We start from the raw sequence: 72,089 nt of genomic DNA on the forward strand, positions 1-72,089 counted from the left end.
ACTAAACTCTGGTCCACTTCCCTGCTGGGAGGAGAGCTTCCCACATGACAGTCAGTCTTTGCTTTCTCAGTCTCTACTTTCTATTTTACAACAAAATTTTCATTTTTTTCATGGATTCTGAGCTCTTTCCATATTCAGTTCAGTTCAGTTCAGTCGCTCAGTCATGTCCAACTCTTTGCAACCCCGTAGACTGCAGCATGCCAGGCTTCCCTGTCCATCACCACTCCCAGAGTTTACTCAGACTCATGCCCGTTGAGTCAGTGATGCCATCCAACATCTTACAGATCCTGTGTATCTAACATTTGTTCAATGTGCTGCTGGCTTTTGAGTGGTCTCCTTGGCTCTCATATGACTTTCTCCAGGGATACTCCCATCCTCTCCTCAGCCTCTTCCTGAGGAAACTGGGATTTCCTTAGGGTCAACTACCCTCTTGGCTACATATCCAACTAACAAGTACACCCTCAGTGAAGACTCCTTCTTCATGTTCTTCTCATAACCTTGGAGTTTTTACTTTTTCAACAATCACATTGTTAATACATCCAGAATCTATACTGGTGTGTTCTGTGAAGCTGATGCTAATTTTTTCCCAAGCAGAAAAACTTTACTGAATATTTTGACCTTTCCATAGCTACTGAAATAATTTTGATTTTAATGTCATTTCCTCTAAATATATAAAACTGTCTCTGTTCTCCACATTCTCACTGACAACTGATGTTATAAAACTTATGATGTTTTAAATTTGATAGATAAAAAATTATATATTATTATTTTGATTTGCATTTTAAAATTTTGAGTGAAGTTAAATAAACACCATCATATGTGTTAGTCATCACTGTTTCCTATTAATGCAACTGAAAAGGAAATTTTTTAAAATACAATATTATATCTTACAGTCAATCAGTTCAGTTCAGTCACTTAGTCGTGTCCGACTCTTTGAGACCCCATGAATTGTAGCACACCAGGCCTCCCTGTCCATCACCAACTCCCGGAGTTCACCCAAACTCATGTCCATCGAGTCGATGATGCCATCCAGCCATCTCACCCTCTGTCATCCCCTTCACCTCCTGCCCCCAATCCTTCCCAGCATCAGAGTCTTTTCCAATGAGTCAACTCCTCGCATGAGGTGGCCAAAGTATTGGAGTTTCAGCTTCAGCATCAGTCCTTCCAATGAATACCCAGGACTGATCTCCTTTAGGATGGACTGGTTGGATGTCCTTGCAGTCCAAGGGACTCTCAAGAGTCTTCTCCAACACCACAGTTCAAAAGCATCCATTCTTTGGCACTCAGCTTTCTTCACAGTCCAACTCTCACATCCATACGTGACTACTGGAAAAACCATAGCCTTGACTAGATGGACCTTTGTTGGCAAAGTAATGTCTCTGCTTTTTAATATGCTGTCTATAAGACTATACTATATCTTATAGTAGCATCATTGCTTTATTCATATTAATAACAAAATCCTGTTAAAATTTTACTATATTTAAAAAACTATTAAAATATATTTGATTTGTAATGTTGTATTAGTTTCAAGTGTACAATAAAATGGTTCAGGTATACATATATATAAATATACATATTGTTTTTTTTTAATTTTCTTTCATTATAAGTTATTACAAGGTATTGCCGAGAGAAATAGCAATAACCTCAGATATGCAGATGACACCACCCTTACGGCAGAAAGCAAAGAGGAACTGAAAAGCCTCTTGATGAAAGTGAAAGAGGAGAGTGAAAAAGTTGGCTTAAAACTCAACATTCAAAAAAACTAAGATCATGGCATCCAGTCCCATCACTTTATAGCAAATAGATGGGAAACAATGGAAACAGTGAGAGACTTTATTTTGGGGGCTCCAAAATCACTGCAGATAGTGACTAAAGCCTTGAAATTAAAAGATGCTTGCACGTTGGAAGAAAAGTTATGACCAACCTAGAGAGCATATTAAAAAAGCAGAGACATTACTTTGCCAACAAAGGTCTATCTAGTCAAAGTAATTGTTTTTCCAGTAGTCATGTATGGATGTGAGAGTTGGGCCATAAAGAAGGCTGAGCCCTGAAGAATTGATGCTTTTGAACTGTGGTGTTGGAGAAGACTTATGAGTCCCTTGGACTGCAAGGGGATCAAACTAGTCAATTCTAAAGGAAATCATTCAACATAGTTTTGGAAGTTTTGGCCACAGCAATTAGAGCAGAAAAAGAAATAAGTGGAATCCAAATTGGAAAAGAAGAAGTAAAACTCTCACTGTTTGCAGATAACATGATCCTCTACATAGAAAACCCTAAAGACTCCACCAGAAAATTACTAGAGCTAATCAATGAATATAGTAAAGTTGCAGGATATAAAATCAACACACAGAAATCCCTTGTATTCCTATACACTAATAATGAGAAAATAGATAAATTAAGGAAACAATTCCATTCACCATTGCAACGAAAAGAATAAAATACTTAGGAATATATCTACCTAAAGAAACTAAAGACCTATAGATAGAAAACTATAAAACACTGATGAAAGCAATCAAAGAGGACACTAATAGATGGAGAAATACACCATGTTCATGGATTGGAAGAATCAATATAGTCAAAATGAACATACTACCTAAAGCAATCTATAGATTCAATGCAATCACTATCAAGCTACCAACGGTATTTTTCACAGAGCTAGAACAAATTTCACAATTTGTATGGAAATACAAAAAACCTCGAATAGCCAAAGCAATCTTGAGAAAGAAGAATGGAAGTGGAAGAATCAACCTGCCTGACTTCAGGCTCTACCACAAAGCAACCGTCATCAAGACAGTATGGTACTGGCACAAAGACAGAAATATGGATCATTGGAACAAAATAGAAAGCCCAGAGATATATCCATGCACCTATGGACACCTTATCTTTGACAAAGGAGGCAAGAATATACAATAGATTAAAGACAATCTCTTTAAAAAGTGGTGCTGGGAAAACTGGTCAACCACTTGTAAAAGCATGAAACTAGAACACTTTCTAACATCATTCACAAAAATAAACTCAAAATAGATTAAAGATCTAAACGTAAGACTAGAAACTATAAAACTCCTAGCGGAGAACACAGGCAAAACACTCTCTGACATAAATCACAGCAGGATCCTCTATGATCCACCTCCCAGAATACTGGAAATAAAAGCAAAAATAAACAAATGGGATCTAATTAAAATTAAAACTTCTGCACAACAAAGGAAACTATAAGCAAAGTGAAAAGACAGCCTTCGGAATGGGAGAAAATAATAGCAAATGAAGCAACTGACAAACAACTAATCTCACGAATACACAAGCAACTCATGCAGGTCAATTCCAGATAAATAAACGACCCAATCAAAAAATGGGCCAAAGAACTAAATAGACATTTCTCTAAAGAAGACATGCAGATGGCTAACAAACACAAGAAAAGATGCTTTACATCACTCATTATCAGAGAAATGCAAATCAAAACCACAGTGAGGTACCATTTCATACCAGTCAGAATGGCTGCGATCCAAAAGTCTGAAAGTAATAAGTGCTGGAGAGGGTGTGGAGAAAAGGGAACCCTCTTACACTGTTGGTGGGAATGCAAACTAGTACAGCTACTATGGAGAACAGTGTGGAGATTCCTTAAAAAACTGGAAATAGAAATGCCTTATGACCCAGAAATCCCACTGCTGGGCATACACACAGAGGAAACCAGATTTGAAAGAGACACTTGTACCCCAATGTGCATCGCAGCACTGTTTATAATAGCCAGGACATGGAAGCAACCTAGATGTCCATCAGCAGATGAATGGATAAGAGAGCTGCGGTACATATACACAATGAAGTATTACTGAGCCATTAAAAAGAATACATTTGAATCAGTTCTAATACGGTGGATGAAACTGGAGCTGATTATACAGAGTGAAGTAAGCCAGAAAGAAAAACACCAATACAGTATACTAACGCATATATATGGAATTTAGAAAGATGGTAATGATAACCCTGTATGTGAGACAGCAAAAGAGACACAGAGGTATAGAACAGTCTTTTGGACTCTATGGGAGAGGGAGCGGGTGGGATGATTTGGGAGAATGGCACTGAAACTTGTATAACATCATATAAGAGACAATTTGCCAGTCCAATTTCAATGCAGGATACAGGATGCTTAGGGCTGTTGCACTGGGATGAAGGGGTTTCAGGATTGGGAACACGTGTACACCCGTGGTGGATTCATGTTGATGTATGGCAAAACCAATACAATATTGTAAAGTAAAAAAATAAATAAATAAAATAAAGGAAATCAGTCCTGAATATGTATTGGAAGGACTGATGCTGAAGCTGAAGCTCCAATATTTTGGCCACCTGATGGGAAGAACTGACTCATTTGAAAATGCCCTGATGCTGGGAAAGATTTAAGGCAGGAGAAGGGGGTGGCAGAGGGTAAGATGGTTGGATGGAACCACTAACTCGATGGACATGAGTTTGAGCAAGCTCCAGGAACTGGAGCAGGTCCCTGATGGACAGGGAAACCTGGCGTGCTGCAGTCCATGGGGTCGCAGAAAGTCAGACACGACTGAGTGACTAAGCTGAACTGCACAAGGTATTAACTATATTTCCCTGTGCCATACAGTAGGTTGTTGTTGATTATTCATTTTATATATAGCAGTGTATATATTTTAATCCCAAACTCATTCATCTTTCTCCCTCACTCTCTTTTGGTAACCACAAATTTGTTTCCTAGATCTGTGAGTCTATTTCCATTTTGTAAATAAGTTCCTTAGTATCCTTCTTTTAGATTCTACATATAAGTGACATCATATACTATTTGTCTTTCTTCATCTGCTTGACTCCACTCAGTATGACCATCTCTAGGTCCATCCATGTTACTGCAATGGCCTTATTTCATTCTTTTTTATAGTTAGTCACTCAGTTGTGTCCAACTCTTTGTGACCCTATGGACTGTAGTCCGCCAGTCTCCTCTGTCTATGGAACTCTTCAGACAAGAATACTGGAGTGGGTTGCCGTTCCCTTCTCCAGGGAGTCTTCAGACCCAGGGATTGAAACTGGGTTTCCTGCATTTCAGGCAAATTCTTCACCAGCTGAGTAATACTCCACTGTGTATAGGTACCACGTCTTCCTTATCCATTCGTCTGTCAGTGGATGCTTCCTGGCTATTGTGAATAGTGCTGCTATGAACATTCTGGTGCCTGCATCTTTTCAAATTATATTTCTCTCTGGATATATGCCCAGAAGTGGGATTGCAGAGTCATAAGTTATAATGAGGAAATTTTTACTATAATTTTTATTGATCATTAAGTTTTTCATTGTAATAGCTTTTCTTAGTATCCCACAATGATTTATTTCATAAGCTGTCTTTTGTCTTTTTTTTTTCTCTCTCCATGAATTGTCTTTCTTTGCAGAGTAAACACCTTAAAGGAGATGGAGGTGGGTGAATGTCATATCAAGATTGTAACTGCTTCCCTCTCTGGCCAACTATTGCTGGTTTGTGTTGCTAGATCTGATTTTCAAATGAAATGAAGTTCAGATTTCATATGTGCTCTCCCATTATTTTTGTTGTTGGGAACCAACATGAAACGGAATTTAAAAAAAACACCTGCAACTCACCTATACCAAAGCAAAAAATACCGGGCTTATACAGGTCATCTTGCTAAGCACGTTTAGAGCTACGAAAGCACAAAATTAGAATGTCAGCTGTCATAACACGGGAGCTGAAACTGTTTATAAAGTAAGAGGACTTTACACAACAAAAAAAGAAATTTCTGGCACGGGAGAAAGTCTTAAGGGCTTCCTGATAAGTATAGAGAAAAAGAAAAAATGTATTAAAGAGAAGTTAATAAGTATAAAGGACAGATATGTAAAATTCAATATAAAATTAACCAACTTTGATAGAGAAAAACCAACATGGAAGAGAAAATATTTTCAAAAACAGAATAGAAGAGACTCAGAGCATTGAAGAAGGAACCCCATTGGCAATGTGTGTTTTGGGAGGGAGGGTGTTGCAGAACAATGAACTCCAAGACACATCCTGACTAAGCATCATGATGTGGACAAGGAGGGGGAGGAGGATGGGACATTTTAAATACACAGGAGATGAGCACATGGTGTAATGAGCCCTGATTACTCATTGCCCAGCTTTAATAGCCATGAACTCTTGGTTAGGCTTGTCCAGCCCCTACCCTACTCCAATAGCCCCTAGCGGGCGGCTGTGACCCAGCGTGCTAAGCGCAGGTGGCAGCGACCCAGTGTGCTAAGCACGGCCGAGAGGAGTTACCCCACGTCTGAGGTCAGGTGCAGCGGCTGAGAGTGCCAGGCTGCGACGGCACAGGAACGGCCGAGAGGAGCTACCCAAGTCCGAGGTCAGGGGTGGTGGCCCAAGGAGCTACCCCACATCTGAGGCCATGGGTGGCATCCAAGGTCAGTGGCGGCTGGGAGGAGACACCTCGTGAAAGAGGTCGGGGCGGTGGCTGAGAGGAGCTACCCCACGTCCGAGGCCAGGGGCGGCCAGGAGAAGCCACCTCATGAATGAGGCCAGGGGCGGTGGCCCTGAGGAGCCACCCTGCGTCCAAGGCCAGGGGCAGTGGCCAAGAGGAGCAACCTGAGGAGCAGTGGTAGCGCGGGCGCAGGAGGGCCTAGAGGAGCCATCCCACATTGATGGTCAGGAAGGGCAGTGGTAAGGAGATACCCCTTGTCCAAGGTAAGGAACAGTGGCTGTGCTTTGTGGGAGCAGCCATGGAGATACCCCACGATCAAGGTAAGAGAAACCCAAGTAAGATGGTAGGTGTAGCAAAGGGCATCAGAGGGCAGACACACTGAAACCATACTCACAGAAAACTAATTAATCTAATCACACTAGGACCACAGCCTTGTCTAAACTCAGTGAAACTAAGCCATGCCCGAGGGGCAACCCAAGACAGGCGGGTCATGGTGGAGAGGTTTGACTGAATGTGGTCCACTGGAGGAGGGAATAGCAAACCACTTCAGTATTCTTGCCTTGAGAACCCCATGAACAGTATGAAAAGGCAAAATGATAGGATACTGAAAGAGGAACTCCTCAGGTCAGTAGGTGCCCAATATGCTACTGGAGATCAGTGGAGAAATAACTCCAGAAAGAATGAAAGGATGGAGCCAAAGCAAAAACAATACCCAGCTGTGGATGTGACTGGTGATGGAAGGAAGGTCCGATGCTGTAAAGAGCAAAACTGCATAGGAACCTGGAATGTCTGGTCCATGAATCAAGGCAAATTGGAAGTGGTCAAACAAGAGATGGCAAGGGTGAACGTCGACATTCTAGGAATCAGCGAACTAAAATGGACTGGAATGGGTGAATTTAACTCAGATGACCATTATATCTACTACTGTGGGCAGGAATCACTCAGAAGAAATGGAGTAGCCATCATGGTCAACAAAAGTCTCTGAAATGCAGTACTTAGATGCAGTCTCAAAAACGACAGAATGATCTCTGTTTGTCTCCAAAGCAAACCATTCAATATCAGAGTAATCCAAGTATATGCCCCAACCAGTAATGCTGAAGAAGCTGAAGTTGAACGATTTTATGAAGACCTACAAGACCTTTTAGAACTAACACCCAAAGAAGATGTCCTTTTCATTCTAGGGGACTGGAATGCAAAAGTAGGAAGTCAAGAAACACCTGGAGTAACAGGCAAATTTGGCCTTGGAATGGAGAATGAAGCAGGGCAAAGACTAATAGAGTTTTGCCAAGAAAATGCACTGGTCATAGCAAACACCCTCTCCCAAAAACACAAGAGAATACTCTACACATGGACATCACCAGATGGTCAACACCAAAATCAGACTGATTATATTCTTTGCAGCCAAAGATGGAGAAGCTCTATACAGGGAGCAAAATCAAGACCAGGAGCTGACTGTGGCTCAGATCATGAACTCCTTATTGCCAAATCCAGACTTAAATTGAAGAAAGTAGGGAAAACCGCGAGACCATTCAGGTATGAACTAAATCAAATCCCTTATGATTATACAGTGGAAGTGAGAAATAGATTTAAGGGCCTAGATCTGATAGATAGAATGCCTGATGAACTATGGAATGAGGTTCGTGACACTGTACAGGAGACAGGGATCAAGACCATCGCCATGGAAAAGAAATGCAAAAAAGCAAAATGGCTGTCTGGGGAGGCCTTACAAATAGCTGTGAAAAGGAGAGAGGCAAAAAGCAAAGGAGAAAAGGAAAGATATAGGCATCTGAATGCAGAGTTCCAAAGAATAGCAAGAAGAGATAAGAAAGACTTCTTCAGCGATCAATGCAAACAAATAGAGGAAAACAACAGAATGGGAAAGACTAGAGATCTCTTTAAGAAAATTAGAGATACCAAGGAAATATTTCATGCAAAGATGGGCTCAATAAAGGCAGAAATGATATGGACCTAACAGAAGCAGAAGATATTAAGAAGAAGTGGCAAGAATACATGGAAGAACTGTACAAAAAAGATCTTCATGACCCATATAATCATGATGGTGTGATCACTAATCTAGAGCCAGACATCCTGGAAAGTGAAGTCAAGTGGGCCTTAGAAAGCATCACTACGAACAAAGCTTGTGGAGGTGATGGAATGCCAGTTGAGCTCTTTCAAATCCTGAGAGAGGATGCTGTGAAAGTGCTGCACTCAATGTGCCAGCAAATTTGGAAAACTCAGCAGTGGCCACAGGACTGGAAAAGGTCAGTTTTCATTCCAATCCCAAAGAAAGGCAATGCAAAAGAATGTTCAAACTACCACACAATTGCACTCATTTCACATGCTAGTAAAGTAATGCTCAAAATTCTCCAAGCCAGGCCTCAGCAATACGTGCACCGTGAACTTCCTGATGTTCAAGCTGGGTTTAGAAAAGGCAGAGGAACCAGAGATCAAATTGCCAACATCCACTGGATCATGGAAAAAGCAAGAGAGTTCCAGAAAAACATCTATTTCTGCTTTATTGACTATGCCAAAGCCTATGACTGTGTGGATCACAATCAACTGTGGAAAATTCTGAAACAGATGGGAATACCAGAGCACCTGACCTGCCTCTTGAGAAGTCTGTATGCAGGTCAGGAAGCAACAGTGAGAACTGGATATGGAACAACACACTGGTTCCAAATAGGAAAAGGAGTACGTCAAGGCTGCATATTGTCACCCTGCTTGTTTAACTTATATGCAGAGTACATCATGAGAAATGCTGTGCTGGATGAAGCACAAGCTGGAATCAAGATTGCCAGGAGAAATATCAATAACCTCAGATATGCAGATGACACCACCCTTATGGCAGAAAGTGAAGAGGAGCTAAAAAGCCTCTTGATGAAAGTGAAAGAGGAGAGCGAAAAAGTTGGCTTAAAGCTCAACATTCAGAAAACGAAGATCATGGCATCCAGTCCCATCACTCCATGGGAAATAGATAGGTAAACAGTGGAAACAGTGTCAGACTTTATTTTTGGGGACTCCAAAATCACTGCAGATGTTGATTGCGGCCATGAAATTAAAAGTTATGACCAACCTAGATAGCATATTCAAATCAGAGACATTACTTGCCAACTAAGTTCCGTCTAGTCAAGGCTATGGTTTTTCCTGTGGTCATGTATGGATGTGAGAGTTGGACTGTGAAGAAAGCTGAGCACTGAAGAATTGATGCTTTTGAACTGTGGTGTTGGAGAAGACTCTTGAGAGTCCCTTGGCCTGTAAGGAGATCCAACCAGTCCATTCTGAAGGAGATCAACCCTGGAATTTCTTTGGAAGGACTGATGCCTAAGCTGGAACTCCAGTACTTTGGCCACCTCATGCGAAGGGTTGACTCATTGGAAAAGACCCTGATGCTGGGAGGAATTGGGGGCGGGAGGAGAAGGGGACAACCAAGGATGAGATGGCCTGTTGGCATCATGGACTCGATAGACATGAGTCTCAGTGAACTTTGGGAGTTGGTGATGAACAGGGAGGCCTGGCGTGCTGCGATTCATGAGGTGGGAAAGAGTCGGACACAACTGAGCGACTGAACTGAACTGAACTGACTGAACTGAAGTATTAAACAAACAGGGTTTCAATTATAAGTATTTCAGCATGCATCTCTAAAAGAAAAGGATATCCACAATGAATAAATTCTTTAATATCATCAAATATCACCTGTTGCTTGAATGTCTATCTCATAAATGTAATAAATGCTTTTAAATGGCATTTATTTTAATTGGTATCAAAAAAGATGCTCTCTGTGATTGGCTCAATGCCTCTAAGTCCCACCTAAGAGGATGGGCTTCCTCTCTATGTCCCTCCTGTCTCTTTCTCTGTCTCAGTTCATCCTCCATCCTCCTCTGTAACTTCTCCAGTCCTTCCCCCCTTTTCCTCCTCCCCACTCTCCTCATCCCCCTCCTCCCCTTCTCCTCCTCTCCCTCCCCCTTGCCCTCTTCTTCATCCTCCTCCTCGTCTTTATTCTTCTGTGACTTCAACTAAACTAACTGTGGCACAGACTGCCTTTCATTTTCCCATTTCTACAAATTTGCTCCCATCAGTAAACCGTTCAGCCTCAAGAGATTCATGTGTCAGCCATGAATGGAAAGGCCTTGTTACGTAGAGCTGAGGTAGAGAATGCAGCCTGTTTCTATGACTCCTACCTATCCTGCCTCTATGACTCTGTCATGTTGTGCTAGTCGCCAGTCTTGCTCAACTCTGTGTGATCCCACGAATTGTCTGCTCTGTCCACGGAATTCTCCAGGCCAGAATACTGGAGAATTGCCATTCCCTTCTCCAGGGGATCTTCCTGAGCCAGGGGTCCTGCCCAGGTCTCCTGAATTACAGGCAGACTCTTCACCATCTGAGCCACCGGGAAAGTCATCACTCTACTGACTATATTACCCTACAGGGTCTTCATCATCATGAGCCGTTAATTATCTGATGGCAAAGATTTTCCCACGCACCCTTGAAGTGGGCGACCCATGATTTGTTTTCAGGAAGGGTTGGATAAAATGCTGGATGAAAGAATGAATTAGACGAATAAAGAATGAATTCCTCAAACCACACCCAGTGCCTCCCCTCAAGTCCTCTTGTCCTCTCCTCAGGACACTGGGTCTCTCTAGTCACCCTCTGTCACGTGGCTGTGTGTCTCTGCCCCAGTCTCCACAGGGCATCCTTCACGTCCTTGTTTCTCAGGCTGTAGATGAGGGGGTTGAGCATCGGGATGACCAGGGTGTAGAAGACAGAGACCACCTTGCCCTGCTCCATGGACGCCACAGCTCCCGGCTGGGCATACATGACAAAAAGGGTTCCATAAAAGAGGGACACAGCTGTCATGTGGGAGCCGCAGGTGGAGAAGAGCTTGTGTCTCCCTCCTCCTGAGCGCATCCTCAGGATGGTCACTGTGATGTAGCCATAGGAGACGAGGACCACAAGGGTGGTGCCCATGATGATGAGGCCAGAGATGGCAAACATGACCAGCTCATTGGTAGTAGTGTCGGCACAGGCAAGCTTGAGCAGAGGTGGCACATCACAGTGGAAGTGGTCAATGTGGTTGGAGCTGCAGAATGGGAGAGTGAATGTTAAGGGGGTCTGCACAATGGAGTTGAAGAAGCCCCCACAGTAGGTGCCCAGAATCAGGCGGGCACAGACCAAGGGGCGCATGGAGATGGGGTAGCGCAGGGGGCTGCAGATGGCCATGAAGCGGTCATAGGCCATCACGGCCAGGAGGAAACCCTCTGTGGTGACCAGCAGGGAGAAGAAGAAGAACTGGGTGGCACAGCCTGTGAAGGTGATGAGCTTGGAGGAGGACAGGAAGGTGGCCAGGGCCTTGGGGGCAATGACAGATGAGTAGCACAGGTCCAGGAAGGAGAGGTTCTTGAGGAAGAAGTACATCGGGGAGTGCAGACGGGCATCCAGGGTGATGACCACGATCATCGTGAGGTTCCCCAGGACGGCCACCACGTACAGGGCCAGGAACAGAGCAAAGAGCAGGGCCTGGGTCTGTGGGCCACCCCCAAATCCATCCAGCACAAACTCCTGCAGAGGCATCACTGAGTGGTTTCCATTTTGGGGGGTTGACATGGTCCTGAGGTGGGGGACACGAGGCAGAGAGCAGAGAGCTGGTGGGAGGCAGGGAGAGGGAGCAGGTCATGTTCTCTTGGGAAACAGGAGCCCTTCAGTGCCTCACTGCCCACTGGCCAAGGGGCCACCAGCTGCCCAGCTCTGCTGCCAGATGAGCTCACTGACCTGGAAAGGGACATTTGCTCCAGCTCACTAGTTTATAATTATGCACGTTCATTCACTTGTCAGACTCTGAGCTGCTGCCATTGTGTGGTGGGGGCATGTCAGGGGCTTTGCAGAGTTCAGGACCTTCAGTGTGAGGAGCATTGCAGCCCCTGTGCTTCCTCTAATACATGCTGTCCATCCCCAAGGGGATGCTTCTGAGTTGTGTCCTTCTTCAACATCTAATCGTGCACTTTCTTTCCTTGTTAACCCAATTCACAAATTTTGGAAGTGTTTACTGAGTGCTTCCTTCCCACGTGGAAGGCCAAGCTGGAAGGAGAGCAGGAACTAGCAATGATCGGGTGAATTTCTGTCGTTTTGTCTTGCAGACCCTAAGCCCCATCTCAGCATCAGTGTCTGGAACCTGGACTACACGATCGTTCTCTCCCCAGAGCACTGTGCATCCTTGAGGATCTCAGGAGACGTCTAGTGTTGGACAGATTTGGGAAGGAAATAACCCACAGTCTGAGAAGCAGCAGGACAGGGGCTGTGACTCATTCAGGAGATGGGCATGTCTTCTCCTGTCCTGACTTCCATGCCCCTGGTTCCTCTGCACACCCTGTGTAGTGAATGCTTGGAGCCGGGGGAGCCTCCAACACAGTCACATCTCCTCAGTGTCTCGGTCCTCCTGCTGGGTGCTGCTTCCTGTCCCTGTCACAGCCCAGACCTCCCTGGTCTGCCCTGAGCAGGGCTGACCACCACACTCTCATGGCACATGGGGACCAGCTCTGTAATGGCCAGAGGAATTATCAGGGGAGATGCAGCCTGAGGGGGGAGGAGTGGTGAAGGATGGAGGGCCCAGAGCTGCAGCGTCTCCCGCAGTGTAGATGAGGATCAATAAGAAGGTGTATTTCAGAGCAAAGCCCATGTGGTCTAGAGGTCAGATCTATAGCGTCGTGAGCTGGCTTACTTTGGAAGGAGATGGGGTGCACAAGCAGAGGCTTGGTGGTCAGTGGTTCCTCTAGAGAAGCAGTGGCCTCCACGTTCCTTCAGGAACTTCTCTTGAAGTTTTCTTAGAAGGTGCCCTGAAATATTCTATACTTTCCAGCAAAGGAGTGGTTGATGACCATGGAGGTTGTCCAGCTTTCCTCTCCTGGGCTATTGACTCCCACCCTCACAAGACAGCAGAGCAGGACAGTCTGACCTGGATGTCCAGGGAGATCCCTCTCAAATTCAGGGCTGGAGCTGGTGCTCAGGGTGGAGTTGAGGGTCTGCCCTACACACGCTGGTTGCACACCCTGGTACCCAGCCAGTTCCTGTCCCCCTGTGCTCACAATTGAGGTGGCCATGACCTAGCTGTCGACTTCTGCTTGGCCAGCTCCTCGTGAAGATAATCCTGGCAAATGTGACCAGAGTGACCATCTTCCACCATTCTCAGGTTGACTGGCCTTGCTCCTATATCCTTGGGGTTCCTAGCTTCATGTTTGTGATTGTTTTCCAGGACAATTCATCTGCATCAGGGGCCTTGGGTCATCACAGCAGTGACCCTAGGGTGCCTGGGGGAGCCCCAGAGGAGTGACTGGCTTTTTTTCTAGGAAGCCAAGCTGCCGGGAGCCAGCCGAGGAATCCCGCCAGTGGCAAAGGTCATGAGGAAGAGACCCGACAGGGAAAGGTGAGTCGGATCTCGAGGGAACCTCCCTGGACCTACTTGAGCATCTACCCCAAAACCAGAATCTGTCTGCCTTACTATATTATGCCTTTCACCAACTCTTCTGACATTAACAGGGGGCTGTCCCCCCACCACCTTTTTCTGGAAAAATTAATTTAGAGCTTTTATTTATTTTTATTTATTTTTTATTTTTTAATTTTTTTATTTTAAAATCTTTAATTCTTTAGATAATAAGTCTCCTGGGCATAATAAGAGTGTTTCAATCCAAAAACCCCTCTGATGGCTTTCTAGCCTGCCTGACAGGTTTATCCAGACTCTTACAGCTACGCATGTGATTGTTTACAGCCTCCCGACCACAAGAGGCACAGGAAGCTTAAAAAATTCTAGGAATGTAGGGCCTTCTGAGGAGTCAAAATCATTAGAATAGAACTGATTAAGGGTTTCATTGTTGAGCCAATACTTGCTGCCAAGTTTTCATATCTTTTATTTGTTGATATAGTTGGTACGTAGAAAAAACAGGCAGTAGCCCTGGCATTAGCAACATTAGATCTTTGAGTTAAGTATTTTCTTTGTTATAACCCACTGCACCTTTGTTCTACAGGAATGTAAGTTTATTTAGTACTTTGAGGGTGATGCAGATGAAAGGAAAAACGCTTCAAGGGAAAATGAGTTTTCTGGTTGATAGACATTTATCTAGGGAAAAAGCCATAAAAATGTTAACAGGCCTCTTGGCCAGAAGATAATGTAAATCACCAGAGACCTTTTGTATACAGGAAGGTATGCAAAAAGAAAGCCTGGTCTCAATAAGGGTCAGGACTGCTGCCCCTGCATAACTCTGCATATTCCATCATTTCTTTATGTACAACTTGGGTTATATAAGCTGCCTTTGAAAATAAAGTTGTGGGTCTTGCTCTGATGCTCGGCTCCCCCATGTCGTTCTTTTCTTATTCTCCCTTTTCAGGCTGAATTCCCATCTGGAGCATAGAGGCTCACCGTGTCTACTTATTTGCCTGGGCTTCTAAGACCCATGAGAGTGGGAGCCCAAGGTGGGGCACCCTCCGCTATTCAAGCGGGCGCCTGCGGCCTATGTAGATGGTGCAAGTCCCTTGTCTAGGGGCTTTATTGGCTTTCTATGTAAACCAAGGAATACAGCCTCTTTTCTCCTCTATTTTCTCCACTACATTATTCTTTCCTAATCTCTGTTTATATCTCTAAATAAATAAATCTCTCCTCACCGACTCCGTCCTTGCTTTGAATTACCCTGGATCCACTGGGGCTGGACCCCGGCACCAAGCTACCACCTTTGTTATAAAAAACAAACTCACATGTTCCTTTGGCTTGTTGGGATGATCCAGTGAGGCTATTTTAGTGGCTTTAGTAAACCTGTGTGAATTGAGCCTGAGAAATTCTTGCCTAATAAAGCAAAAAATTCAGTTATCTGCAAGCCTCAATTTGTATTAGCTATGGCTGAATCCTTCCTTGTGAGCTGATCTCACATGTGGTCTGAGGGCCTATAGCATCCAGCAGAGCCTGGAGCTTGTCAGAACAGCAGAGCCTCAGGCACTGAACGAAACCCCACATTTATAAGAGACCCACTGATTATTTCTACTCTCTTTAAAGTTCAGACCGGCTGCCCTCAACGACCCTGTGCAGTGCAGCAGGGGTGGAGGGGGGCAGTGTTGATTAGGCTCCAGGACCCCAGGACTCACCTGTCAGTGATGCTGACCGCGCCCTGCTGAGTGATGGCCACACTGCTCCTGTGATGTCAGGAGGGGCATGGCTCACCCAGGACCCTGTGCTCCCGGGGAGGATGGGACTCCTGACCCAGGTCTGTGTTGATGATAATGACGTGGTGCTCAGGACAGTGCCCTGTTCAGCTCTGGCTTCCTGTGCAGGGAAGTGAGAGTGGGGAGGGGTTAGCAGAGGACTCCTGTGTTCCCAGTGAGGGTCTGTCCCGTGTCCATGTTCTTGCTGTAGAAAGCTCCTGGGTCTTAGAACAAGTAAGAGATAGGAGGATTCAGTTCACTTGCTCCTTTAGATCTGATCCTGTGTTTGGGTAGTATGTCCTCAACCTGCACTTCAGGGTCTCTTTGCTGGGGAAGATATATCTATCTGAGCTAGCTGGGAATAGAGGCCTCAAGTGGCCAATTAGCTGAGACTTGGGCTCTGAGTGCACGGGGACTCTCAACTCCCTGGGTCCCCGGAAGCTGCCCTCCAGTGGCCAATCTTGCTCTGATTCCCCTCAATTCAAGACAGAGGAGGCAAGAAGCCTGAAACCCTTCAGAAAGCACTGGGGGCCAACAGGAGAGAAGGAAGAGAACTTAGAGGGACCCAGTGGCCCTCCTTGGAGAGCTGTCCTCCAGGCAGCAGGTGTGACATCTTGGTCTGTGGCCCATCCCCCTCCCCTGTCCCACCCCCACTGGTTGTTTTGAGGAAAACCGATGAGTAAGAAAACTGGACCTGTGTTCCAAGCACAGCCCTTTCTATGCATCTATTATCATTGGGAGATTGGGGTTGACACATATACACTATTGATACTATGTATAAAATAGACACTTAGTGAGAATCTACTATATAGCTCAGGGGACTGGACTCAATACGCTGTGGTGGCCTGAATGGGAAGGAAACCCAAAGGGGGGAATATATGTGCATATGTAGCTAGTTCACTTTGCTGTTCAGTAGACATTAATGAAACACTGTAAAACAACTGCACTCCAATGAAATTAATTTAAAAATGAAATACATAGATCCAACTAATAGTGTATATTTTATCATACATCTCCCAGTAGTTGATAAAACAGGGGGAAAATTAGAGTAATATGTTAGATTTAAAATATTAACTAATTGAACCTCCTCAGCACAAATAGTCAAAAACAGTGACTGCATAATTTAAATTCCCTTGAGCCACACAGAATAAGGTGAAAAGTATCTCTAAAAAAAATAATAATGACTACCCAGAAAACCAGAGTATGATCTTATTTCCAAATGAATTGGCTAGCATGAGGTCATGCTGGATTAGGTAGGCCCTAAGTCCAATGACTGGGGTCTTTATAGGAAGAGGAAATGATATGGAGACACAAAGACACAAGGGCAAAGGGCATGTAAGACTGGACGGAGGTTGGAGGGATGCAGCAAAGGGGAAGGAATGCCCCCAAAATGCCAGGAGCCTCCAGGAAGAAGCAAAGAAGAATGTTTGTCAAGAGTTTTCAAAGGCAGTGGTCTCTGCTGACAACTTGATTTTGATCGTCTATCATTACGACCTACGGAGAAGGCAATGGCACCCCACTCCAGTACTCTTGCCTGGAAGGTCCCATGGATGGAGGAGCCTGGTGGGCTACAGTCCATGGAGTCGCTAAGAACTGAACATCACTGAGTGACTTCACTTTCACTTTTCACTTTCATGCATTGAAGAAGGAAATGGCAACCCACTCCAGTGTTCTTGCCTGGAGAATCCCAGGGATGGGGGAGCCTGGTGGGCTGCCGTCTATGGGGTCGCACAGAGTCGGACATGACTGAAGTGACTTAGCAGCAGCAGCAGCAGCAGCAGCAGCAGCAGCAGCAGCACTATGACCTAAGAGAGAGTAAAATTCCTTTTGCTATAAGTCACCAAATTTGTGTTAATTAGCTATGGTGGCCCTGGTGACTGAAGCAGGAGGGTGGTGAGGGAGTTTGCTTTTACCTGGCAAAGTCAGCAATACACTTCACTGTTTTATCTTGTTCTCCAGCTCTGTGTCAAAATGCACTCTGCAGGAATCTTCAGCATCTTTCCCAGTTCTTCCATATTCTAGTTCAGTTATTTCAATTGTTTTAAACACAATTAACGTACAGCAATTTACTTGTGGAATCTGCTTAGTAGAGACACTTTAGTTTGTTTCTTTCTTTATACTCCTTGTTCAATACTGAATATTATGCAATGGACATCTTCCCCTCTTAAGTGGATATCTAGATGTGTATTCCTGAGTAGAAAGGCACATTTTCTCAAGCTCATTAATTTTCATCTTAATCTTACTGTATTAAGGTTCCTTTCCTTCCAGATTCATTTTTACCATTCAATTACTCTACTCAACTCTAAAACTTTCCATTTTAAGAAATCCTGGTTCCATGGGAGAGAAGTGATCTATAAGCTGCTCCAGTGACCACAATGTTGGATAACTGTGGACACAGAGGATTGATCAGTTCAGTCAGTTCAGTCACTCAGTTGTGTCCGACTCTTTGCGACCCCGTGGACTGCAGCACACCAGGCCTCCCTGTCCATCAACAACTCCCAGAGTCTACTGAAACTCATGTCCACTGAGTCGGTGATGCCACCAGGCCATCTCATCCTCTGTCGTCCCCTTCTCCTGCCTTCAATCTTTCCCAGCATCAGGGTCTTTTCAAATGAGTCAGCGCTTTGCATCAGATGGCCAAAGTACTGAAGTTTCAGCTTCAGCGTCAGTCCTTCCAATGAATATTCAGGACTCATTTCCTTTAGTATGGACTGGTTGGATCTCCTTGCAGTCCAAGGTACTCTCAAGAGTCTTCTCCAACACCACAGTTCAAAAGCATCAATTATTTGGTGTTCAGCTTTCTTTAGGGTCCAACTCTCATATCCATACATGATTCCTGGGAAAACCATAGCTTTGACTAGATGGACCTTTGCTGGAAAAGTAATGTCTCTGCTTTTTAATAAGCTGTCTAGGTTGGTCAAAACTTTTCTTCCAAGGAGCAAGCGTCTTTTAATTTCATGGCTGCAGTCACTATCTGCAGTGATTTTGGAGCCCCAAAACACAAAGTTTCTCACTGTTTCCCCATCTATCTGCCATGAATTGATAGGACCAGATGCCATGATCTTAGTTTTCTGAATGCTGAGCTTTAAGGCAACTTTTTCCACTCTCCTCTTTCACTTCCATCAAGAGGCTCTTTAGTTCTTCACTTTCTGCCGTAAGGGTGGTGTCATCTGCATATCTGAGGTTATTGATATTTCTCCTGGCAATCTTGATTCCAGCTTGTGCTTCATCCAGCACAGCATTTCTCATGATGTACTCTGCAGATAAGTTAAGTAAACAGGGTGACAATATACAGCCTTGACATACTCCTTTCCTGATTTGGAACCAGTCTGTTGTTCCATGTCCAATTCTAACTGCTTCTTCTCGACCTGCATACAGATTTCTCAGGAGGCAGGTCAGGTGGTCTGCTATTCCCATTTTTTGAAGAATTTTCCACAGTTTATTGTGATCCACACAAAGGCTTTGGCATAGCAAGAAAGCAGAAATAGATGTTTTTCTGGAACTCTTGCTTTTTCTATGATCCAGCAGATGTTGGCAATTTGATCTCTGGCTCCTCTGCCTTTTCTAAATCCAGCTTGAACATCTGGAAGTTAATGGTTCACGTACTGTGGAGAAGGGAATGGCAAACCACTTCAGTATTCTTGCTCTGAGAACCCCATGAACAGAGGATTGATAATCCATGACAATTCCTCTCTTCTGTTGCAGTTTTTTCACCAAGTCTCTGTGGGTCTGGACTGCCTACATCATAACTTCCATGAGAACAGGAGGGTGAATTGTCCTTGCTGTAAATCATTCTGCCCCTTCAGCACTCTTCATGAGCAACTGCATCACATACTATTTATCCACTTATCTGCCTAAGTATTTCTTGAAATGATTTTACCAATGAAACATAATGAGCAGTAGGATTCTTTGTTTCCCCATTTACCCTTACTTTCATAAGGTGCTAAATCTCTACCCTTTTGTTTTTATCTGTGTTTCCTGCTGCCAATGAATTCTCCTAAATTTTCAGATTATTTTCAGGCATTGGCATTTTCTCATTTTTATACTAGTAGTTTATACAGTAGTTTCTGCTGGAATAACTCTTAGAGGAAGTGATTTTTTTCAAGACATTTTCCTCCTGCTTCTTTTCCTTAGTTCCTTTGGATATCCTTTGACATGGTGCCTTCTATGTTCAATCAATTTGTTCATTGTGTAGGAACTCCATCAAGCGCGGATAGCATCAATTTATAAAATCATGAAAATCTTTAACTTTGGAGGACAACAATTTTGAGTAGGCACAAGTTATAGTGGCATTTAGGCAAATTTCATTTTCTTCAGCTGGATGATGGTGAATTCCATGAGTAAACATGACTTCATGATTTTTTTCTCTAAATGTGTACAATATAAAAATAAATCATTTTTTCTATCCTAGATGAGAAAGGTGAGTGCTGTGACTGGAGTTCTGGCACCATCTCCAGTGCAAATATCCTCCACGTCCTGGGAACGATGGGGCAGGGGCCCAAGAGAGCTTCTGCCCCAAACGGAACCAAGATGCTGCCTCAGACCCCTGCCCCTCTCCTGTGTGAGAGGCGCTCAGCCAAAGTCATTCCTACTGCCATCGAATTCGCTTTAGGGAATACTTTGGCCACGTATTTAAATTATCATTCTTGTTATTTAAAACAGGGCCATGGATATTTGGTTTGGGTGAAGTATGAAAGAAAGATTAAATATTTGGTTTCTTTTTGGAATCATCACCCATTAGGGCACAATTAAAATTTATCCATCAATCATATCTTTTGTACCAGTCATTGCTTGAGGTGTTTTATTCACCTACATTATCTCAGGTGAGCCTGGCCATGTGAATATATTTTTAATTGCAGTATGTATGTGAATCTGTGTGTGTTATAGTTGATGTTCAACCCTATGTTAGTTTCTGGTGTACAGCATAGTGATTTGACATTTACATATATTATGAAATGGTCACTTGAACAAGTCTAGTAACCCTCTGTCCCCACACTAAGTGTTTACAACACTTTGGACCACATCTCCTATGCTGCATATGCCAGCCCAGTGATTTATTTTTTGCATATTCCCTTCACCTGTTTATCCCCTTTAGCGCCCTCGCTTCTGGCAACCACTCATTTATCCTCTGTATCCATGAGTCTATTTCTGTTCTGTTGGCTTATTTGCTTTCAGATTCAAAATGTAAGTGGAGCCACACGGTATTGTCTTTTCCTGTCTGACTTGTTTCACTTAGGTTAATACCCTCGAATTCCACCTACAAAGATGGACTTCCTCCTCTGCTCTCCGATTCCTCTGGGCTTCAGTTCATGTTCAGTTCAGCATGCTTGCTTCTTTCTTTATCAGAAACACTTCAAAAACATGGAATTGATTCGTTAGCATTCTCTGATGGTGACTAAGGTTTTTTTTTGTATTATTATGAATTCATATTGAATATATTTGATGTATTTGAATGTATTGTAATTACTATTCTTAATAACATCAAATTGTCCCATTTTTAGCCAGTGGGAAGCTCTTCAGTTTGGTCCAAATCCAGACCTGACCTACCCTCCTTTGATCACCTTTTTGTTCCTGAACTGGTACACTGTTCTGACTTGGGCATTCCTCTAAGAATCCAGGTACCTATTGGTGGGGTATGAGTCCTTTGAAGCCACACTCTCATAGCTGATTGACCTGTTTAACTTGACTCAACAGCTGTTTCCTCTTAGCTTCCTTATGGATCTTCCACTTGCTGACTTCTGATTGTGACAGTGCCCAGGACTCAGGGGTCTGAATTTTCCTCCTTGCTGTCACTGGCTGAATGACATCATATAGCTTCATAGCCTTATCATCTCATTTTACAGTTCCACAATCTTTCCCAGCTCAGAATCTTTTCCGATGAGTTGACTTTTCACACGAGGTGGTCAGTTGGAGCTTCAGCTTCAGCATCAGTCCTTCCAGTGAATATTAAGGGTTGATTTCCTTTAGGATTGACTAATCTGATCTCCTTGTTATCCAAAGACTCTCAAGAGTCCTCTCCAGCACCACAGTTCAAAAGCATCAATTCTTTGGCGCTCAGTCTTCTTTATGGTCCGACTCTCATATCTGTACATGACCACTGGAAAAACCATAGCTTTGACTGTATGGAACTCTGTTGGCAAAGTTAAGTCTCTGCTTTTTAATATGTTTTCTAAGTTTGTCATAGCTTTTCCTCCAAGAAGCAAGTGTCTTTTAATTTTGTGGCTGCAGTCACTGTCCTCAGTGATTTTGGAGTACAAGAAAATAAAATCCGCCACCGTTCCCACCTTTCCCCCAACTATTGAAGTGATGGGACCAGATACCATGATCTTAGTTTTTATATGTTGATTTTTAAGCCAGCTTTTTCACTCTCCCCTTTCACCCTCATCAAGAGGCTCTTTAATTTCTCTTCACTTTCTGCCATTAGGGTGATATCATCTGTATATCTGAAGTTGTTGATATTTCTCCTGGTAATCTTGATTCCAGCTTGTGATTCATCCAGCCCAGCATTTCACATGATGTACTCTACATATAAGTTAAATAAACAGGGTGGCAATATACAGCTGTGACATACTCCTTTCCCAGTTCGGAACCAGTCCGTTGACCCACGCCTGGTTCTAACTGTTGCTTCTTGACCTACATACGGGTTTCTCAGGAGACAGGAAAGGTGGTCTGGTATTCCCATCTCTTTAAGAATATTCCATAGCTTGTTGTGGCCTCTTTGATATTTCTCAAGTATGCTGGCCACACTTCCTCTGGGGTCAAAATAGCACCTGGTTTTTTGTTTGTTTGTTTGTTTGTTTTCCTGGGATACTTGCTTGGCTAATCCTTGACCTTCCCTGTGAGAACTACCTTAATGTCGTGATAACTGACATTACAATGTCTTGATAACTGTGTCCAAAACTGCAGTGATGACGGGAGCTAACCCTAGAAAATCACAAGAAGCTGACAGCGCCTAGCGCTGATTTTCTTAACTGATTTCTTGTGTCTTGTTGTATAAAATAACATGTCCTTGCCGCCTAAGCTGCTGTTAGGTATTTTGCCTGCAGCCAAATGTCTTCTGTTCACATAGACCACATTTCTGTATGTGCCCAGATTCATTGCTAGGTTCCCTAGACTTGGGTCACTCTTTTAAAGATGATTTAGTTTCGATTTCTGAATGTAAATAATTTTTAATTTCTTTCTTACACACAAATATATAATTTCTTTAAATGAATTAACATTTTTATACACACCAGACTTTTTAAATTTTTTTATTTATTTATTTTACGTTACAATATTGTATTGGTTTTGCCGTACATCAACATGAATCCACCACGGGTGTACACGTGTTCCCAATCCTGAACCCCACTCTCACCTCCCTCCCCGTACCATCCCTCTGGGTCATCCCAGTGCACCAGCCTCAAGCATCCTGTATCCTGCATCGAACTTAGACTGGCAATTCACTTCTTATATGATGTTATACATGTTTCAATGCCATTCTCCCAAACCATCCCACCCTCTCCCTCTCCCATAGAGTCCAAAAGACTGTTCTATACATCTGTGTCTCTTTTGCTGTCTCACATACAGGGTTATCATTACCATCTCTCTAAATTCCATATATATGCGTTAGTATACTGTATTGGTGTTTTTCTTTCTGGCTTACTTCACTCTGTATAATTGGCTCCAGTTTCATCCACCTCATTAGAACGGATTCAAATGCACTCTTTTTAATGGCTGAGTAATACTCCATTGTGTATATGTACCACAGCTCTCTTATCCATTCATCTGCTGATGGACATCTAGGTTGCTTCCATGTCCTGGCTATTATAAACAGTGCTGTGATGAACATTGGGTTACAAGTGTCTCCTTCAAATCTGGTTTCCTCTGTGTGTATGCCCAGCAGTGGGATTTCTGGGTCATAAGGCAATTTTATTTCCAGTTTTTTTAAGGAATCTTCACACTGTTCTCCATAGTGGCTGTACTAGTTTGCATTCCCACCAACAGTGTAAGAGGGTTCCCTTTTCTCCACACCCTCTCCAGCATTTATTGCTTATAGACTTTTGGATCACAGCCATTCTGACTGGCATGAAATGGTACCTCACCGTGGTTTTGATTTGCATTTCTCTGATAATGAGAGATGTTGAGCATCTTTTCATGTGTTTGTTAGCCATCTGTATGTCTTCTTTGGAGAAATGTCTATTTAGTTCTTTGGCCCATTTTTTGATTGGGTCGTTTATTTATCTGGAATTGACCTGCATGAGTTGCTTGTATATTTGTGAGATTAGTTGTTTGTCAGTTGCTTCATTTGCTATTATTTTCTCCCATTCCGAAGGCTGTCTTTTTACTTTGCTTATAGTTTCCTTTTGTGTGCAGAAGCTTTTAATTTTAATTAGATCCCATTTGTGTATTTTTGCTTTTATTTCCAGTATTCTGGGAGGTGGATCATAGAGGATCCTGCTGTGATTTATGTTGGAGAGTGTTTTGCCTGTGTTCTCCTCTAGGAGTTTTATAGTTTCTAGTCTTATGTTTAGATCTTTAATCCATTTTGAGTTTATTTTTTGTGTGCGGTGTTAGAAAGTGATCTAGTTTCATTCTTTTACAAGTGGTTGACCAGTTTTCCCAGCACCACTTATTAACGAGATTGTCTTTAATCCATTGTATATTCTTGCCTCCTTTTTCGAAGATAAGGTGTCCATAGGTGTGTGGATTTATCTCTGGGCTTTCTATTTTGTTCCATTGATCTATATTTCTGTCTTTGTGCCAGTACCATACTGTCTTGATGACTGTTGCTTTGTAGCAGAGCCTGAAGTCAGGCAGGTTGATACACACACCGGATTTTTAAGCCGTTTGCATGGTTGTTGGTAGAGCTTTTCTGTAGTCATTTTTCCCTTTCCTTAAAAAAATTGGATCAGTTTCCTTCCTAACATCAGCTCATATGTGACCTTGGGTGCGTGCATGCTCAATAGCTAAGTCATGTCTGACTGTTTGCAACCTCATGGACTGTAGCCTGCCAGGCTCCTCTGTCCATGGGATCGCCTGGCAAGAATACTGGAGTGGGTTGTCATTTCCTCCTCCAGGGGATCTTCCCAATCCAGAGGTCAAACCTGCTTCTCCAGCATCTCCAGCATTGCAGGTAGGTTTTTTCTTTGTTTGTTTCACTGCTGAGCCACTTAGAAAGCCCATATATGACCTTGTGTGAAAAGTGTGAAAGTGTTAGTCACTCAGTTGTGTCTGACTCTTTGCAACCCTGTGGGCTATAGCCCTCCAGGCTCCTCTGTCCATGAAGTTATCCAGGAAAGAATACTGGAGTGGGCACCATCCCTTCTCCAGGGGATCTTCCCAAACCAGGGATAGAACCCAGGTCTCCCACATTGCAGGCAGATTTTTTACCACCCGGGCCATCAGGAAAGCCATGTATGACATGTGTGTGTGTGTGTGTGTGTGTGTGTGTGTGTGTGTGTGTTACTCGCTCAATTGTGTACAATTCTTTGTGACCCCATGCACTGTAGCCCACCTGGCTCCTATGTCCATGGAATTCTCCAGGCAAGAATACAGGAGTGGATTGCCATTCCTTTCCCCAGTATGTGACCTTAGATAATCTATATTAACAATTCAGCTTACATGATTCCATATAATGTCTGTACACGGTTACACAATCATTTTGAAAAAATTATATTTATAAACTATGCTATACAAATGTAAGTTATCCAAGAATATGGTTGTAATTTTGTCAGTCTGTTTAACTTTTTACTTCTTATCAGGATGGAGTGGCAGTTTTTAAGAGTTTTACACATGGAACCAGGAATCAGAGGTCCCCTTTGGCCGTCTTTAAAATTCAGGTATCTTTTAAATTCAGATAGCTTATTATGGAGTGTTAAGAGTTCTTAATATACTCTAGGTATGTCTTTTATCAAATACATATTTTGCAAATATTTTTTTCATGTCTGTTTCTTTTACTGTTTCAATGTGTCTCTGTAAACTAAATATTTTTAACTTCTATAAAGTTCTAATTATCAAGTGTTTCTCTCTGTAGCTTACACATCTTGTGTTCTATCAAAGAAATGCTTGCCTAACCCAAAGTTTTAAAGATGGTCTCCTGTATTTTCTTCCACAGGTTTTAAATTTTTACACTTTATACTTAGGAATCTTATCTATTTTGAGTTAATCATTATTAGGGTTGATGTTTGACTTTTTGCATAGGGATGTTCAATTGTTTCATAACAACTTGTTGAAAACACTATTTCTCCATTGAATTAGCCTGCCAGTTATGTCAAAAATAAATTGACCTTATATGCATAAATTTAGTCTGTATTCTTGACTCTGTTTCAGTATGCCCAAATTACACTGTTGTGATTTCTCTGATTTTTATAGTAAATCCTGAAATCAAGTAGTTTAAGTCCTTCAAAAGTTTTATTCTATTAAAATTACTTTTGCCTACTTTTTAAGTACACAAAAATTCAAGAGAACAGAATTTTAGGATATTAGTTCCTTGAACAAGGATCAAACCCATGCCTCTTCTCTGGCCACCCTCCATCACGTGGCTGTGTGTCTCTGCCCCAGTCTCTGCAGGGCATCCTTCACGTCCTTGTTTCTCAGGCTGTAGATGAGGGGGTTGAGCATCGGGATGACCAGGGTGTAGAAGATGGAGACCACCTTGCCCTGCTCCATGGACTCCACAGCTCTCGGCTGGGCATATGTGACAAAGACAATCCCAATAAGGACAGTCACTGCAGTCATGTGGGAGCCACAGGTGGAGAAGATTTTGTGGCGTCCAGCTGCTGAGCGCATCCTCAGGATGGTCACTGTGATGTAGCCATAGGAGGTGAAGACCACAATTGTCACACCCACAATAATGACCCCACAGATGCCAAACAAGAGTAGCTCACTGAGGGCTGTGTTGCCACAAGCAACCCGGAGCAGGGGGGGCACATCACAGAAGAAGTGGTCGATGTGGCTGGAGCTGCAGAACGGGAGGCTGAATGTGAAGCTGGTCTGCAGGATGGAGTTGAGACAGCCCCCACAGTAGGAGCCCAGCACCAGGCGGGCACAGACCGAGGGGCACATGGAGATGGGGTAGCGCAGGGGGCTGCAGATGGCCATGAAGCGGTCATAGGCTATCACAGCCAGGAGGAATGCCTCAGTGGTGCCCATCATGGAGAAGAAGAAGAACTGGGTGGCACAGCCTGTGAAGGTGATGAGCTTGGAGGAGGACAGGAAGGTGGCCAGGGCCTTGGGGGCGATGACAGACGAGTAGCACAGGTCCAGGAAGGAGAGGTTCTTGAGGAAGAAGTACATCGGGGAGTGCAGACGGGCATCCAGGGTGATGACCACCATCATGGCGAGGTTCCCCAGGACGGCCACCACGTACAGGGCCAGGAACAGAGCAGAGAGCAGGGCCTGGGTCTGCAGACCACCCAGAAATCCATCCAGCACGAACTCTTGAAAAGTCACCACTGAGAAGTTTCTATTTCCATGGGGTGACATGACCTCAGTCCTCAGATCAGGAGAATTACACCTCCAGTGATGGTAAACTAGGTAGGTCAAACTAAACTTCCTGCTGAAGACTATTAGAAAGATCAACAATAAAGTGAGATCTGATTGAACGTTTAGGAGCGTTAGTTAACGACTTAGTGAAGAATTGCTAACAAAGTTCAAGATAAACACAGAGGACCAGGGATTCCAATGCTGAGAGCTCTTTGCCCTGGAGACATAAACCAGTTTTGAAAAGGACGTCCGAGAGGCCCAGTGCCCGGGCAGTGACTTTGCTGTGTCGCTTGTTTTGTGGAGCTACTGGTGACAATAGAAAACAACCTTGCAAAACGGGTATCTGATACTCAGAACCACCGAGGACGCATCCACAGAATAAGTTACCAAAACAGGAGACAGAGACACAGGCTGAATCTGAATTGGAAGAGATGATGGCCAAGTGTTTTATCAAACCGATGGAGAATACTAATCTGCAGATTCATGAGCCCTATTAAATTAAAGCAGAGTTAATGCAAAGAACAGCACATTCATGTATATCAGAGTAAAAATATTTAAAACTGAAACAGGGAAAAGTCTTAAATGCAGCCTGAGGAAAAAGACTGTCCCTTCAAATAAGCTACTGCAGGAGTAAGATTGTCAGTTGGCTTTCCATCCATTTGTAGCCAATTGATTTTCAACAGGGTGCCAAGACCAATTAATAGGAAAAGAATAAAATCTTTAACAAACAGTGATGGAACAACTGGAAATCCACACACACACACAAAAGGAATTTAAAGCGCTACCTCACAGTACACAAAAATGAACTCAAAACAGGAAAAGACCTAAAAGTAAGCCCTGAAACCATTAGAACGGAAGAAAAGATCAGTGTAAACTGTCACGACCTGGGATTAGTCAGCAGTTCCCTAAATATAACTCAAAAACACAAGCAACAATAGTAAGGAAATGATTGGATTTCATTGAAATTAAAACATTTTACGTCTCAAAAGACATTATCAAGAAAATGAAAATAAAAACCACGAGATAAAGTGTCTGCAAAGTATATATCTGTTAAGGACCTAGTCTCCATAAACCATAAAGAACTCTTGCAACTCAGCAACAAAAAGACAATCAATTCTTTAAATGGGCAAAGGACTTGAATAAGCATTGCTCCAAAGAAGATACACAAATGGCCATTAAGTACAGGAGAAGATGTTCAGCATCATTAGTCATTAGAGAAGTCAGGGCTGAAGCCCAGTATGAGACCCACTTAACCCACCAGAATGTCTATAGTGGAAAAACAGAGAACAGCACCTGTCAGTGAGGATGCGGAGGAGCTGGCACCGTCACACAGCGTTCCTGTAAGTGTGAAGGTGGCGCCGCTGCTGCAGAAAAGAGTCGCGCTACCATATTAACAGTGGCAGTCCCCTCTCAGGCATGTAACCCAAGAGCACTGAAAACATAAAGTCACAAACATTCATAATAGCCAGGAAGTGGACGTGAGCCAAGTGTCCGGCAAATGACGAATAGACAACATTTGATATAGCCATAGAGTGGAACAATATTTAGCCATACAGGGAATAAAGTTCTAATACAAGACACAATACGGAGAAGCCTTGAAAACAATGCTAAGTAAACAAAACCAGATGAAAGGGCACAAATTCTATGATTCCATGGAAATGTCCAGAAAAGGTAAACTCGGAGACAAAAAGGATATTAGCAGTAGCCAGGGGCTGGGAGAGCAGGAGGGTGGAGACTATTCTGAAACTAGCTAGTGGTGATGACTGAACAGCATTGTGGATATACTAAAAGAAACAGGAAAAACACACCTGTTTATACACTTTAAAATCGTAAAATCATGAAATTTTTGTCATATAAGAATTGTTTCTCAATTTAAACAGTAAAAATTATTTTTAAAAAAGAAAGAAGGAAAGTGATATAAAAACATTTACCAGCAAGATAAAACTGAGAGAGTTTGTCACTAATGGACACAAAATACAGGAAATAACTGAAAGATGATCTTCAGGTAGAAGGAAATTGGTCCCAGATGGAAACTCAGAGATGGCAGAAACAATAAATCAAGGAAAAGGGCAAAAATATTGAGATATCTAAATAAATATGGATTCTATAAAGTGCTTGAAGGTTAAAACAGAGAGAGATTTAAATACAAAACACCAAATATATGCAATTCAGGAGGGGTAATTAGGGTACAAATCATCTAAGGCTTTTTGCCTTGTTTAGAAAGTAAATAAAAATGCTACTGTGAGTTGTATTAATTCAAAAATACAAGCTTAATTTTTTTGTAACAACTGAGAGAAAAAGTGAAGGAATGTGAAACATCCAAAGTAATATAAAGAACAAATGGAATAATAATATTTTTCAGTGAATGCAAAAGAATGGAAGAAAATGAAGAACACAGGCAACCTACACTGTTGGCAGAAATGTAAATTGGTGCAGCCACTATGGAGAACAGGAGGCAGGTTCCTTGAAAAACTAAACATAGACCTACCATATGATTCAGCGATCCCCCTCCTAGGCGTGTGTCTGGAGAAAACCATGGTCTGAAAGGAAGCCTGCACCCCGGGTTCACTGCAGCACTGCTCACAACAGCCAGGACACGGAAGCAACCTGAACGCCCGTCAACGGAGGAGGGGCAGGAAGACGCGGAAACGTGTCTACTGGAGTATTGTGCGTGTATGTGTGCTCAGCGGCTCATTCGCGTCCGACTCTGCAGCTACGTGCACTGTAGCCCACCAGATGCCTCTGTTCAACGAATTTTCCAGGCAGGAGTACTGGAGGGGGTTTCCATTTCCTTCTCCAGGGAATCTTCCTGACCTAGGGATCAATCCGGCATCTCCTGCAGTGGCAGGTGGGTTCTTTACTACTACCCACCTGGGGCTCAGCCATTAACAGGAATGAAAAATGCCATTTGCAGCAACATGGATGGAAGAGATCATCATACTGAGTGAAGCCAGGCAAAGAGAAACATTGCATGATATTGCATGCATGGCCAATCTAGAAAGAAATGATTGAAGTCTTTACAAAATAGAGACAGACTCACAACTTAGAGAACAAACTTATGGTCACCAGGGAGGAAGACTGGGGGGAAGGGACAGCTAGGGCGTTTGGGATGCACACACACACATACACACACACACACACACACACACACACACACACACACAGAGCTATATTTAAAACGGATAGCCAACAAGGACCTACTGTATAGCACAGGGACTCTGCTCAATGCTATGTGACAAACTGAACGGGAAAAGAATGTGGAAAGGAGTGAATACATGCATATTAACCCAGTAACTCTTCTGTATACTTGAAGCTATCACAACGTTGTTGATCAAGCATATTCCAACATAAAATAAAACATTAAAGTTTAAAAAGAAATACCATGGTTACCTTAAGTGTCAGGACAGTGCCTACCTTTCCAGGGATCAGTGGAAGCTGGGGCTCCTGAACAGCCAGGGCACGCGGGGCACGTGAACTGCTGAGCTGAGACTAGGGGTAGAGCGTGTCTTGGCTTGCATGATTCCTAGGCGGGGGTCTGCTTTGCGATCACTCCTGGACACTGAGTGTGACTCTGTGCACACCTCTGCATGTGTTGCAGGGAAGGTGGAGGGCTGGAGCACTTGTTGGCATCCTGAAGCCGTGGCACTGGAGAGGGGTCCACAGGACACCTGCCCTTGCTGACCTGGGGAGCAGCTGCCACCACATCCTCTGAAGGAGCTCAAGCCAGACTGAAAGGGAACACTACAGCACTTAACTTACTGCACAGACGCCGCTTTCTCACGGATCAGACAGTCACCAGGATCAGTTAGAAGTAACCTTGCCTCAAGTCACGTGAGATGAACAAGCAGCTTTTCGCCCCCTGCTTCCTCCCTCTCTAGGCTCTTTCCTTTCAGGCTTGGTGACCACAGTCTTTGATTGTCCCCACCCAGGTTCTCTGACCACTTCCCTCATTTCCTTCAGTTTGGTGCAGTTCAGTCACTCAGTCATGTCCAACTCTTTGCAACCCCATGGACTGCAGCACACCAGGCCTCCCTGTCCATCACCAACTCCTGGAGTCCAGCCAAACTCATGTCCATTGAGTCGGTGATGCCATTCAACCATCTCATCCTCTGTCATCCCCTTCTCCTCCCGCCTTCAATCTTTCCCAGCATCAGGGTCTTTTTCAGTGAATCAGTTCTTCACATCAGGTGGCCAAAGTATTGGAGTTTCAGCTTCAGCATCAGTCCTTCCAATGAATATTCAGGACTGATCTCCTTTAGGATGGACTGGTTGGATCTCCTTGCAGTCCAAGGGACTCTCAAGAGTCTTCTCCAACACCACAGTTCAAAAGCATCAGTCGCCAGACCAGGCTCTATGCAGGATACAGGATGCTCGGGCCTGGTGCACTGGGATGACCCAGAGAGATGGTATGCGGAGGGAGGTGGGAGGAGGGTTCAGGATGGGGAACATGTGTATACCCGTGGCAGATTCATGTTGATATATGGCAAAACCAATACAATATTGTAAAGTAATTAGCCTCCAATTAAAATAAATAAATTTATATTAAAAATTTAAAAAATAAAGATGCAAAAAAAAAAAGCATCAATTCTTCAGCGCTCAGCTTTCTTCACAGTCCAACTCTCACATCCATACATGACCACTGGAAAAACCATAGCTTTGACTAGATGGACCTTTGTTGGCAAAGTAATTTCTCTGCTTTTTAATATGCTGTCTAGGTTGGTCATAACTTTCCTTCCAAGGAGTAAGCGTCTTTTAATTTCATGGCTGCAGGCACCATCTGCAGTGATTGTGGACCCCCAAAAAGTAAAGTCTTCCACTGTTTCTACTGTTTCACCATCTATTTGCCACAAAGAGACGGGACTGAATGCCATGATCTTAGTTTTCTGAATGTTGAGTTTTAAGGCAACTTTGTCCCTCTCCTCTTTCACTTTCATCAAGAGGCTCTTTAGTTCTTCTTCGCTTTCTGCCATAAGGGTGGTGTCATCTGCATATCTGAGGTTATTGATATTTCCCCCGGCAATCTTGATTCCAGCTTCTGCTTCCTCCAGCCCAGCATTTCTCATGATGTACTCTGCATAGAAGTTAAATAAGCAGGGTGACAATATACAGCCTTAACGTACTCCTTTACCAATTTGGAACCAGTCTGTTGTTCCATGTCCAGTTCTAACTGTTGCTTCCTGACCTGCATATAGTTTCTCAAGAGGCAGATTTCCCCATTGTCTCATTCTGTCTGAAACGTCTGCCTAGCCCTGTCCACCTTGTGGGTGTCACTAGCTCTCTCGTCTCGCCGGGGACGCTCCACGGCCCACTCTGCTGTGACTGTTTCCTCCTCTGTGCTATCAGCAGCCTGATCATGCCACCTCTTGCTGCCCTGGTCAAGTCAAACTGCAGGTATTTGATTCCATGTCTGTGGTCTGAGGCTGGCCTTGGTCTGTTATTTTTTCACCCCCAGCATGGGGTCTGTACCTTAGTAACGTGTGCTCAGGGTCTGGTGGTACTGATCTGACCCTGAGCAATGCATTGTAAGTGATGAAGTAGACAGTGGTGCTCTCTGTTTATAATGAAAACCATCCCTTTAGTCTAAATGGCCCTGCAGCCCACAGGCAGGGCTGGTCAGCCAGGAGGGTGTCCCCACTTCTCCTGCCGAGAGCAGACCTGAGTGCTTACTGTATACACGGCCCTGCTGCCCCCTTACACACATGGTCTCCTCCCACTCCTGCAGCCCCGCCGGCTGGCTGCCCTGACCTTACCCTGTCCGGGTGAGGGTTGTGACTCACTCAAGCCCACACACGCAGGATCTGCTTGCCCAGGTCTCCTGAGCTCCTGACCCAGGTCTGTGCTGCGTCTGAGGTGGCATCGAGGACCCTCACCCCTCCCCATTCACCTCTGGCTTCCCACGCTGCCGTGAAGCACCAGCGGGGAGAGGGTAGTGGAGGACGCTAGGGTCTCAGGAAGCATCAGGCTGGTGCTCCGGGTTCTGGAGTGGGAAGCCCCTGGTTCTTGGCGAAAGCAGGGGAATCTATCAGCTCACCTGCCCGCCCAGCTCCTGTTGCATCACCCAGGCAGCAGGTCAGGCCCCCATCTTGGGGTCACTCTGCTGGGGAGATGTCTCTACCTGGCATGGTGAAACTCGCTGCCTCCGGTGGCTAATTAGGTGATCCACTCTGCGTCCCAGCCTCTGCAGTGAACTGGGACTCTGCGTTCTCCTGGGTCCCAGTCACCAGCCCTTGTCTGATCCTGCTTCACCTCAAGGTCCAGGGAGCAAAGCCCAGAAGTCCCTCAGCTTCCAGAGGGGCAAACAGGAGACAAGCCCAGATTCAAAGAACCGGCTCCGTGGCCCTCAGTGGACATGTCCCCCTGGGGCTGCAGGGGCGGGCCCCTGGGTCCAAAGCTGTTCCATCCGCCCCTCCCCACCACCACCCAAAGCGTGCTATTCTCCGTGTCCTAAATGACTGGTGAGGAACAAAATCCTCCTCGGGGCCCCTCTGGGCTCCTCCCTCCAGTGGATCCTGACCTTGTGCAAGTCACTCCCCATGAGAGAGAGAAGACCACCCTAAATATATTTCTTTCCCGGGGGAGGATGGAGGAAAGCGAAGCATGATAATTGAAAAATCTTGATTCTCAAAACCATAAAAGTGTCTGACAAGGTCAGGCAAATAGAAGGCGTCTGGAGCCAGCTGTGAGGGTGCCTCTGTGCCGATGCCAGTCCCTGACCTAACCTCAGCCAGCAGTTTGATGTCTTCACTTCTGAAACCATGAAGGGAGGAGGGGACATCAGTGGGCATGTGCATTTTGTAGAATTTGATTTTTCCTTACAAAAATATGGTCACACTACACATCAGGCCTGCAATTTTTTTAACCAAACACTGTAATCTTTGTCCTTCTAAGCCAGGCTTTCAGTGTCTCCAATGTATGGGAAGATCCTAGTTTGTTGACTAAACTCCACGAAAATGAATATTTAGGATATCACATTATTTTCTGTTGTTGTTATGTAAAGAACACTTAGAGATCTACTGCCTAACAAATTTTAAAGTGTTGACTGCAGGTACAATATTGTACAGTGGAACTCTAGAGCTTATTTATCTTGTTTGAATGAAAATTTACGCCTCCTAAATAATAACTCTGCCCAGTTGCATTGCAACCACCTGCTTGCTGCTGATTCTATGAATCTGAGTATTTTAGACACCTCAAATGAGTGGAATAATACAATTTTGTAATTGGCTTATTTTACTTACCATAATAAGCTCCAGGTTTACCCATGCTTTTGCATAGTGCAAAATTTCCCTTTGTAAAAAATTGTTTTATTTTTTAAGTTATGAAAGTATGATAACACATTTACAGGAGACTTGGAAAATACAGAGCAGGTTACATATAGTTCCACTATATACTATAATCATGTTTTTATTTTTTTATTTTTTTTTTTTTTTTTTTTTTTTTTAATTTATTTCTATATAATCATGTTTTAAGTAGATAAGATTCTTAGTCGGAGTTTCAATATTAATAGAAAAAATTAATTATTAATTATGTTCTCAAAAATTAATAGAATAGACAAAAAGTAGAAGAATATAGTAGACCTGAAAAGACTATATACCAATTTAATATAGTTAAGATTTACACAATTTTCACACAACAGCAGGATGCAAATTCTATTCAAGTTCCCATAGAGTATAAACGAGGAGACACTGGAACATATCCAGGGACATAAAACAAGGTGCAGAAATTCCATGGTGTAAAGGCATTGAAATCACACAGAGGCTGCTCCCTTATTACTGTGGAAATATCAAAAATATTTGAAAATAGCCCACATATTTTCAATTGCCCTGTGACATTTTCCGAGAGCTCTTTGAGTTAGCCATTGAAAACCTTGATAAAATTAAAAGAATGGAAAAGCACAGAGGGTGATTGTTGAGAAGGAAGTATTTCAATGAGTAATTAATATCAAAGTGATAAATTAATCTCAAAGATATTTTTTAAAACCCTATTTTTGGAAATTAAATGTCTACTTTTATATGATGGGTGTGTCTAAAATGCCATAACAAGGAAAATCTGAAGACATTTGTAACAATAAAAATGAAAAGAGAATTTGTCAGAATTTGTTGCATGTGCTGAAGCCGCTCATGCAACTAAATACAATGTGGAATCTTGAATAAGGTGCGCAAAGCAAACAATGGACATAAAAGTTTGTGAACAAAACTCCCCTTTTCTGAAAGGGTAAATCGTATCCCACTGGGTGTGCAGGCAGCGGTCTCTCTGTTCACTCACTTGCCGGTGGGCAGTGGGATTGTTTCCGCATCCTGGCAGCCGTGAGCACTGCAGCACTGAGCACAGGAATGCTGAAATCTCCTCCAGATGCTGATTCCAATCCTTTTGGAAAATTACCCGAAAGGGGACTGCTCGTTCACGTGTAGTTCTAGTTTCCATTTTTTGAGAAACGTTTATATTTTCCACATAGATGTGCACCACTCTGCATTCTCATCCACATGTACAATTTCTCCACATCCTTGCCAAAATCCATCGCCTTGCATTTTCAGTTTTGAAAATAGCCATCCTGACAAGTATTAGATGATATTTCACTTTGCTTTTGATTTGAATTTCCCTGATGATTAGTGATGTTGAGCATTTTTCAGTGTTTCTGTTGAATGTTTGTATGAATATGTCTTTGGAGAACTGTCTATTTATGTCCTTAGCCTATTTATGTTTTTGTCCATTTGCTGCGCCCGACTTTTTGAGACAGCATGAACCGCAGCATGCCAGGCTTCCCTGTCCTTCACTATATCTCAGAGTTTGCTCAAATTCACATCCATTGAGATGGTGACGCCATCCAACCATCTCATCCTCTGTCGTCCCCTTCTCCTCTTGCCTGCAATCTTTCCCAGCATCAAGGTCTTTTCCAATGAGTCAGCTCTTCGCATCAGGTGGCCAAAGTATCAGAGCTTCAGCTTTAGCATCAGTCCTTCCAATGAATATTCAGGACTGATCTCCTTTAGGATGTACTGATTGCATCTCCTTACAGTCCAAGGGACTCTCAAGAGTCTTCTCCAACAACACAGTTTGAAAGCATAAATTCTCTGGCACTCAGCCTTCTTCATGGTCCAACTCTCACATCCATACAGACTACCAGAAAAACTATAGCTTTGAGTATACAGACCTTTGTCAGGAAAGTGATGCCTCTGATTTTTAATACACTGTCTAAATTTGTCATAGCTTTTCTTCCAAGTTTTTCTTCCACCTTTATGGAGAACGAGAAGGAAAACTAAAGAGCCTCTTGATGATGTGAAAGAGGAGAGTGAAAAAGCTGGTTTGAAACTCAACATTCAAAAAACTAAGATCATGGCATCTGGTCCCATCACTTCATGGCAAATAGATGGGGAAACAGTGGAACAGACTTTGTTTGCGGGGGGCTCCAAAATCACTGCAGATGGTTACTGCAGTCTGAAATTAAAAGATGCTTGCTCCTTGGAAGAAAAGCTATGACCAACCTAGACAGCATATTAAAAAGCAGAGAAATTACTTTGCCAACAAAGGTCCATCTAGTCAAGGTTATGGTTTTTCCAGTAGTCAGGTATGAATGTGAGAGTTGGACCATAAAGAAAGCTGAGTTCCAAAGAATTGATACTTTTGAATTGTGGTGTTGGAGAAGACTCTTGAGAGTCCTTGGACAGCAAGGAGATCCAACCAGTCCATCCTAAAGGAGATCAGTCCTGAATATTCATTGGAAGGATTGATGCTGAAGCTGAAACTCCAATACTTTGGCCACCTGATTCGAAGAACTGATTCACTGAAAAAGACCCTGACGCTGGGAAAGACTGAAGGTGGGAGGAGAAGGGGATGACAGAGGATGAGACGGTTGGATGCCATCCCCGCCGCAATGGACATGAGTTTGAGTAAACTCTGGGAATTGGTGAGGGACAGGGAAGCCTGGCATACTGCAGTCCATGGGGTCACAAAGAGTCGGACACGACTCAGCTGAACTGAACTTTCTCCCAAGGAGCAAGTGTCTTTAATTTCATGGCTGCAGTCACCATCTGCAGTGATTCTGGGGCCCAAGAAAATGAAATCCATCACTGTTTCCCCTTTTCCCCCATCTGTTTGCCATGAAGTGATGGGAGTGGATGCTCTGATCTTAGTTTTTTGAAGGCTGATTTTTAAGCCACTCCCTCTTTCTCCCACATCAAGAGATTCTTTAGTTCCTCTTCAGTTTCTACCATCAGAGTGGAATCATCTGCCTATGTGAGGTTGTTGCTATTTCTCCTGGAAATCTTGATTCCAGCTTCTGATTCATCCAGTCTTGTATTTCACATGATGTACTCTGCATATAAGTTAGTTTAAGCAGGGTGACAATATACTGCCTTGACATACTCCTTTCCCAATTTTGAACCAGCCTGTTGTTCCATGTCTGGCTGTAACGATTACTTCTTGACCTGCAAACAGGTTTCTCGGGAGGCAGGTAAGATAGTCTGGTATTCCCATCTCTTTAAGAACTTTCCACAGTTTGTGGTGACCCACACAGTCAAAGTCTTTACTGTAGTCAATGAAACAGAAGTAGATGCTTTTCTGGAATTCCCTTGCTTTTTCTCTGATTCAGCAAATGTTGGCAATTTGATCTCTGGTTCCTCTGCCTTTTCTAAATTCAGCTTGTTTGAATTGTAGGAATTCCTTAAATTTGGAGATTAACCTCCTATCAGATATATGTTGTGCTTTTTGCTCAGTCTTGTCCCTCTTTGTGATCTCGTGAACTGTGATCTGCAAGGCTCCTCTGTCCATGAGATTCTCCAGGCAAGGATACTAGAGTGGGCTGCCATGCCCTCTTCCAGGGGATCTTCCTGACTCAGGGATAGAACCTAGGTCTCCTGTATTGCAGGCAGATTCTTAACCATCTGAGCCAGCAGAGAAGCCCTATCAGATAGTTTGCAAATATTTTCTCTCATATCCATTTTACTCTGTTGAGTGTTTCCTTTGTTGTGCAGCTTTTTAGTTTGATATAATCCTATTCATCTGTTTTATCTTTAAATTAATTTTTGTGAGTGAATGTGAGTGAAGTCGCTCTGTTGTGCCCGACTCTTTGCGACCCCATGGACTGTAGCCTATCAGGTTGCTCTGTCCATGGATTTTCCAGCAAGAGTGCTGGAGTGGATTGCCATTTCTTTTCCAGGGATCTTCCGACCAGGAATTGAACCTGGTCTCCGCATTGCAGCAGACGCTTTACCGTCTGAGCCACCAGGGAATCACTGGAGTATATTGTGGGATGGATTTGGAGAAAGGGATTGACGTACATACACTATTGATACTGCGTACAGAATAGATAGTAAATGAGAACCTCTTGTATAACTCTACCCCATGTTCTGTGGTGACCTAAATGGGAAGGAAATCCAAAAAAGAGGAGCTGTATGTGTAGGTATAGCTGATTTACTTACGTATCCTGTATACGTATAGCTGTAAAGCAAAGATAATCAGTATACGTATACGGATAGCTCCTCTTATAGCTACATGCTGCTGCTGCTGCTAAGTCGCTATAGTCGTGTCCGACTCTGTGTGACCCCAGAGATGGCAGCCCACCAGGTTCTGCCATCCCTGGGATTCTCCAGGCAAGAACCCTGGAGTGGGTTGCCATTTCCTTCTCCAATGTATGAAAGTGAAAAGTGAAAGGGAAGTCGCTCAGTCGTGTCTGACTCTTCGTGACCCATGGAATGCAGCCCACCAGGCTCCTCTGTCCATGGGATTTTCCAGGCAAGAGTACTGGAGTGGGGTGCCATTGCCTTCTTTACAGCTACATACAGCTCCTCTTTTTTGGATTTCCTTCCCATTTAGGTCACCGTAGAACAGGGGGTAGAGTTACACAGCAGGTTCTCATTTGTCACCTAATCTATGTGCAGTATCGATAGTGTGTGTATGTCAATCCCTGTCTCCCAGTTCATCCCCCGACCCGCCTTCCCTGACTTGGCGCCCATATATTTGTTCTCTATATCTGTCTCTATTTCTGTTTTGCAAATAAGATTATCTGTACAGTCTTTCTAGATTCTGCACGCATGTGTTAATAGACAATATTTGTTTCTCTCTGTCGATTTTCTTCTCTTTAGTATGACAATCTCTAGGTCAATTCATGTTTCTGTAAATGGCGTGGTTTTGTTCTTTTTAATGACTGATTAATATCCCATCACATATACGGACCACATTGTCTCTATCTGTTACTCTGCTGATGGACATTTAGGTCGATTCTGCATCCTGGCTATCGTAGATCATGCTGCAGTGAATGTTGGGGTGCGTGTGTCTTTCTGAATTATGGTTTATCCCAGGTATATGCCCAGTACTGGATTGCTGGGTCATGAGGTAATCTATTTCTAGTTTTTTAAGGAACAGTTCTCCATAGTGACTGTAGCAATTTACATTCCTGCCTCCAGGGCAAGAGTGTTCCTTTTTTTCCCACACCCTCTCTAGCATTTATTGTTTGTAGATTTTTTAATAATGGCCATTCTGACAGATGTGAGATGATACCTCATTACAGTTTTGATTTGCATTTCTCTAACAGTTAATGATATCTAGCATTTTCCCATGTGTTTGCTGATCATCTGTGTATCTTCTTCGGAAAAATGTCTATTTCAGTCTTCCACCCCATTTTTTTTTTTTATTGGATTGTTCTTGATATTGAGCTGCAAGAGCTGTTTGCATATTCTGGAGATTAACCCTTTGCCCCTTGCTTCATTTACAAATGTTTTCTCCCATTCTGAGGATTGTCTTTTCATCTTGTTTATAGATTCCTTTGCTATGCAGAAGCTTTTAAGTTTAATTAGGTCCCATTTGCTAATTTTCATGTATATTTTCATTGCTCTAGGAGGTAGGTAGAAAAAGAGATACTACAATTTATGTCAGAATGCTCTGCCTATGTTTTCTTCTAAGAGTTTTATAGTGTTTGACCTTACATTAAGGTCTCTAATCCATTTTGAGTTTGTTTTTGTGTACGGTGTTAGTGAGTGTTCTAATTTCATGGGTTTATAAGTAGCTGCCTAGTTTTTCCAGCACCGCCAATTGAAGAGGCTGTCTTTTCTTCCCTGTATATCCTTGCTTCCTTTGGCATAGATCTGGTGCTAATGTGCGTGCGGGTTTATCTCTGGCTTTTCTCTCCTGCAGTTTACGTTTCCATTTTGCGCCACTACCATGTTGTGCTCTGCTCAGCCACTCGTTGCATCCAACTCTGTGCGACCCCGTGGACTGCAGCCCACCAGGCTCCCCTGTCCATGGGATTTTCCAGGCAAGAGTACTGGAGTGGGTTGCCATTTTCTTCTCCAGGGGATCTTCCCGACTCAGGGATTGAACCCAGGTCTCCCGCATTGCAGGCAGACGCTTTACCCTCTGAGCCACCAGGGAAGCTCCATACAAACTATAAAACTTTCTGTTTTAGTTCTAAATATCACTGGTGATTTGATAGTTCTACTTGTTTAGTTTTCTTTTTGTTGTCTGTACCAAGACCAATATCTTGAAGATTTTCTCTTATATTTTCATCTACAAGTTTTACCATTTCAGTTTTCATGTTTAAGCCTTTAATCCATTTCAACTTAATGTTCATGTGTGGTGTAAGATAAGGATCCAGTTTCATTCTTTTGCATGTGATATGCAATTTTCCTAACACTATTTGTTGAGGAAACTATGCTTTCCCTATTATGTACTTTTGGCACCTGCATCAAAGATCAGTTGATCATATATGCATTGCTTTCTTTCTGGATTGTTTATCCTGCTCCACTGATCTGTAAGTCTGTCTGTTTGCCAGTATCATTCTCTTTTGAATATTGTAGTTTTGTAATATATTTTGGAACTAGGACATGTAATGCTTTCAACTTTGCTCTTCTTTCTTGAGAATGATTTGCATATTCATAGTCCTTTGTGATTCCACATGCATCCAGAAAAAGATTTCTGCTTCTTTAAAAAGTGTCATGGAGATTTAGATAGAAATCGGGTTTAGTCCGTAGGTCATTTTAGGTAGTATGGGCATTTTGAGAATATCAAATCCAACAGTGGTTGGAAGGACTTTGAAGGTGGAGGGATGGGCTACAAGCCAAGGGATGGAAGCAGGCTCGGGAGCTGGAAAGGTCGAGGAAGCTGGTTTTCCTTGAGAGCCTGCAGGAGGAGCACAGTCTAGGAGACGGTTTCATTCTGACCCATTGAGACCGACCTGGGCTTCTGCCCTCCACAACTGTATGAGGATGCTGTATTTTTCTTCAATGTTAAATCTGTAATGCTCTCATGCTCTACTGACTGAGCTAGCTGGGCAGCACAGAAACATATTACATCTTTGGAGAAAAGCACATTAATGTTTCACTACTGTCTACTGTCTGATTCTAATAGATTTACCTTATCTAGTGAGAACATCGCCATGAAGTCTCACATAAGTACTACTTTAGCTGGACTACCTAAGTTTTGATATGCAGAGTTTTCATATCATTTAGTTTTACCTACTTACCTTTTCATTATTTCTTCTTTGACTTGAGAATTACTTAAAAGAATGTGTCTTAAATTTCCCAATATTTAAATTTTATTATTTCTTACAGACATCTACTTAAAGACATTTAATTAGGCTATTCTTGACCAGCTGAGCCGCCAGGGAAGGCCAAGAATACTGGAGTGGGGAGCCTATCCCTCCTCCAGGGGATCTTGCTGACCGGGAATCAAATCAGGATCTCCTGCACTGCAGGCAGGTTCTTTCCCACCTGAGCCACCAGGGAAGCCTTGAAAGCAGTGCACGCGTGCGTGCTCAGTCACCCCAGTCATGTCTGACCCTTTGCGACCCCGTAGACTGGCGTGCGTGCTCAGTCACCCCAGTCATGTCTGACCCTTTGCGACCCCGTAGACTGGCGTGCGTGCTCAGTCACCCCAGTCCTGTCTGACCCTTTGCGACCCCGTAGACTGGCGTGCGTGCTCAGTCACCCCAGTCCGTGTCTGGACCCTTTGCGACCCCCCGTAGACTGGCGTGCGTGCTCAGTCACCCCAGTCGTGTCTGACCCTTTGCGACCCCGTAGACTGGCGTGCGTGCTCAGTCACCCCAGTCCTGTCTGACCCTTTGCGACCCCGTAGACTGGCGTGCGTGCTCAGTCACCCCAGTCGTGTCTGACCCTTTGCGACCCCGTAGACTGGCGTGCGTGCTCAGTCACCCCAGTCGTGTCTGACCCTTTGCGACCCCGTAGACTGGCGTGCGTGCTCAGTCACCCCAGTCCTGTCTGACCCTTTGCGACCCCGTAGACTGGCGTGCGTGCTCAGTCACCCAGTCATGTCTGACCCTTTGCGACCCCGTGGACTGCAGCCACCAGGCTCCTCTCTCCGTGGGATTCTCCAGGCAAGAATCCTGGAGTGGACTGCCAGGCCCTCCTCCAGGGGATCTTCCCGACCCAGGGACCGGCCCAGATCTCCGCGCTGCAGGCAGACTCTTTACCGTCTGAGGCACCAGGGAAGCCCATATGCACCCAACACAGGTGCTCCTAAATACAGAAAGAATGAAGGGGCGCGAAGGGAGAGACAGACAGCGCAACAGCAGCAGGGCATCCCAGTGGCCCCCTTTAGCCGTGGGTAAATTATCCAGACAGACGGCCAAGCAGGAAACAGCCGACTCTAGCATTAGAGCGGATGAGCGTAACATTCACCAAACGTTCCATCCCACAGCAACTTCTGTCTCACATGAAGCATTCTTCCCACACGCTCTTCTGTCTCGCATGAAGTATTCTCCAGGACAGACCAGATGTTAGGTCACAAAAAGATGTTGTAATACATTTAAGGAGACTTAAATCAGGTTGATTATTGATTCTTACCACAAATGTATGAATCTAGAAATTAAATACAAGAAGAAAACTAGACAGTTCACAGTTATATGGGGCTTAAACATTATACTATGGAGAAACCAACATAGCAAAGATAAATCAAGAGAGAAATAGAAAATCTATTGAGACAAGTGAAAATACAGCCTATCAAAACGTGAGATGCAGCAAAGACAGTTCTAAGAAGGAAGTTAATGATAATACGTACCTACCTTAAGAAATAGGAAAGAGCTCAAACAACATAACCATACAATTCAAGGAACTAGCAAAAAGAAAAAAAACAAAAAAGCTCAAAGCTAGTAGAAGAATTTCTTATTTTATTACTTTTCAATTAATTTATGATTTCCCTTTTGATTTTCCCTTTCACTCAAGGCACATTTAGAAACATGTTTCTAAGTCTCCAAAAGTTAGGATTTTCCCCCTTTGAATAAATATTTTAAATTTTATTGTATATGACCAAATGAACTTTTAAAAATATTTATTTTTTTTTAATTGATTGATGATTGGCTTACAATATGGCCTTCCCTGATGGCTCAGCTGGTAAAGAATCAGCCTGCAAAGTGGGAGACCTGGGTTCAATCCCTGGGTTGGGAAGAGAAGGGAAAGGCTACCCACTCCAGTATTCTGGCCTGGAGAATTCCACGGACTGTATAGTCCACAGGGTCACAAAGAGTCGGACACGACTGAGTGACTTTCACTTGCACTTTACAATATTGGTTTGATTTCTGCCGTACATCAGCATGAATTCGCCACTGAAACCTATAAAGACTTCAATCTATCTCAAAGCAAAGATGTAATTTTGGAATATTCTATAAATAAACAAACAAAATAAACCCAATATATGCTTTTTAAACTGAAACATATTCAATGTGCAATATTATGTAATAGATGTACAATATAGTGATTCACCATTTCTAAATGTTTTACTTAATTTGTTTAGTATAAAATATTGGCTATATTCCCTATGCTGTGCAATATATTCTTGTGGATGATATAGGTGATAATTTATGCCTCTTGACCCCTTCCCTGTATAACCCCTGCTCCCTTCCCTCTCCCCACTGGTAACCAGTAGTTTGTTCTCTACATTTGCGAGTCTGTTTCTTTTTTCTTATATTCACTAATTTGCGGAGTTTTATAGATTCCACCTATAAGTGATAATAGTACAGTATTTGTCTTTCTCTGATTTATTCCACTTAGCATAATATCCTCCAAATTCAACCATGCTTTGCACATGGCGAAATTTCATTCTTTTTATTTCTTTCTTCTTGTGGACTATGTAGACCATAGAGAAGGCTGAGTGCCACAGTTGATGCTTTAGAACTGTGGTGCTGGGGAAGACTCTGGAGAGTCCCCTGGACTGCAAGGGGATCGACCAGACAATCCTAAAGGGAATCAGTCCTGAGTATTCATTGGAAGAACTGAGGCTAAAACTGAAGACCCAATACTTTGGCCACCTGATGCAAAGAGCTGACTCATTGGAACAGACCCTGATGCTGGGAAAGACTGAGGGCAAAAGGAGAAGGGGGCAGCAGAGGATGAGATGGTTGGATGGCATCAGTGACTCAATAAACATGAATTTGAGCAAACTCCAGGAAATAGTAGAGGACAGAGAAGCCTGAGGTTCTGCAGTCCGTGGGGTCACGAACAGTTAGACACAACTTAGTGACTGAAAATCAACTATACATATATATAAATAGCACATTTCTTAATTCATTCATCTGTTGATGAACACTTAATTTGCTTCCTTTACTGACATTTGTAGATTGCTATGAACATTGAGATTCACATATCTTTTAAAATTAGTATCTTTTTTTTTTCTTTTTCTATTTTTTAGTATATTCAGTTCAGTTCAGTCACTCAGCCGTGTCCGACTCTTTGTGACCCCATGAATAGCAGCACGCCAGGCCTCCCTGTCCATCACCAAATCCCGGAGTCCACCCAAACCCATGTCCATCGAGTCATTGATGCCATCCAACTATCTCATCCTCTGTCGTCCCCTTCTCCTCCTGCCCTCAATCTTTCCCAACATCAGGGTCTTTTCCAATGAGTCAGCTCTTTGCATTAGGTGGCCAAAGTACTGGACTTTCAGCTTCAACATCAGTCCCTCCAATGAACACTCAGGATTGAACTCCTTTAGGATGGACAGGTTGGATGTTCTTGCAGTCCAAGGGACTCTCAACAGTCTTCTCCAACACCACAGTTCAAAAGCATCAATTCTTCGGTGCTCAGGTTTCTTCACAGTCCAACTCTCACATCCATACATGACCACTGGAAAAACCATGGACTTGACTAGATGGACCTTTGTTGGCAAAGTAATGTCTCTGCTTTTTAATATGCTACCTAGGTTGGTCATAACCTTCCTTCCAAGGAGAAAGCGTCTTTTAGTTTCATGGCTGCAATCACCATCTGCAGTGATTTTGGAGCCCAAGAAAATAAAGTCTGGCACTGTTCCCACTGTTTCCCCATCTATTTGCCTTGAAGTGATGGGACCGGATGCCATGATCTTCGTTTTCTGAATGTTGAGCTTTAAGCCAACTTTTTCACTCTCTTCTTTCACTTTCATCAAGAGGCTTTTTAGTTCTTCTTCACTTTCTGTCATAAGGGTGGTGTCATCTGCATATCTGAGTTTATTGATATTTCTCCCAGCAATCTTGATTCCAGCTTGTGTTTCTTCCAGCCCAGCATTTCTCATGATGTACTCTGCATATAAGTTAAATAAGCAGGGTGACAATATACAGCCTTGACGTACTCCTTTTCCTATTTGGAACCAGTCTGTTGTTCATGTCCAGTTCTCACTGTTGCTTCCTGACCTGCATACAGATTTTTCAAGAGGCAGGTCAGGTGGTCTGGTATTCCCATCTCTCTCAGAATTTTCCACAGTTTATTGTGATCCACACAGTCAAAGGCTTTGGCATAGTCAATAAAGCAGAAACAGATGTTTTCCTGGGTCATGTGGTGGTTCTATTTTCAGTTTTTTGAGAACCATCTATACGCTTTTCCACAATGGGTGTACCAATATGCATTTCTACCAATAGTGTACCAGGTTCCCTGTTCTCCACACCCTTACCAACATTTGTTGCTTGTGTTCATTTTGATGATAGCCATGCTGACAAGTATGAGGTGATATCTTAATATGGTTTTAATTTGCATTTCCCTGATAGTTAGTGATGTTAAACACCATTTCACAGCCTATTGGCCATCTACATTTCCTCTTTGGAAAAATGTATTTTCAGGTCTTCTGCCCATTTTTCAATAGGGCTGTTTCTCTATTTTTTGATGTTGAGTTGTGTGAGCTGTTTATTTACTCTAGATATTAACACCTTGTCAGTCATATCATTTGCAAATATTTTCTTCCATTCAGTATCTCCTCTTTGACCCTTCCATGCCATTTTGTTTTAGATGTAGTTTATAGATAAAGTATCAAAAAAAAACATGTAGCTTTTTAAAAAATCGTACTAAGAGCAATTACTTTGTCAACAAAGGTCTGTCTAGTCAAGGCCATGGTTTTTCCAGTAGTCATGTACGGATGTGAGAGTTGGACTGTGAAGAAGGCTGAGCACCAAAGAATTGATGCTTTTGAACTGTGGTGTTGGAGAAGACTCTTGAGGGGAGTCTTCTTGCAAGGAGATCCAACCAGTCCATTCTAAAGGAGATCAGTCCTGGGTGTTCATTGGAAGGACTGACAAAGAAGCTGAAACTCCAATACTTTGGCCACCTGATGCGAAGAGTTGACTCATTGGAAAAGACTCTGATGCTGGGAGGGATTGGGGGTAGGAGGAGAAAGGGACGACAGAGGATGAGATGGTTGGATGGCATCACTGACTCAATGGACATGGGTTTGGGTAAGCTCCGGGAGTTGGTGATGGACAGGGAGGCCTGGTGTGCTGCAGTTCATGGGGTGGCAATGAGTCGGACACGACTGAGCGATTGAGCTGAACTGAAGAGCAATTCTCCCTGAAAAGTTTAATTTATTACATTTTTCTTCATTGCAATTTTTTGATATATTTTGATTTGTAACTCACGTATTTATTATGTTATTTGGTATTTAAAATCTGGTCATTTTCTTACCTTTTATCTATGAATTGTGTAGTATTTTGGAAATTTCACATTTATAGCTATTCTTTTACAGTTTCTCTTGCATTTTTAACACATGTTAAACATATTTTGTATTGAATCACAATCTGCTTCCTCAAGAAACCAAGAACATTAGCATGCCCTTCCCCCAAACCAAGTACTCTAAAATTAACATTATTTAGCACTTTAGAACCAGATTCTATTTAAAAAAAAAAAAAAACAACACTGTATTGCATTCTATATAAAAAGTCATGGGCTTAAAACTATGTTTTACATTTTTGTTTTTCACCCTGATTTCTTTTGTCCCCATCTCCCTCATTTTTGAACCATTTATTTTACTGGAGTGTATCATGCAATTATCTCCTTTACTTGATAAACGTGATGTACCAGAATCTTACCTGTTTGGATCTGTGGCTACCTATACAGGACCACACTTCTCTGGCTCTAATTTCAACAGATTTTGAACTGTGAACAAATGCACCCTAAGAAACCTGGGGAGGAACTGGTCCCTGTAGATCTGTTCAAGTAGTTCCCCAGTTGATCATCTGGCAAAGCCCTGGAGTCATTTCTGCTTCTTGTGTCTGTTAATAGAACACCAGTCATGCTTATCTTCATAGACGTCTTCCCTGCGTATTTGGGGTTTCATCCTCACCGTCTAAGTCACTTCACAGGTCTTTTCCTTTCTGAAGTAATCTATAAAATATCTGCTAACTGATGACATTATGTCTGACTTTCCTAATAATAGTGCAGTTTTACATTTCAAAAATGATCTTTTCTGTCATTTAATGAACTCTGGAGTGGACACAAGAAAAGCCAAACTTGTTTATTAAGCCATTTGTCCAATACAGTTTCAATTTGTATAACAATACAATAAGTGACACTTATTATTTGGATTTTTAATCTGAATTTTTATTAACTTCTAAACTAATTAATTTTTATTCAATAAGAAGAGATTAAAAAAGATTCAGAGGGTTGAAATGGATTTTAAAACTTCTAAGCACATGAGTACTAACCTATCACTTTAATAGATCTGTCCATGGAATTCTCCAGGGAGGAATACTGGAGTGGGCAGCCATTTCCTTCTCCAGGGGATCTTCCCAACTCAAGGACTGAACCTGGGTTAGCTGCATTGCAGGCAGATTCTTTACCATCTGAGCCACCAGGGAAGCCTGATATATATTTGAGTGTATTTAAATGACATGCGAGTACTTAAGTGATTGGATACTGTATTCAAATACATCTTTCAAAATAATAATCCTAATCAACCTATTCTATACTATGCTGTGCAGCTAAAATGCATTAACATGCTCATTTAAATATGCTCTAACACCACTGTGAATCGAGTAGCAATAGTACTTGGTAATTGGCTCTTTTCGAGAGCCTGTTGCTAGTGATTGAACTGGGACTCGGGCCCAGGTCTTATGACAGAAGCCTAGCACTGGTTCTGCACGAAACCTGCTCTTTTCTATTGCTTTCTAACCTTGCCTTTCAGAAATGACTTAGCTATGGCCTCGGACTGTTTACCAATAATACCGGAGCCTGTTTTTCCCCAATCATGAGGTAATATACTCCCTTGGGCTCTGTCTTCAAGCTAACTCTGCTGCTAACCACCCTGAAACTCTTGCCTCATTAAAGAGTTTCTAATGAGGTAGTCAAACATGGATAGAGTGCAGCCAAGGAAAGGTCCTCAGAGGATGCGGCTTCTGAGACAAGGAGGGTTGAGATTTGAACCCCTGGAGAACTCAGCCTTGAAGCTTTGGGGGTTCTAATGAGTGAGGTTGGTGCACAAACAGCTCCCAATGAGCATGTTGGAGCAAAGTGCGTGTGGTAATGAGCATGAGGTCTCCACCCCAGCTGCCAGGGCACCACCTTGGTGAACCGCATCTGCTAAGACACTCATGAGGCAAAGCTGAGCCTCACACTCCGTAGTTCCAACACACACCCACCCAACACAGATGCTCCTCTTCTGTCTAAGCTGTCAAACACCGGCTTCTGAACAGCTCACTGTCTTGTGGGACCAGAACTGAAAAACTCAGAAATATCCATAAGTTCATGTAGCCTAATCCTATCATTTGATGGGAAAAGAAAATGGGACCTAGACAAATAGGGATATAACAGGTTGTACAAACTCAGATGTCAATCACAAATTGAAAATAACTGAAAACTTTGAAAAAGAACAATGAGGAGAGATTTTTTCCCCCCAGCGGATATTCACATGTATTATAAAGGTGATGCTGTCTTGTACTGTTGCTTATCTTGTACTGGGCTTCCCTGGTGGCTCAGATGGTAAAACGTCTGTCTACAACACAGGAGACCCAGGTTCGATCCCTGGGTTGGGAAGGTTCCCTGGAGAATGAAATGGCAGTCCACTCCAGTACTCTTGCCTGGAAAATCCCATGGACAGAGGAGCCTGGTAGGCTACAGTCCATGGGGTCGCAAAGAGTCAGACACGGCTGAGCGACTTCACTTGCACTTTCTTTCACTGTTGCTTAAGCAGCTGTTTCCTTGTTATCTGTTCATTAACATAGCCATCGTCCATGGCAGAGATTAGAAATGCCAGACCCCAGCTTTTTTTACCCCCTGATAGCTGGGGTACTTATGTTGGTGCAGTTGTGACCAAGGAGATATCAAGGGGAATGATCTGGAAAACAGTTTACTCATGCTCAAAAGGGAGAGGAGGCCAAGATACCCTCTGCAGAAAAGACCAATTTCCATCAATATCCATTTCCTTTTATTATATTCTAAAACATCCCTATTATTGCCGTTCACATGATCACCCCGAAGAAAGACAGCAGTTTTCATTCTCTTTGGCAATGGGTGTGGCGATGTAGCTGAGTTCTGATTAATGTAATATAGCAATTTCCCACTTTTCATAAGATATTTGTTGTATGTGTGTGTGTGCTCACTCAGTTGTGCCTGACTCTTTTGTGACCCCATGGACTGTAGCCCACCAGGCTCCTCTGTCCGTGGAATTTTCCAGGCAAGAATACTTGGGTGGGTTGCCATTTTCTACTCCAGAGGGCCTTCCTGATCCTGGGATCAAGGCTGCATCTCTGTGTCTCTGGCATTGGCAGGTGGAAATATATACCATTCCTCTTGAACCTCCTTCCCCACCTTCTAGGTCTTCACAGAGCACCAGGCTGGGCTCCCTGTTTAATATAGCAGCTTCTTACCTTTATTTTTCCAAAATGGGAAGGGAGTACTTCAAGGCTGTATATTGTCACTCTGCTTATTTAACTTATATGCAGAGTACATCATGAGAAATACTGAACTGGATGAAGCAAAAGCTGAAACCAAGATTGCCGGGAGAAACATCAATATGCGGATATGCAGATGACACCACCCTTATGGCAGAAAGTGAAGAAGAACTAAAGAGCCTCCTGATGAAAGTGAAAGAGGAGAGTGAAAAGTTGGCTTAAAGCTCAACGTTCAGAAAAGTAAGATCATGGCATCTGGTCCCATCACTTCATGGCAAATAGATGGGGAAACAATGACAGACTTTATTTTCTTGGGCTCCAAAATCACTGCAGATGGTGACTGTAGCCATAAAATTGAAAGATGCTTTCTCCGTGGAAGAAAAGCTATGACCAAACTGGACAGCATAAAAAGCAGAGACATTACTTTGCCGACAAAGGTCCATCTAGTGAATGCTATGGTTTTTCCAGTGGTCATGTATGGATGTGAGAGTTGGACTGTGAAGAAAGCTGAGCACCAAAGGATTGATGCTTTTGAACTGTGGTGTTGGAGAAGACTCTTGAGAGTCCCTTGGACTGCAAGGAGATCCAACCAGTCCATCTTAAAGGAAATCAGTCCTGGGTGTTCATTGGAAGGCCTGATGTTGAAGCTGAAACTCCAATACTTTGGCCACCTGATGCGAAGAGCTGACTCATTGGAAAAGCCCCTGATGCTGGGAAAGACTGAAGGCAGGAGGAGAAGGGGACCACAGAGGATGAGATGGCTGGATGGCATCACTGACTCAATGGACATGAAATATGGGTAAGGTCCAGGCGTTGGTGATGGACAAGGAGGCCTGGCGTGCTGCAGTCCAAGGGGTTGCAGACAGTCAGACAGGAGTGAGCTGAACTGAACGATTTCCCAGGACCTTTCTAAAGAGATAATACATGTATACGCTCTGATCTTTTATTTGTCTCTTCCTCAATGGCACCCCACTCAAGAACTCTTGCCTGGAAAATCCCATGGACAGAGGAGCCTGGTAGGCTGCAGTCCATGGGGTTGCTAAGAGTTGGACACGACTGAGCAACTTCATTTTCACTTTTCACTTTCATGCATTGGAGAGGGAAATGGCAACCCACTCCAGTGTTCTTGCCTGGAGAATCCCAGGGACGGGGGAGCCTGGTGGGCTGCTGTCTCTGGGGTTGCACAGAGTCGGACACGACTGAAATGACTTAGCAGCAGCAGCTGGCCTTCCATTTATAACAGATCTTACCAGCTTGGACCATGAATTCATGTTCAAATGGGTGGAGCCGAAAGGAAGGAGAAATGTGAGTTCTCCATGGAGCTCCACAGCAGCCCTGCACCACCTACCCGGAAGGGCTAACAAAGAATAAGTGAACTTTTTTCTTGTTTAAGCCACTGTTGTTTGGGGTTTTCTATCACTCACAAATCCTAAATAGTACACACTTTGCTCCATGCTCCCTTTCTTTCTCTCTCTGGATATGTTTGAGGGTGGATGTGATGTTTGGAGTTTCAACAGGCACGCTGAAACCCTGAGTGTTATACCCAATACTCAGGAATGTGGCAAAAGGAGGAAGGAGCCTGCATCTTTGAGTGCTTGGAGCACTTTCAGTCCAACTACTTTTGGGCCGTACCCTTGGCACGATAATAAAGACATTTTTGTTTAAGCCACTTTTAGTAAGATATTGGTTGTGTGTGTGTGTGTGTGTGTGTGTGTGTGTGTGTGTGTGTGTGCTCAGTCAGTCGGTTGTGTCTGACTCTCACAACCTCATGGACTGTAGCTCACCAGCGCCTTCTGGACTCTCACCCTTCTAGGTCTTCACAGAGCACCAGGCTGGGCTCCCTGGTGTAATACCGCAGCTGTTTTTTTTAAGGCTGTTAAATTTTAAAATCAGTAACCTTGCTTTAAACAGGCAGATATTTTTTGAAAGTGCTGTTTGCACAGATTCCCTGTGCTTCTCCAAGAATCCCAAGAGGCCTGTCTCCTTTCCTTAGTGGCTTTCTGAAAAATAGGAGCAATCATTTTTCTTCTCAAATAAGTACGCACTGAAAAGGCTGAAGAATAAATTACCACTCTCCCTTTCCCAGGAAGAAGGGGGAATGTAGGCCAAGGAAAGCAGAAGCTTTCTCCAAAAATTTCTGACTGTAAAATTGTCAACCCAACACAAATTGAACAGTCAAAACCAATTTTCATCCTACAATTAGCTCCAAAACTCATAGTCAAACCTAATGTAACCTATGTGGTTAGTGTCAGTACAACATTGCTTTGAATGGAAGCTCTAATAAGATTCCCTCTTCTAAGTCCCAGGAGCCTAGCAACACGTTTAAACTGGTTTTCGCTGGAGTATAGGTGCTTCCCAGTGCTGTGTTGGGGTCTGCTGTGCAGCAAGGCGAGTCAGCCAGGCGTGCACACAGACCCCCTCTCTTTTGGGTCCCTTCCCAATTAGGTCGCCACAGGGCCGAGTCGAAGTTCCCCTGCTGTGCGGCAGATTGTCCTTGTCGCTGTTGTTCCACCGCTAGGTTGTGTCCGACTCTTTGTGACCCCACGGACTGCAGCCCACCAGGCTCCTCTGTCCGTGGGATTCTCCAGGCAAGAACACTGGACTGAGTTGCCATTTTCTACTCCAGAGGACCTTACTGATCCTGGGATCAAACCCACATGTCTTGCACCTCCTGAACTGGCAGGCGGATTCTTTACCACTGAGTCACTTGGGAAGCACCAACAAATTTGACACCTTGGATGAAAAATCTACATACTTTAGAAATTCACCATATCAAATATGACTTTAGACACAGTAGAAAGCATTAATCGACAGATTTCAGTTATAACATATGGAACTTGTAAACAAAATCTTCCGACAAAGAAAATTCTAGGTCCATATGATTTCACAGAAATCTCTATAAAAAGGTAATGAAAAATAATACCCACCCCACAGACACTGCCAGAAAATCTGCGGTTGAAGCTAGTGAAAGCCTGCTTCCCAAACACAGACGTCACGAGAACAGAAGACAACAGATCATTTGCTCATTAGCATAATCACAGAAGTCTCTCAAAGTGGGAGCAAAGAACCTAGAAATACAGGAAGGCAGTCACGGCATGACCGAGCAGGGTCCATTCCAGGCTGGAGAATGTTCAAAAATTTTATGGTAATTTACCAACTTAACAGAAAAAAAAATATGATGATCTCAATAAATGCATGGGAAAAAAAAAAAAAAAAAAACCTTTGACAAAATTCAATGCTCATTCAAAATATCTGAGAAAGTAGGAGTAGAATAAGTAAAGAAAATGCCTCTATCCAAAAAGGGCATCTCTAGTTCAGTTCAGTTCAGTTGAGTCACTCAGTCGTGTCCGACTCTGCGACCCCATGAATTGCAACAAACCAGGCCTCCCCGTCCATCACCAACTCCCGGAGTTCACCCAAACTCATGTCCATCGAGTCGGTGATGCCAACCAGCCATCTCATCCTCTGCCGTCCTCTTCTCCTCCTGCCCTCAATCCCTCCCAACATCAGGGTCTTTTCCAATGAGTCAACTCTTCTCATGAGGTGGCCAAAGTACTGGAGTTTCAGCTTTAGCGTCAGTCCTTCCAATCAACACCCAGGACTGATCTCCTTCAGAATGGACTGGTTGGATCTCCTTGCTGTCCAAGGGACTCTCAAGAGTCTTCTCCCACACCACAGTTCAAAAGCATAAATTCTTCGGTGCTCAGCTTTCTTGACAGTTCAACTCTCACATCCATACATGACTATTGGATAAACCATAGCCTTGACTAGACAGACCTTAGCTGGCAAAGTAATGTCTCTGGTTTTTAATATGCTGTCTAGGTTGGTCATAACTTTTCTTCCAAGGAGTAAGTGTCTTTTAATTTCATGGCTGCAATCACCATCTGCACTGATTTTGGAGCCCAAAAAATAAAGTCTGTCACTGTTTCCACTGTTTCCCCATCTATTTCCCATGAAGTGATGGGACCAGATGCCATGATCTTCGTTTTCTGAATGTTGAGCTTTAACCCAACATTTTCACTCTCCTCCTTCACTTTCCGTCACACATGATGGTGAAAATTGTAATGTTTCCCCTAAGATCAGGAGTGGAGCATAGCTGTCTGCTCTCCCTACCCTCATTTAACTTTGTGCTGGAGACTTCAACAAGGGCAAGAAGACAAAGAAAAGACATGAGACATAGCAATTTTGACCAAAAATTTAAGATGCTATTTATTTACAAATAATATGATTTTCATTGTATAAAATACTTGGGGATCTACAACCCAACTAGTCAACCTAATAATGAACTTAGTTAAGCCATAGAACATGAACTTCTTTTCAATATACTAACAACAAATAACAGGGAAAAAAATTTAATGTGAAAGCTATTTATGATAGTAGAAAAATAAGGAATAAATTTAATAATAGGCATACATGAGGTCTGCACTATAAATTGCAGAACCTTGAAAAGGAAAATTAAAGTAACCCTAATAGAGAAATGTATTATGTCCATACTTTTCATACAAACACTAAATTCCCTTAATCTGTCTGCAATGTAGGAGTCCCGAGTTCGATTCCTGGGTCGGGAGGATCCCCTGGAGAAGGGAGTGGCAACCCACTCCAGTGTTCTTGCCTGGAGAATCCCATGGACAGAGGACCTGGTGGGCTACAGTCCATGGGGTAACAAAGAGTCGGACATGATTGAAGCGACTTAGCACATATGCATAGCTGTTGGAAAAATGACCAGAGGGTGGAGAAAATACTTGTCTTGGAAACCTCGACAGAGGAGCCCAGCTTGGTTCCAAAGCCTGTTGGTAAACCTTCCAGGTAAAGTCCTACCTGGAAGATACAGATAGATTGGGAGGAAATAGAGCTAGACTGGGCGGTGATGGGATTAGGGTGAAAGTGTGGATGAAAACTGGAATACCTGAATGGACTTCACTGAAGCGGCTGCACCACCTTTGTGTGGTTATATTATCGGGATGGATACTGTGTCTGACTTGGGAACACTTAGCCTGCCTAGTTTTGGAATACGGGAAATGTGTAAGCCCGCCCTTCAGTCAGTGTTAATTCAGTATACCACATGGGCGCCGAAAGAATTGCCGGAGCCCATACAGGTTGTCAATTTGAAATAGTATAGAATTATAAACGAATGTGGAGTAGACAGGAAGAGATAACCACTTTAGTTAATAACATGTTAGAAACTGGGGTGCTTGTAAACAAATTCCTGTATAACAGCCCTGTGCAACCCGTGAGAGAATCAGACGGCTAGTGGAGACCCACATAGACTATTAAGGCTCAAATACCACCCATAACGGGGCTTCCCAGGTGGCTCAGTGGTAAAGAACCTGTCTGCCAGGGCAGGATCCGCAGGAGACGCGGTCGGAAAGATCCTCTGGAGGAGGAAATAGCAACCCACTCCAGTATTCTCGCCTGGGAAATCCCAAGGACAGAGCACACACATACCACCGAGAGCAGCAGGAGTTCTTCCTATGGTTTCAGTAGTCAGAAAAATAAAAAACAAGCAAGCTAAAGGAGACGTGTGCTCAGGGATGAGTCTTGCAGCTGGCCTTTTTCTTATCTCAGCCTCATATAGAAGTCAACCACAGTGTGTCTCCACGTGGAAAGCACCCCATTTTACATTTACCGTCCAGTCACAGGGTTTCCTGAATTCGCCAGCTTACTGTCATAACTTGGTAGGAGGACATTTGCACCTGATGCCTGGCCTGACTGTAATAAACACTAAACTGATACCACAGTAACTGTCAGACACTGGAGAGCAAGCTGGGAGTGACTTAGGTACAATGCTGGAGCACGTGACTAACAGAAGCCGGTAGGTAAGCCCAGCAAGGACAGAAGGGCCCAGCAGACAGAGAAATTCTTAGGAGCGACACAGGAGAAGCCATCTTTGACATCCCACCGGCATCTGAAGATAGACTGCAGTCCTTGCCTCTCCCTGGAACTAAGGAGAAACGCCATGCGCGGCTGGATGCAAAATGCCGCATTTGAAGACTGCTGGCTCCTACCCACACCTGAAAGGAGCCATGTTTGAAGGGGAGCTGAACAACAGCAGCTTATATCTGAGTCTCTACTGTGCCCTTGGCCCTGAAGAGAATACGGTCTCAGACACGGCTTGGGAAGAATCTGGAAGTCACACTCTTGCAGACTGGAGCGCACGGCTAAAGCCTGAGAGTGCCACCTAGTGGCAAACAGCGGGATTTTGGAGCATGGCGCTACTAGACCCAGCGATGATGAAACGTACCATCTGAGGGACAGTCACCAGCTACTGTTGGGCACTGGGTGCAAGTGTCCTCAGAACTGCTGATGTGAAATAATCCTGAAGCCAAGGCACCCATAAAGTCTAGGGTGCCTAGAAAAACACTGCGATAAGGGGGGAGCTCCATGATAACACGGAACTGGCCATTCAGGAGCCTGGTGTCATGAGATGGGTGCCTCTTCCTCCAAGGCTGGCTTCAGGACCATCTGCTGAGCAGCCAGACCCTGCTGCCCCATGGACAACGTCCTGCGAGTGCTCTTGACTGACCAGCTGCAAGCGTCCTGGTTTAGGAGGGGCAGCTCCAGGTGGACAGGCAACATCCTGTTTGGAATCCTGCCATCCTACGACCAACTAATGGGAAAGCCCTGGCTGAAGCAGGGAAGAGCCGGCAATGCAGCGCGCTGAACGGCGTGATGCTGTTCTCGCAATGATGTGCAAATGGGTGCGATAACCATGCTGAGCACACGGGCTTAGACTAATTCGCCTTCTCCCAGGAGTTAGCAAAATGGCTGTCTGGGGAGGCCTTACAAATAGCTGTGAAAAGAAGAGACGTGAAAAGCAAAGGAAAAAAGGAAAGATACACCCATTTGAATGCAGAGTTCCAAAGAATAGCAAGGAGAGATAAGAAAGCCTTCCTCAGCGATCAATGCAAAGAAATAGAGGAAAACAACAGAATGGGAAACACTAGAAATCGATTCAAGAAAATTAGAGATACCAAGGGAACATTTCATGCAAAGATGGGCTCGATAAAGGACAGAAATGGTCTGGACCTAACAGAAGCAGAGGACATTAAGAAGAGGTAGCAAGAATACACAGAAGAACTGTACAAAAAAGATCTTCACGACCCAGATAATCACGATGTTGTGATCACGCACCTAGAGCCAGACATCCTGGAATGTGAAGTCAAGTGGGCCTTAGAAAGCATCACTACGAACAAAGCTAGTGGAGGTGATGGAATTCCAGTGGAGCTATTTCAAACCCTGAAAGATGATGCTGTCAAAGCGCTGCACTCAATATGCCAGCAAATTTGGAAAACTCAGCAGTGGCCACAGGATTGGAAAAGGTCAGTCTTCATTCCAATCCCAAAGAAAGGCAATGCCAAAGAATGCTCAAACTACCGCACAATTGCACTCATCTCACATGCTAGTAAAGTAATGCTCAAAATTCTCCAAGCCAGGCTTCAGCAATACATGAACCGTGAACTTCCTGATGTTCAAGCTGGTTTTAGAAAAGGCAGAGGAACCAGAGATCAAATTGCTAACATCCACTGGATCATGGAAAAAGCAAGAGAGTTCCAGAAAAACATCTATTTCTGCTTTATTGACTATGCCAAAGCCTTTGACTATGTGGATCACAATAAACTGTGGAAAATTCTGAAAGAGATGGGAATACCAGCCCACCTAACCTGCCTCTTGAGAAACCTATATGCAGGTCAGGAAGCAACAGTTAGAACTGGACATGGAACAACAGACTGGTTCCAAATAGGAAAAGGAGTACGTCAAGGCTGTATATTGTCACCCTGCTTATTTAACTTCCATGCAGAGTACATCATGAGAAATGCTAGGCTGGAAGAAGCACAAGCTGGAATCAAGATTGCCGGGGGAAATATCAATAACCTCAGATATGCAGATGACACCACCCTTATGGCAGAAAGTGAAGAGGAGCCTCTTGATGAAAGTGAAAGTGGAGAGTGAAAAAGTTGGCTCAAAGCTCAACATTCAGAAAACAAAGATCATGGCATCCAGTCCCATCACTTCATGGCAGATAGATGGGAAGACAGTGGAAATAGTGTCAGACTTTATTTTTCTGGGCTCCAAAATCACCGCGGATGGTGACTGCAGCCATGAAATTAAAAGACGCTTTCTCCTTGGAAGGAAGGTTATGACCAACCTAGACAGCATATTAAAAAGCAGAGACATTACTTCGCCAACAAAGGTCCGTCTAGTCAAGGCTATGGTTTTTCCTGTGGTCTTGTATGGATGTGAGAGTTGGACTGTGAAGAAAGCTGAGCGCCAAAGAATTGATGCTTTTGAACTGTGGTGTTGGAGAAGACTCTTGAGAGTCCCTTGGACTGCAAGGATATCCAACTAGTCCACCCTAAAGGAGATCAGTCCTAAAGGTGTTGATTGGAAGGACTGATGTTGAAGCTGAAACTCCAATGCTTTGGCCACCTTATGTGGAGAGCTGACTCATTAGAAAAGACCCTGATGCTGGGAGGGATTGAGGGCAGGAGGAGAAGGGGATGACAGAGGATGAGACGGCTGGATGGCATCACCGACTCGATGGACATGGGTTTGAGTGAACTCCGGGAGTTGATGATGGACAGGGAGGCCTGGCGTGCTGTGGTTCATGGGGTCGCAAAGAGTCGGACATGACTGAGCAACTGAACTGAACTGATACAATGGTGTGTGTGTTGATTATGTATGTGGGGAAGAGGTTCTTCTCTTGTGCCAAAAAGTCAAATTTCCCTGCCCTTTATGAATAATAACGTCCATGAACCCTGAGATAGCGCAGGGCCCCCGCTGAGTCCATCTCCCTGGAGCAGATCATGGTCCTTGTGCCTGAAGCACCCCCCTGACCCCAAGCAGGAGTCATACCCCTTCACAGTCATGGCAGGAAGGGGTATCAGAGGTTGGGGTGAAGACAGCACTCTGTGGTGGGAGACTGAGTGGACAGGGGCCAGAGCTCAGTCAAGGGCCTTGACTGGACCCTGGACAGGGCGCGGGTGGGTCAGCACTGAAGCCCCGCAGGGCTGTGTCCTCGGCAGATGCCACCAGCAGGGCCCGGAGGCATAGGCTGGGAGATTCCGCACTAATTGATGATGTGGGGGCAGTTACATCTCCATGGCGGGGTAATTAGACCCTGGAGCCCCGCGTCTGGGAGTGGTGGGGAGGAAGCCAACAGCCTTCTTCCCGGCGCCTCCTTTAAACCAGCAGAGCCCCAGAGCTAGCCAGCTGCCTCTCAGAACAGGCCAGACCACACGGGCACTGTCTGCTTGGGGGTCAGTGGGCAGAGGGGGCGACGGCAGCCTGTGCTGGGCTGGGGGAAGCCAGCAGCGCCTGTGGCTCTCAGGTAGGTTCCTGGGGGTCCTTCCTCTCGGACGAGGGGCCCGTCTGGTGGCCTCTGGACCTGGTGTCTTGGGACTGTGTGGAGTGGGGCCAGGACTGAGAGGCCCCTTGCCACCCATGGCCCCCTCCCTGATCTTACGAGGGGCCTTCCTCCCTGCCATGCTTCCCCCACCACCACCAGCCACATCTCCAGCACCCTGCCCCTGAGCTCTGAAGGTATCCATGGAGGGTCCCAGGCTCTCCTCCTACCGTCCACTGTCCCCCAGGAGACGTCCCCCTGCTCTAGAAATGTGGGGGCACCTGCGCCGGAGGTTGGCTGCCCCTGCTGGTGCCCCAGGCTGCTCGAGGCTGCCCTCTGTCTCCCCTGCCCCCCGCTGGGCCCTGCCTCCCTGCCCTGCTTCTGTCCCCTCCTGCCCTCACAGGGATGGACAGGGAGGGACGTTATCAGACAGGGACACTGGTCTGCGTCTGCTGTGTCTTCTGCAGTCACAGCAGGTGCGGTGGGAGACTTCTGCTGTGCCCACCACCCCCGTCAGGAGAAGGGACCCCTGATTTCGGGGGAGGGCTACCCTGGCATCCTCTGCCCCTGCCCCCTTGTCCTCCACGGGGTGGTCCCCCCCCCCGGTGGCGGAGCCCCGGCGGCTGCGCTGTCCCTCCCTGCTCCAATGGGCTTGTCCCCTCGCTGCCCTCCCCGCACTCAGATGTGCCCTAGGGTCCTCCCCACACAGCTGCCCAGCCAGTCCTCCCCACATCAGGACGATGCCCACTCCCACACCCAGCACCGTCAGCCCCACCGCCCTGACCTGCCCTTTGCCTGGGAACGTCCTCAGCAACTGGCCTGCAAGTTACAAGTGTGGGTCCTTTTTTCTGCTTCTATGCCTCTCCTAGAACTTGCATTTCATGAAGGCAGAAGTTGTAGGCTGTTTTCTCTCCTGATTGAGCCCAAGGGCCTTGCAATCCTAACTTCCCAGTTTTGGGATCTCAGTGTCAGATGGATAGGGACTGGCCTCTCCCCTGCCTCCCTGCTGCTGTGAGGTCTGGACATCAGGACCCTACTCTCGGGGTCTGGACGTGGGGGCCCCTCAGATCCAGCACAGCCCAAACCCAGCTCTTTCTTCCCCTCTCTCACAAGCATGCTTTCTCCCCTCTGCGCCCAGATCCTGAAGCCTCCCCTTCAGGGCGTCTTGGAGCAGCACTGGGGGCCCAGCCAGCCCTCGGGGAGGAAGACATCCACGACCTGATGGGTGCCCGAGTTCTGGCCGCAGCGGGGCAGCAGGGGCACCTGAGGTCAGCAAGGTGCTCTCAGGGACTGAAAGTGGCTCCTCGGGCAGGACTCTGTTGTTGGACGGGGCGGGGGTGAGGGGGGAGCAGACGGGTCTGTTGGGAGAGCAGAGTTCGTGCCAGGAACGTTCCATGGACGCGGCTGGAAGATCCGAGTGCCGTTCTCCACGCTGTGGAGGGTGGACCATGAGTCAGGAAGGTGCGTGAGGATCAGTTAGAGTTCGGGGACCATCATTCGGGCGTGGTGATGGAACCTGAACGCGGGGCAGCTGGACAGAAGCCCAGGAGAGTGGAGACAAGGGAGCCGATTCTAGAGACGCCTAAGATGCAGGAGGCCCAGGACCAGCCTGGGCTGAGCCTCGCCGGGGAGAAGGGCTGAAGCTGGGCGTCTGCCGGGGGCAGCTGGGTGCATGGCGGTGCCACTGCCTGAGGACGAGCACACGGAGGAGGGTGTGGACTCCAGGGCCAGTGGAGGCCTCTCGCCATCGGCTGGACGCATGGGTGGGATCGGTAGAGAGATGGGGGTGTGGGCCTCACCAGGTGGAGACCTGGGAGTGAGTGGCCTTGCTGAGCGAGGACGGCGAGAGCAGATGGCTGGGGCCATGGTAGCACACGTGGAGGAGAGGCGGGTGGAGAAAGAACTGGATTGCGGCCCGGAAGTTAGGATGGGCTGGTCACAGGCATCGGTGGGACCGCCGGTGTGGGGACAGAAGCCAGGCGCCTGTGGGCTAAGACCGTGGCGCAGGTGAGCAGCTGCAGATGAGACAGAGGGCGGTGCAGCAGGGATCCCGAGTCAGGGAGATGTCTAACCGCTCAGCAGAGTCCACGGCAAAGGAGGAGGCTGGACGGGGCGCACGCAGAGCGGTGGGGTGGCTCAGCTCCGCGAGAGCCCTGCGCCCACGGCTGGAGCCAGGTAAGAGAGGGGCCGCGGGTGCGAACAACTCGAGGGCAGCCGGGGGCGCAGGAGTGGTTCTCACACCGTCCTAGGGTCCAGCCGGCCGGAGGGTCCGGCCTGTGTGGGCATGAGGGAACTCCAACCATGCTGCCCTCCCCCTGCTAGACCTTTAAATTTTTCAAGAGAAGCCGGAAATCTGCGCTTCTCTGCAATGATCTGATTGTCCGAAATAATAGCCAAAGTGAGGGTGTAGAGAATTCTCTGTGCTAACACGCGTAGCGTAAGATGGGGGTGTGATAACACAGTGGTGGCTGGGAGGGGCCCTCGGACTCGCTCAGCTCCGTTTAAGCTCTCCCTCTGCCCCACCGCGAAATCTGACCTCTCAGGTATTTTAAAATGTCACTCTTAATCTTTGACTTATTCGTTAACGACCACAGTCCCGAGAGTGGCCTGTGCCTCCACACATGCGGGCCATGCTCTCCACTCCATGGTGCCCATGGGCAAGCACAGGGCTGGTGGGCCTCTGGGCACTGACGTTTCATCCGCCAGAAGTCTGCTTTCCGGTGTTGTATATAAAGAAGTGGCTCATTTAGGTTTTTAACAAATGTTTACCAGATGACCTTGGAATCATTCATTCAGCAATCCTTTTTCTTCCTAATTATACCCCATGAGATCTGATTTAGAACTTTCTATCTAAGAGCTAGAGATAGAGATAGTTGAAGAGCTGACTCCTTGGAAAAGACCCTGATGCTGGGAAAGACCCTGCAGGGCAGGAGGAGAGAAGGGGATGACAGAGGATGAGATGGTTGGATGGCATCACCAACTCAAAGGACATGAGTTTGAGCAAGCTCCGGGAGATGGTGAAGGACAGGGAGGCCTGGCGTGCTGCAGTCCAGAGGATCGCAGAGTCGGACACGACCAAGCAACTGAACGACATACTGTGTTCACACCATCCCATTGACTAAGCGGCAGCACTTCTCATTCTCAACATTTCCTTTATTAAACCATTCAGTTCAGGTCAGCCGCTCAGTTGTGTCCAACTCTTTGCGACCCCATGAATTGCAGCACGCCAGGCCTCCCTGTCCATCACCAGCTCCTGGAATTCCCCCAAACTCACGTCCATCCAGTCGGTGATGCCATCCAGCCATCTCATCCTCGGTTGTCCCCTTCTCCTCCTGCCCCCAATCCCTCCCAGCATCAGGGTCTTTTCCAATGAGTCAACTCTTCGCATGAGGTGTCCAAAGTACTGGAGTTCAGCTTTAGCATCAGTCCTTCCAAAGAATACCCAGGACTGATCTCCTTTAGAATGGACTGGTTGGAACTCCTTGCAGTCCAAGGGACTCTCAAGAGTCTTCTCCAACACCACAGTTCAAAAGCATCAATTCTTCGGCGCTCAGTTTTCTTCACAGTCCAATTCTCACATCCGTACATGACTACTGGCAAAACCATAGCCTTGACTAGACGGACGTTTGTTGACAAAGTAATGTCTCTGCTTTTCAATATGCTATCTAGGTTGGCCATAACCTTCCTTCCAAGGAGTAAGCGTCTTTTAATTTCATGGCTGCAATCACCATCTGCAGTGATTTTGGAGCCCAAAAAAATAAAGTCTGACACTGTTTCCCCTGTTTCCCTATCTATTTCCCATGAAGTGATGGGACCAGATGCCATGATCTTCGTTTTCTGAATGTTGAGCTTTAAGCCAACTTTTTCACTCTCCTCTTTCCCTCTCACCAAGAGGCTTTTTAGTTCCTCTTCACTTTCTGCCATAAGGGTGGTGTCATCTGCATATCTGAGGTTATTGATATTTCTCCCGGCAATCAAATTCCAGCTTGTGCTTCTTCCAGCCCAGGGTTTCTCATGATGTACTCTGCCTAGAACTAAATAAGCAGGGTGACAATATATAGCCTTGACGTACTCCTTTTCCTATTTGGAACCAGTCTGTTGTTCATGTCCAGTTCTAACTGTTGCTTCCTGACCTGCATACAGGTTTCTCAAGAGGAAGGTCAGGTGGCCTGGTATTCCCATCTCTCAGAGTTTTCCACAGTTTATTGTGATCCACACAGTCAAAGGCTTTGGCATAGGCAATAAAGCAGAAATAGATGTTTTTCTGGAACTCTCTTGCTTTTTCCATGATCCAGTGGATGTTGGTAGTTTGATCTCTGATTCCGCTGCCTTTTCTAAAACCCGCTTGAACATCTGGAAGTTCAGGGTTCACGTGTTGCTGAGGCCTGGCTTGGAGAATTTTGAGCATCACTTTACTAGCGTGTGAGGTGAGTGCCATTGTGCGGTAGTTTGAGCATTCTTTGGCATTGCCTTTCTCATTACTTTCACTTTATTGAATTTTCTCATCTCCAAAATAGCAAGTCCTCTTCACTAATCCTCTCCTTTCTTTTTCCTGAACCTTCTTTGATATTCCCATCTGTTCATATTTGAAGATGACTTTAAGGATTATTTCATTCTGTTTTAAGGAAAATAAAATTTGGTGAGATTTCAACTGTGATCAAAGCTTCCCTGGTAGCACTAGTAGTAAAGAACCCATCTGCCGATGCAGGAGACGTAAGATACAGGGGCTCGATCCCTGGTTGGGGAAGATCCCCTGGAGAAGGGCATGGCTATCCACTGCAATATTCTTGCTGGAGAATCCCATGGACAGAGGAGCCTGGGGGCTTACAGTCCATAGAGTCAGACACGACTGAAGCAACTTAGAACATGTGTGCACAACTATAATCAAGTTAAATTTTAAAGTCCACTTGGAAGTATTGACAGCTTTACAATATATCTTCAAAGGACATATTCATGACTAACTGTTGGTAAGAACCTGTGTCTCTTACTCCTCCTTCATCGGCAGGCAGGTTCTTTACCACCAGCACCACCTGGGAAGCCATATAGGAAGACTGCAGCTTTAGTATCGTTTTGAAATCCCTTAATCAGTTATGCATGAACTTGGGCAAACTTTGGGAGATGGTGAGGGACAGAGAGGCCTGGCGTGCTACAGTCCATGGGGTTGCAAAGAGTCGGACCCAACTGGGTGGCTGAAAAACACCAACAGTCAATTATAATCTGGGTTTTCTAGGTTAAAGACACATTATCTGGAAATAATGACAGTTTCATCTACTTCTTTATCCATTTTTGTAGTAGGTAGTAGAGGGCAGCTTTCTTACTTCTTGGTAGTTTTAAAGAAGACCTATCTTCATCCTAGTCTCTGCAGAATGTGAGTGATTCTGGTACTACCCACAGGGATGTCACAGGCTGTTGGCTGAGTGAGAGATGTTTTTTCTTACCTGAAGTCATGATTTATTGGAAGTCATTGCTAAGAGAATCTACAGCAAACAGTATTGACATTTTTGAGTTGTTTTTCCATTTTTATTGGAGTGCAGTTGATTTATAATGGTATGTTAGTTCCAGGTACACAGCAAGGCAATTCAGCCATAGATTCTTTTCGGTTATAGGTTATTACAAGATGTTGACTGCAGTTCCTTTTGCTACAGAGAAGGACTTTATTGGTTCTCCATGTTATATATAGTAGTGTGTATGTATCTGTTAATCCCAAACTCCTGAAATACCCCCCACTTGCCCCTTTGGTAACCATACGCTTATTTACTATGTTGAATCAGAGATTATTTATATATTAATATTCAAATAAATCACTTATTTGGGGATGGCAAATGTATACAAAGTTTGGAATTGTTTTGGGTCAAAGCCTTTCCGCATCAGTGGGACTCCCGTCATCACTCTGATACATTTGATGGCCCAGCAGACGCTTGAGCTCTGAGCGTGGGCATGCTTGCTTGTCTGTGGCATTCGCTCTCTGAATGTGCTTCTGGGTGCTGCCTCCTGGCTTTTCATTTGAGTTTTGTAACTACACTAAACACACACACACACACACACACACACACATGGTCATTGGCACACAGTTCTCCTTTTGTGGAAGGGAATTTGCCACTTTGTGAAATGAATTGGGAAATCCCCACACCCTGTGGCAGTTTATAAGCCACGGGAAAGCTCTGCTCCTGAGAGAAGAGGAAGATTTGTGCTGGTACAGCATCTGAGGCCATGGCTGTCTCTGAAGCGTCTCTAACAGTTCTTGTGTTTATATCATGGGGACATGGGGCCTTCTGTCTTGTCAGCTTTCTCAGAAAGTGGGGACCTTGAGACTCTACGTTGGCCATCCCGTGAGTGCCTTTAGGAATTGTCTAAGCTCTTGGCACATCATTTTCATCTGTGAAATTAAGCTATAAGGAAACCACGGCATAAACCTCTGACTTTTCTTCTGATGATACTATTTATTTTGTGACTTTCTGTTTTACAGCCTGTTAGAATAGTGTCAGAGGGCAACCTGAAGCTCTAATAATCCATCTTAATAATTCTGAATCTCTAGCCCACACCCAAATGGGCTCACTGTTTCTCTTGTTGACGCCCCGTGGGAAGAGTCGTGACCTCAGGACCCGTGTCTTGGTGAGTCCCTGAACTTTTCACTCTGAGCCTCAGATTTTCACCTGGAAAATGGGAGCCTTGTTTCCCCATGGCCATGGTAAGGGTTACAAGCGGGAATTTATGTGAGTTATATCTGACGTGATAAGGGCTAGGGTTGGGAAGATCCCCTGGAGAAGGAAATGGCAACCCACTCCAGTATCCTGGCCTGGAGGATCCCATGGACAGAGGAGCCTGGTGGGCTACAGTCTACAGGCTGGCTCTGGGGGACCCACCTGCAGGGTGGAGGAAGTGTGCCCGGGCAGCCCCTGGACTGTTCTGCAGACGCTGCGTGTAGAGCTCTGTCTTCATGCCCCGGTCACACACACCCCCTTAACCCTGGTCATGGGCTCACTGTGCAGGTGGCTCCTCCCTCAGTGGTGACAGGTCCCTCAAGAACGTTCTGGACTCCCCCACTCTGCTGCCCCAGCCCCTCTGCCTTCTGTTTTCTTTCCTCTGGAACCCCGTTGACACCTCCCCTTGCTGGTACTCCGCTCGAGAGTTTCTGATGTTGTGGGGCTTTATCTTCTCATCCTTTACCAGATCTCAAGGGGGCCTTGAGGCGACAACTCTCTCCTGTTGACCTGGGAGGCTCCTCCTTCTCTTCACACCCCCAGCTATGTGGAGAGATGCCATGGGTCTGGGGTCTGGCTGGTCAGAGAGACCCATAAACCTTACCAGCCCCTGGTAGCCCTTCCTCTTACAAAAGCATCTCTGAAACCAGGTGAAGGACAAGTATCTTCCAATGTAGCCAAGGACTGTGGACATCCCTATGGTTATTAGACTCCTTCAGGAAAGTCCAGGTTATAAAAGCAATCAGATGATTTGAAGATCACCTGGAGGAGGAAACGGGTAGGCTATTCCAGAGCCCCACCTGCTCTCAGGGTGTCCAGTCCCCAGGAGACCTAGACCACCCACAGTGAGTTCAGTTCAGTCGCTCAGTCGTGTCCGACTCTTTGCTACCCCATGAATCACAGCACGCCAGGCCTGCCTGTCCATCACCAACTTCTGGAGTTCACTCAGACTCGCGTCGATCGAGTCCGTGATGCCATCCAGCCATCTCATCCTCGGTCGTCCCCTTCTCCTCCTGCCCCCAACCCCTCCCAGCATAGTTTCTGCTTCCCTGCTGTCCGAGGAGACAGGCGCCCACCCCTTGGGTCAAAACCCACCCCCAGACTGACCTCCGCTTTCTCTCCCCAGCCGCCCTTGCCCCTCATCTGGCCTGAAGGTTGTTTGTGGCCCTGGGTGCCCCGCACAGGAGGATGAGGGGGGAGAATGTGACGCAGGTCAGCGCCTTCATCCTGGTGGGCTTCCCCACAACTCCCCGGCTGCAGTACCTGCTCTTCCTCCTCTTCCTGCTCACCTACCTCTTCGTGCTGGTGGAGAACCTGGCCATCATCCTCACCGTCTGGGGCAGCCCCTCCCTCCACAGGCCCATGTACTACTTTCTGGGCTCCATGTCTTTCTTGGAGCTCTGGTACGTGTGTGACATCATCCCCAAGATGCTGGACGGCTTCCTCCTGCAGAGGAGGCGCATCTCCTTCGTGGGCTGCATGACCCAGCTCTACTTCTTCAGCTCCCTGGTGTGCACCGAGTGTGTGCTCCTGGCCTCCATGGCCTATGACCGCTACGTGGCCATCTGCCACCCTCTGCGCTACCAAGCCATCATGACCACGGGGCTGTGTGTCCAGTTGGTGGCCTTCTCCTTCATGAGTGGCTTTACCATCTCTGTGATCAAGGTCTACTTTATCTCTGGCGCCACGTTCTGTGGTTCCAACGTCCTGAACCACTTCTTCTGTGACGTCTCCCCCATCCTCAGACTGGCCTGCATGGACTACTCAACCGCAGAGCTGGTCGACTTCGTCCTGGCCTTCCTCATCCTGGTGCTCCCGCTCGTGGCCACTGTGCTGTCCTACGGGCACGTCACCCTGGCCGTGCTGCGCATGCCCTCGGCCACGGGCCGCTGGAGAGCCTTCTCCACCTGTGCGTCTCACCTCACCGTGGTCACCATCTTCTACACGGCCTTGCTTTTCATGTACGTCCGGCCCCAGGCCATTGATTCCCGGAGCTCCAACAAGCTCATCTCTGCTGTTTACACTGTCCTCACCCCAATCATCAACCCCTTGATCTACTGTCTGAGGAACAAAGAGTTCAAGGGCGCCTTGAAAATGGCCCTGGGCTTTGGCTGAGCTTGACTGTAGCAGGCATCTCCTGGGCTTTCATTCTGTTCATCTGAAACAAAATCTGAAAATATACCTCTTCTCTTTGAGGACATTTATTTGTAATCATGGAAATGCATTGCATCATTGCAGTGCTTCATTGATTTTAACATTTACTTCCACATTAGTTTTTCTCCTTCAGCTCATGGACGCTGATGCGACAGCTGTGGGGGTAATGATGCCATTATTTTCTGCATTTTCAGTTCAATTCAGTCTCTTGGTTGCGTCCAGCTCTTTACGAACTCATGAACTGCAGCACACCAGCCTTCCCTGTCCATCACTAACTCCCGAGCTTGCTCAACTCCTATCCATTGAGTCAGTGATGCCATCCAACCATCTCATCCTCTGTTGTACCATTCTGCCTTCAGTTTTTCCCAGCATCATGGTCTTTTCCAATGAGCAAGTTCTTCGCATCAGGTGGCTGAGTGACTTCGACATCAGTCCTTTCAATGAATATTCAGGACTGATTTCCTTTAGGATGGACTGGTTGGATCTCCTTGCAGTTCAAGGGACTCTCAAGAGTCTTCTCCAACATCATGGTTCAAAAGCATCAATTCTTCGTCGCTCAGCTTTCTTTACAGACCGACTCTCACATCCATACATGACTACTGGAAAACCCATAGCTTTGACTAGATGGACCTTTGTCGACAAAGTTAGGTCTCTACATTTTAATATACTGTGTAGGTTGGTCATAGCATTTCTTCCAAGGAGCAAGTGTCTTTGAATTTCACAGTTGCAGTCCCCATCCACAGTGATTTTGGAGCTCAAGAAAGTAAAGTCTGTCACTGTTTCCGTATCAACTTGCCGTGAAGTGATGGGACTGGATGCCATGATCTTTGTTTTTTGAATGTTGAGCTTTACACCAACTTTGTCACTCTACTCTTTCATTTTCATCAAAAGGCTATTAAGTTCCTCTTCACTTTCTGCCATAATGGTGGTGGTATCTGCATATCTGAGGTTATTGATATTTCTCCCGGCAATCTTGATTCCAGCTTGTGATTCATCCAGCCTGGAATTTCACATGATGTACTCTGTATAGAAGTTAAATAAGCAGGTGACAACATACAGCCTTGATGTATATACTCCTTTCCCGATTTGGAACCAGTCTGTTGTTTCATGTCCAGTTCTAACTGTTTCTTCTTGACCTGCATACAGATTTCTCAGGAAGGAGGTAAGGTGGTCTGGTACTCCGATCTCTTGAATAATTTTCCACAGTTTGTTGTGATCTGCATACTCAAAGGCTTTGATGTAATCAATAAAGCAGAAGTAGATTTTTTTTTCTGAAATTCTCTTGCATTTTCTATGATCCAGCAAATGTTGGCAGTTTCGTCTCTGGTTCCTCTGCCTTTTCTAACTTCAGCTTGAGCATCTGGAAGATCACGAATCACATGTTATTGAAGCCTGGCTTGGAGAATTTTGAGCATTACTTTGCTAGTGTGTGAGATGAGTGCAGTTGTACATTAGTTTGAACATTCTTTGGCATTGCCCTTCTTTGGGATTAGAATGAAAACTGACCTTTTCCAGTCCTATAGCCACTGCTGAGTTTTCCAAATTTGCTGGCATATTGAGTGCAGCACTTTCATAGCATTAGCTTTTAGGATTTGAAATAGCTCAACTGGAATTCCATCACCTCCACTAACTTTGTTTGTAGTGATGCTTCCTAGGAGCACTTTACTTCCCATTCCAGGATGTCTGGCTGTAGATCAGTGATCACACCATCATGGTTATCTGGGTCATGAAGATCTTTTTTGTATAGTTCTTCTGTGTATTCTTGCCACCTCTTTTTAATATCTTCTGCTTCAGTTAGGTCCACACCATTTCTGTCCTTTATTTTGCCCACCTTTGCATGAAAACTTCCCTTGGTATCTCTAATTTTCTTGAAGAGATCTGTAGTCTTCCCCATTCTGTTATTTTCCTTTATTTCTTTGCACTGATCACTGAGGAAGACTTTCTTGCCTCTCCTTGCTGTTCTTTGGAACTCTGCATTTAAACGGGTATAGTTTTCCTTTTCGTCTTTGCCTTTATCTTTTCCTTATTTTATGGCTAGGACAAGGAAGACTTCCTCATCTTTAAAAGTACCCTGCACCTTTCAGGAAACAGCTAAATATATCAGGTCATCTGAGGTTTTCACGTCCTAAATGAAGTGTAGTGTTTCAGGGAATGGAGCTCTTGAACTAGGCAGTGAACTGAGCACCAGTGTCCACAGAGCAAAGTGTGTCTGGGAATCATCAGGGCCTGTAGATTTTGGTTTAAATGCTAAAGTCCTATTCCACTCAGGTCCCAGCTAAACTCCACCCTTCTTTCTTCTATATATAAGCCCCCACCCCTCACCTATTACTGCTGAAAGAAAGAGTTTTCTTACCACACGAGGTGATCCTGGTTGACCTGTAACACATGCAGGTGCCCAGGCCACTGGAGAGCCATGTGCAGAGACCCTGGCAGCCCTGCATGGTGCCTGGTGGGCAGTTCAGTTCAGTTCAGTCGCTCAGTCATGTCCGACTCTTTGCGACCCCATGAGTCGCAGCACACCAGGCCTCCCTGTCCATCACCAACTCCCGGAGTTCACTCAGACTCACGTCCATCGAGTCCATGATGCCATCCAGCCATCTCATCCTCGGTCATCCCTTTCTTCTCCTGCCCCCAATCCCTCCCAGCATCAGAGTCTTTTCCAATGAGTCAACTCTTCGCATGAGGTGGAGAAAGTACTGGAGTTTTAGCTTTAGCATCGCTCCTTCCAAAGAAATCCCAGGGCTGATCTCCTTCAGAATGGACTGGTCGGATATCCTTGCAGTCCAAGGGACTCTCGAGAGTCTTTTCCAACACCACAGTTCAAAAGCATCAATTCTTCGGTGCTCAGCCTTCTTCACAGTCCAACTCTCACATCCATACATGACCACTGGAAAAACCATAGCCGTGACTAGATGGACCTTAGTTGGCAGAGTAATGTCTCTGCTTTTGAATATGCTATCTAGGTTGGTCATAACTTTTCTTCCAAGGAGTAAGCGTCTTTTAATTTCATGGCTGCAGTCACCATCTGCAGTGATTTTGGAGCCCAAAAAAAATAAAGTCTGATACTGCTTCCCCTGTTTCCCCATCTATTTCCCATGAAGTGATGGGACCAGACGCCATGATCTTCATTTTCTGAATGTTGAGCTTTAAGCCAACTTTTTCACTCTGCTCTTTCACTTTCATCAAGAGGCTTTTTAGCTCCTCTTCACTTTCTGTCATGAGGGTGGTGTCATCTGCATATCTGAGTTTATTGATATTTCTCCCAGCAATCTTGATTCCAGCTTGTGTTTCTTCCAGTCCAGCGTTTCTCATGATGTACTCTGCTTATAAATTAAATAAGCAGGGTGACAATATACAGCCTTGACGTACTCCTTTTCCTATTTGAAACCAGTCTGTTGTTCCATGTCCAGTTCTAACTGTTGCTTCCTGACCTGCATACAGATTTCTCAAGAGGCAGGCCAGGTGCTCTGGTATTCCCATCTCTTTCAGAATTTTCCACAGTTTATTGTGATCCACATAGTCAAAGGCTTTGGCATAGTCAATAAAGCAAAAATAGATGTGTTTCTGGAACTCGCTTGCTTATTCCATGATCCAGCGGATGTTGGCAATTTGATCTCTGGTTCCTCTGCCTTTTCTAAAACCAGCTTGAACATCAGGAAGTTCACGGTTCACATATTGCTGAAGCCTGGCTTGGAGAATTTTGAGTATTACTTTACTAGCATGTGAGATGAGTGCAATTGTGCGGTAGTTTGAGCATT

The 72,089-nt window shown here is 44.9% G+C and overlaps 3 protein-coding genes across 3 annotated transcripts; 1 reads left to right on the plus strand and 2 right to left on the minus strand.

The window, feature by feature from the left end:
* Positions 11,076–12,026, minus strand: LOC102183034 (olfactory receptor 12-like). Its single transcript, XM_018046477.1, has one exon. The coding sequence runs from the start codon at positions 12,024–12,026 to the stop codon at positions 11,076–11,078; it is 951 nt and encodes a 316-aa protein (XP_017901966.1).
* Positions 26,115–27,065, minus strand: LOC102182754 (olfactory receptor 12-like). Its single transcript, XM_018046478.1, has one exon. The coding sequence runs from the start codon at positions 27,063–27,065 to the stop codon at positions 26,115–26,117; it is 951 nt and encodes a 316-aa protein (XP_017901967.1).
* On the plus strand, positions 67,332–68,292 carry LOC102182470 (olfactory receptor 6B2). The gene has a single exon (XM_005678843.2). It carries the CDS (start codon positions 67,366–67,368, stop codon positions 68,290–68,292), a length of 927 nt encoding a protein of 308 aa, XP_005678900.2. The 5' UTR covers positions 67,332–67,365.

Source organism: Capra hircus, chromosome 3 (genome assembly GCF_001704415.2).
Source record: "Capra hircus breed San Clemente chromosome 3, ASM170441v1, whole genome shotgun sequence".
Taxonomy (NCBI): domain Eukaryota; kingdom Metazoa; phylum Chordata; class Mammalia; order Artiodactyla; family Bovidae; genus Capra; species Capra hircus.

Bases quoted from the DNA above. Each gene is read 5' to 3' on its own strand.
- LOC102183034 (XM_018046477.1), bottom strand. From the start codon at position 12,026: ATGTCAACCCCCCAAAATGGAAACCACTCAGTGATGCCTCTGCAGGAG.
- LOC102182754 (XM_018046478.1), bottom strand. From the start codon at position 27,065: ATGTCACCCCATGGAAATAGAAACTTCTCAGTGGTGACTTTTCAAGAG.
- LOC102182470 (XM_005678843.2), top strand. From the start codon at position 67,366: ATGAGGGGGGAGAATGTGACGCAGGTCAGCGCCTTCATCCTGGTGGGC.